The sequence below is a fragment of the Oryx dammah genome, unplaced genomic scaffold (assembly GCF_014754425.2).
Source record: "Oryx dammah isolate SB20612 unplaced genomic scaffold, SCBI_Odam_1.1 HiC_scaffold_2, whole genome shotgun sequence".
Lineage (NCBI taxonomy): Eukaryota > Metazoa > Chordata > Mammalia > Artiodactyla > Bovidae > Oryx > Oryx dammah.
This window is the reverse complement of record NW_024070186.1, coordinates 113550672-113622525: the sequence shown is the minus strand read 5'-3', so window position 1 is coordinate 113622525 and position 71854 is coordinate 113550672. Positions and strand designations below refer to the sequence as shown.

The window sequence follows — 71854 nt, the reverse complement described above, 5'->3', positions numbered from 1 at the left end:
AAAACTCCCGTATATCCTGGCTGCTCCCTCTCTGGAACCTTTTCTCAGAACTACCTGAGAGGTTGCCATCCTGGGCTATAGTGTTCAGTCAGGTCACCAAATAAAACATGACTCTCAGCTTTTAATTGTGTACTTTTTTCAGCTGACAGTATTATTTTAAACATTGAGAACATCTACCAAATTATTTTTCATAGTTAAACTACAACTTGAACTACAAGAAATGGATAAATTGGGTCGAAATTTTGCATATTACACTCATGGTTAGAAAGATGTCAAGCGGCAGGCATGGAGTATTCTAAAAGCCTCAGGCTGCCTCATCACATCAAAAAACAGAAGCACATTTTATCATACGTAAGCATAAGATAAGGGCTTCCCAGGGGGCGCTAGTGCTAAAGAACACACCTGCCAATTCAGGAGACAAAACAGACATGGGTTCAATCCGTGGGTTGGGAAAATCCCCTAGAGGAGGGGATGACAAACCACTCCAGTATTCCTGCCTGTGGACAGAGGAGCCTGGCAGACTACAGTCCATAAGGTCGAACAGAATCAGACACGACTGAAGTGACACACACACGTGCAAGCATAGATGAACAACTAGAAAGACTTTTACTTTAAAAATGCATTATTCACTTGCTGTTAAATAACAGACTTCAACTAGTACAACTTAATTGTGAACTTTAGTTTGGAACCTCCCTAACCATCTCATAAGAAAATACATTCATGACAGAGTCGACGCAGCAACTCTTAAATGACCACAAAGTCAACTTGCATTCCTAAGCGACTGAATTTGTGTCAACTGATTGAAACCATGGTGGATTAGAGTATGTCAAGCGTTACATTCAAACATGTTTTGAAATGTGAACAGGAATTAGTAAGTGAAGGATACTTTAAAATACTAATGAGTTTAACTTCTAGAATCAAAACAAGTGCACTGATTGGAAGATGGGAACAGTTTAATCACCTTGCTCTGCCAGTGGATGCTGGGGTGTGTGTAGAGTAAAACCACCTACAGAAACAGGTCTGAGAGGTTTACATTGTGCGACCCATGCCAGTTTCAGGTCATAACACAAAGATAATCAGTCAAGCCATATTGTAAATGTCTAAGCTTCACTAACTTGAATATGCTAATTTATTATGAGAGTAGAATTTATATGTTTCTTTGGAAAGAAGCAACTTTCTATAAATGTGGGATTTCGAAAACATAGTTAATATTTGACAGGAACAATACAAACACCCTGAAAACAATTTCTAAATGGGTTCTTAAAAGATGTATACTGGGAAGTTCTGTCTTCACAGACCAGGAACGAGACAGTTATAAAGAAAGCCATACATGAAGCTAGATACTGAGAGAGTCAATTTCTAGGTAGGTTAAGAAGTCCAGGTCTCAAGGAGGAGAGAGGAGTCTGAGGCTCTCAAGGAGAAAACGACATTTTTTTCCTCCATTGCTTTGTCTTAGTTAATATAACAATGTATCTTGCTCAAGGATGTTTCCCCATAACAAGAACCTTCTGACTAATCTTGTTCTTAAAACTTGTATACTGTGGGAGCTGGCCTGGTGAGACCTTTCTGTTGTTAGCTCTAAGCTTGTTAATCTAAGATGTATGTTGTAGGAGTGGGTCTGATAAAAGTATATAAGGCCTTGCTAAGACTAGAGTGGGACATTCTCTGTTCCCCTTCTGATGTCTATGTCAGAAGCTCTCTCTGTCCTTCTTTACACTTTAATAAAATTGCTACACAAAAGCTTTTGAGTGATCAAGCCTGGTCCCTGGTCCCAACGCTAAAACTTCTTCAGAGATCATGAATCCGACCTCATTCACCGCAAGCTATCAATGCCACAGTATAATGGAAAACAATGCTGAAAGGAAAAGGTTAACACGTCATTCCAAAGGTAGATGTTATAAAATGAGGACGCTCTGCTGTGTGACCCCATAGAAGACTCATCTTAAATATTTTGAAATTAGTGTATACTCAGTGACTATATGAATACACAGTGTGATGAGTAAACTGTGCTGAAGGAGACAGACTCCAAGCAGAGATAACAGCAGCCTGAGCACAGGTCGGATGGTAGAAACTTACGAAATGCTCAGAAAAACAAGGGGTGGTGACCTGAGTCTGAGAATGCCACACAAGGGAGAGTGGAAACAGAAGTTAAGGCTGAGAGATCTGCGGAAAGATGCTGGATGGCTTTCAGTATCAGACTGAGCTTAGAAACTTCTCTGTAGAAGGGAGGCTGCTCAGTATATTTAAGGGCATAATTATGGGGTTCAGTGAAGTATTATAGGGAGAGGATGGAGGTCAGAGTGACCAAGGGCAGGTGGTGGATTGCAAACATTCAGGTGAGAGGGAACGTGGGACCAAAGCAGTGATAGCAGTGGACAGAGATGGGGAAAAGAAACATTTCAAAGATTTGACTAGGGCAATGAGGGAGGGGTGCCAAATCTATTCTACGGTTTTGAAAGGCTCTGTGGCAGTCTCGAAGATGATCACAGATCCGTGGCACGCCTCCCACTGACAGCTGGGGTACAATTCCTGCCCCTGTGGCTCAGGAGCTGTTCTTAGTGACTCACTTGTAACTAAAAGGTGAAGAAGCAACACTGCACAGCCTCTGGGGCGAGATCAGAAGGCACTGCCTCTGCCTTGCTGGGCGCAATGTGTGCTCTGAGCCACCTGCAGACACCAGATTCACCACTGGGGCTGAGCCTGACCTCTGAGTCAGCCTAACCAGGCACAGGTGTGAGTAAAACAAACCGGAACACGATTCCAGCCTTGATGAATTGTAACAGCAAATGACTCGTGGAAGGATAAAACATAAAAAAAAAAAAAAAAGATTATTTGGTCTTCTAATCTGATACTCGTTAGCATCAGAAGTTTTTATCTCATTAATTACTCAGTTGAACAGGTGGATAAGCAGAACAGTCATAAAGTAGAGGTTAGAAATTTGCTCCAAAGCATTTATATCCCTCCCCCAAATTTGCACCCTTTATCACCATCAATATCATGTGTAAGACAGCAGCAGTTAGGTGTCCAAGGCATTTAGAGGTGTACCCTGGGCCTCTAGCAGGCTCTATCAATACATATTTGAAACAAAAATTCACTTTGAATAACAGCAGAATGATTTTCCAATAGTTATGCAATTCTGCTATTTTTTCCCCTATAGTCTCATCTGTAAGAAAAAGACAAGAGTACTGAAGAGTATAAAAAAACTGACATGTACCGAAAATTTATGAAATTTATCTTAGTCCAATGCCCAGACCCCAATAACCCCAAACACAAGGTTGGCAGATCTATATGATAGGGAATTTTTATTGTAAAAGGCAAACTGAAGTATACTGAACATTTTGCTCCTATATGCCTAATAATATTTTTTTGTGTCTTTGTTGAATTATAAGTCATAAGCAAAATAAAATTCCATGATTTTAAGTGTCCAGCTCAATGAGCTCTGATCAATGTATAGTCTGGTGGCAGTACCCCAGTCAATACCCCAATATACAGAGTATCCGCATCAGTTCAAAACATTCTTTTGCTCCCTTTCAGAGTGAATTCCCCTACCCAGCCCCTGGCAATCACTGACATGCTTCCCCTCGGTAAGAGTTTTGACTTTTCTAGGTTTCCATATCATGCGGTCATACAGTGAGTGTGTTCTTTTGTGTCTGGTTCCTTTTACTTAGCATAACCATTTTCTGGTATTCACCCACGTTGCTGCATTTATCAGTAGACGTTTCCTGTCATTGTTGAGTAGTATTTTAACATAAGGATATCTTATCCATTTACCTGCTGGGCATTTGTGTTATTTCCAAATGGCTACTGAGAATAAACCTGCCATGAAAACTCAAGTACAAAACCTACATTTTTCTTGGCTAAAATACTCAGGAATGAGGAATTATGGTTTTAGTACTAAGAAATATTCATCTTTCCTAAATCAACTATCAAAAATGAAAAATACAAACCTTCCTTAGTCATACTTCATAACAAAACTTATCAGCATAGTTGCGGGAAGAGAACTGAAGAAGTCAACATCTTCAAGCTCTAAGAGTCACACACAACCATACATTCAACATATTCCAAAATAATGCTTAATAACGTGTAGGAAGATGCCATTCCTTATAAACTACAATATATTATGAATAAAATACATTCATTTTATTTTTTGAACAAAGAAGTCTCAGAAACTCTGCTGTGATTTTCTCTTAGGAGCAAAGGTAAGACTTGCAGAATCTCTAATTTTGAAAGAGGGTCATTTCAATTAGTCCATCTTCTAAGAAATATGTTTATAAAATGCCTACATGCTTCTTACATTAGTTAAGTCTGCTCTAATCATAGAAGGAAAATGTTTCTCACTTCCTAAATGAGAAACATTCCCTAAATTCGCAACATCCCCCGATCGTTCTTAGTCTAAACCTCTGTATAGAAGTGTCTGGAATAGAAGCGTGCAAATATCAGAATTCAAGGATATAAGTTTTCACGCTGAAAAGTGCGTAGACTTTCAACATCGACAAAAATCAAAACTGCCACTTAGATATTTCTTGTTTAAATAACAGTGATGTCACTTTACAGTTAACTGTAGGTAATCACTGAATTGTAACACATGCAGAGATTAAGAAAATTTCCAGTGTTTCTAAACATCTATCATTATAAAAATGAGTATTTTACCAAATTATGGTCTCTAAAGGTATAAAGATTATGATCTAAGAAACTTCAGCAATGACAAAGTAAAAATTTTTACCTTCATTTCCAGCAGCTTTCTAAACAGCACTCTAAATCTTATTGAATTAATGAAAATAAAATTTACCCCAAAACAGATTTTTGTGGCAGAAACTAAATCTTAATACATGAAGTAAAAGTAACATGAGAAGTTTCCTGAAACAAATTATAATAGATCCTCTTAACCAATTCTTGGAAATACAATGTCGTTGTTTGTAAACTTGTCATATAAAATGATTTTAAAGTACAAATGAGTTTTTACATCAACCAGTTGACAAGCTGCCACCTCACCACCCATCACCAACACCATTTGGTGGAAGCTTCCGGTGCTTAAAACACATTTCACCACCTGTCAAGGAGGCAGACTCCAGGGTAGAGAAAGAAGACTGGAGCTCTAAGACACAGGTAACTAAGTGCCACACCACGGGGGTGGTGTCGGCCAGTGGATCAGGAGGTGCACTGATGTCCCCCGGGCCCCGGGAAGGCTGCTCTGTCTGCATCAAGGCACCCAGTCCCTCGGGTGGCGCAAAACTTCCAGAATTTCAGCTTCTTTGGAGTTCTCTGAGGGTGAATGCATGTACTCCCATCTGTGGAGGTTCAAAACAGAAGCAAAAACATGTAATAACAATAAAAAATAAATAAACAACATACACACCTCTTTATCTAAACTAAATAAAATTCTAAGGGTAATAAAAAGTCCTATAACTGTTTGTCTCCACTAAGCTTTCAAAAAATATTTGCTGCTAAAGAAATAAAGTTTCTTAATATAATTCCTGGAGCGAAGTCTAGCTAATATTAATGTTCCAGAGCCAAAACACACTTTTACTACAATCTAGGGTTTTGTAAAGTATAGAACCTCAGATGATCCATGGGCAAACTTTTTTTTTAGCTTAGTACTTTTTCTTTTATTTTAATGTGTTCATTTCTATTTATGACAAAAATGTTGGTTTGTCTTTAATTTTCTCTCTGAAAATATGAGTATAAAATTTAAGTAAATAATATGTCAGATTATATACAAATATATAAACAATGGTGAAAAAGGCTAAACTGTAGTATGAACTCTGGTAAATGGAGAAGGCAATGGCACCCTACTCCGGTGTTCTTGCCTGGAGAATCCCGGGGGCGGGGGAGCCTGGTGGGCTGCCGTCTATGGGGTCACACAGAGTCGGACATGACTGAAGTGACTTAGCAGCAGCAGCAAACACTGGTTTAGACAGGGGGCTGGCAAACTTTGGGCTTCACTGATGGCAGGAGACACAGGTTCAATCCCTGGATCGGGAAGATCCCCTGAAGAAGGGAATGGCAACCTACTCCAGTATTCATGCCTGGGAAATCCCATGGATAGAGGAGCCTGGCAGGCTAGTCTATGGGGTCGCAAAGAGTCGGACATGACTTAGCAACTAAAACTACTAGCAAACTTTCCCTGTAAAGGTTGAATAATAAATATCTTGGGCACTTGGGGTCACATACATATTGCAGGCTGTTGCCTATTCCTTTTTTGCCTGTGATTTTCTTATAAAGACAGGAAAGTCAAAACCAATGAAGTCTTTAGGAAAAAAATTTGTAGTTATCAATGTTCATGCTATGTAGGGGTCAGAGGACTGGGGGGCGGTGAGGAATAACTATCTTTCTCATGAGTTATTCTTACCGGGCAGTGAGAGGTAAAGACATCAAGATGCTTTCGATCCTGGATCCCGGAGTGAAGAGGCCAAACTTTGTACCCCGATCGTACAGCAGGTTAAATTCTACATACCTGAGATGAAGACATCAAATACGATTAAGAGCTGGTGAGTATAGTCTTATAATTAGTCCATAATAAATACTTCATGGGGGGAGATGGGTTGGGGGTGTGTGTGGGGGTTGGTGGGCATCTTCCCACCACCCCCACCCCATCAGCTGTAACTGGCACAGGAAACACCAGTCTCATCAGCTGACTTTTCTCCATCCAGACAGGCATAAAGAAAAGGGTATTCTATCCAGCAAACAAGAGGATATAGATTCAGCCCCAGCACAGAGCAGTTACAAAACAATAAGGTTATGTTTTCCAATAAATAAACAGGATGAACACAAAGCTTAGAATCTGAAGCCACAAAAACAATTAAGAAAAGCAAATGGCACCCTTTATCAGGATAGAGCAGCTCTCTCTGGGGCTCCCATTGAGTCTGAGATGTTTGAGTCAAAGACTTCATTCCACTGCTAATAACTCACATGAACTAAGACAGTGTAAAGTTCTTGTAACTGAAAAGCCAAGAACAGTTAACAGAACTCTATCTATAGTTACTAACATATCCCAGATATTTCCTTTCCTTAAAGTAGTTAAGCAGTCATACAATTCTGTCTTGCTGCAGATTGATGACAAAAGTCATAATGAAAAGTAGTAGTGATTTGAGTTGCAGTGCTTAGCTTTTTTTTCTTAGAAAAATATCCTTAACATCAACTAAAACCTGGTTCAGGATATAAGTCTGCCATTAACAGACACAGAGTCATATCTAAACTCCGCCTAGCTTAAAAATCTGTGATTTCCTTTAACATCAAAAGATTCTTTACAAAAGGGTCTTTTCTCTCCAACTTCTTGGAGATACTTCAAAAAGATCATTTCTACTAGCCAAAAAATGACTCATAAAGCTGAAAATTTCAATAAACAGTTCTCCCTTCAAATCATTTCTCAACTCCTTCAAAAACTACTCTCTTGGTCCAAACTTCCCTCAGATATTATTATCATTAATGCACTGATTACTATAATTTAATCACAACTAAAAAAAAAAAAACAAAAACATATTCTCTAGATTCCAACAGTGCTTCAATTTTTAGAAAGCACGCTTCACTGTGGAAACTTGCCAATGGCTCTGAGAAAATTTAAATAAGTTACATTCATGGACCCCTTTCTACTTCTCATCATTTATCACCGATTAAGTTTTGTGCACTAATAACTAATACCTCCTTTAGTCTGTTTCAAAAGATAACTGAAGTCAATCTTCTTAACTTCTTCCTAAGACCACAGGAAAAAAACATCAGTCTCTCAACTTCCTTTCACACCCCTGATGTTATCTTTCTGAAATGTGATATTTAAGGCATGGCTGTGATTCTCTATTTGTACTGACGTCTTGTTCAGAGACCCCTGTAAAGAGCTCCCAAATGAGCCTCTTGTGCTCATGAGCGAATCCTTGTGCTGCTTAAGTGAACAATGTTCCTTCTTGTGTAGCCTGACTTTCACCAGGTTTTGCTTAGATCTGATCTTTCTGATCCTTTCCACACATTTATCCTCTCCGAGATATCTGTAAACTATGAACCTCAGCCATTCCCTTTAATATAACTGATATCTACCTTGATATCTATCCTGTTTCCCTGTCCCAAAATACAACAAAATAAGTTACAGATGTTTAGTTTCTCTGAAAAAGAAACTAGAAAAGCACCTCCCAAGACTAGAGGTTCAAGGTCTGGGGAGAGAACAGAAGTGAGGGTAGGCATGTGTGTTCAATCGTGTCTGACTCTTTGAGACCCTGTGGACTGTAGCCTGCCAGACTTCTCTGTCCATGGGATTTCCCAGACAAGAATAATGGAGTGGGTTTCCATTTCCTCCTCCAGGGGATCTTCCCGACCTAGGGATCCAACCCGAGTCTCCTGCATTGGCAGGCAGGTTCATTACCAGAGTACCACCACAAGACTAAATGAGATTGCCAAAAGAGAGGCTGTCAAGTCAAAAGATAAGCAGCCTGACCACCACAGGGGAAACTTGTATTTGGGGCAACAGAAAGTGGGGAAAAGTAATACAGATAATGGGTTATGAACGCCATGTAAGAAAGTGACGTCAGGGCTCATAACCACAAAGAGCTGGGGTTATCTTAAGTCCCAGAGTTGACTGCCATTTTAAGGCCCAGAGATAAGGACAGAAGAAGGGGCCTCTCTGAAAGTACTGTCACCTACCACACCACAGAAAATTAAACTAACACCCCACACTTCCGCCAAGTTCAAAAAACACGACATGCAATGATATACACAAATGGAACTCTCAAAATATGCTGTCAATTAGTAACAAGAATAAAACAAACAGAATAAGACATTATTCCTATGTCCAAAAAGTTTTAAAGGCTTCACCTTCTGAGTAGTCACAAACCCTGCTGGCTTTGCATAAGAAATTTCACGTAAAATGAGAACACTGCACTTTCCACAGAGTTTGGTTTATTTGTGTATTAATTGTTTCTCTTTTTTTTGTTCTTTTGTTTTACTTTTGTTTTAATTTTTTCCAGAGTTTTAATTTACCCTCTTAGGATGGTCTTCCCCACTACTGTGAACATCTCTGCCCAGCATGGGCCCGGGGCATAGGATAAATGTCAAGAGAAAGGGAAGGAGGAGTAAGGGTGTATTTGGGAAATGATAGGACCAAAAAACACACCTGTCCTTAAAAAAAAATGTCCCTGTTTAATAAATGTCTGACAAGAACACAATCAATTCTCATTTTCCCAAGTTTTATACACAGGGAGTAGGCAGGCACAGGCAGTTCTAAGAAAGTGTAAACAAAAAACATTTATCTTTAGACTTGGAACAGTATCTAAGCGAACGTTTTCAGGGCAGTAGCCTTATCTCCTTAAGTTTCCAAAGCTTCATATGCCCAAGACAGAATTAATATAAATGAGAAAATCCATTTTTGTAGGCAGGGACCAGTAGAACACACGCGATTTCAGACGGTAATGAGAAACCACTGTGAGCTGGAAGAGGGGCTCATCCGCAGCAGATTCACAGTCACACCCCAGCTGAAGATGCCCCCATGCGGGTCATCCAACTAGCTCACCAACTCAGTGCACAAAGCAGGGCAGCCAAAGTGAGTGTCATGGCTGGCGACACTACCTGCTTAACCAGCCACATGGAAGAAGGTTTGCAAGTTTTGAAGGCACAATGACCTGGTTCCACATCTGGGATCTCTGATTTACCAGCTGTGTAAACTTGGGCAAGGGACTTACTTCGCTGAGACTAAGTTTTATCATCTGTAAAATGATGATAGTTATGCCAATTCCACAGGTTTGTGATGAAAAATTAGAGGCAAACTGCCTAACGTACTGGCCAGCACATATGAACAGTTCCATAACAAACAAGTATCATTACAGTTCCCTAACTAACAATTTCTGAAACAATCATTTTCGTTATAATGACTTCCATGAAAACCTGAAGTTAAAGAAAAAAAGGTATGATTCAGAATTTACAAAGCAGCGAAAACATTAAATGATTCTCCTACCTTGGCAGAAGGTTGGAAGGTATTGCTCAAAGAAAAACTAAAAGAAATCAGCTGAATTAAATTCAACAAGTACTTACTATAAGCCTAATATGAGTCTCTAATGTACAGACAGATTAAACAAACTTTGCTCTTTTTATACTATTTCACAGTGTTTTTTAAATTCACTTTGTTATTTATCTAGTTATGAAAAGAAATCAGGGTGAGTATTAACACAGCTCTGACAAAGTACTGGCCAAGATGACCATCACCCACTGTTATTACTGTTGCTCCACTCCACCCTCCCATTCCCACCTCTTATGACATGAGATGGTTCATGCTCCTGTGGCTCACTCACCGTCCTCTTCGGAGCTGCTGCCACAGCTTCTCCTGGGGAGTGAAGGAGTCATTACAGTGCTTCTTCACAAGCGGGACGTAAGAAGGGATGATCGCCTGGGTACAGCTCTGCACAAAGCGAAACACCTCCTCCTTGGACGGAGAGTCGAGGTCATCAAAAAAGATACCCCCGATACCCCTCCGCTCCCCACGATGGGCTATAAAAAAGTAATCGTCACACCTGGAAAACACAGCAGGACCACAGAAGGAAAAAGAGACATACGTGAAATCAGTGTGAGCATTTCAGCTTACAGCACCATCCCTGACTAATGCCAGCACAGTGCCCTTTCTTTTTGTGCACATCGAAAATGAAACTAGAGTTTTAGACAGATTTCCTGCAGTTATTGCCAATGTAGAAAATGCTTACACTTTTACCTACAAATCAAGTCGGCAAGTGAATACATGTCTATCTAACGTGGCGTTGTAAGACCTTTACTAAAAAGAAAAACAAAGAGTCCACTCTTAATAGTAGTATTTCTTAAAATAAATGATGCTGCTGCTCTCGGAAGCATTGCTGCTTTTGCAGGAGGCAGGAACCCTCCACCAACAATGACACCAACCAAGTCCATGACCAGGGGCTAACTCCTAAGCTCTCTGAATCAGTTCTTATTCACCAAAGGAAGGTACAGTAAATTACCTCTAAGGTCTCTCTCAGCAATAAAACGTGATGACTCTACAGTATGCATGACTCAGGGGAGGGTTGCTGGAAGGAAACGTTCAGAGAGCAAAAGTCCTCAGAATGTTAAAGGCTGCACTTGTGAGCCAGCGCACGAGACTATCAATTTGTTCTACAGTCTTCCCCATCTGGGCCCGCTAGAGCAGATTTCCTAAGTCACTTCCTAACTGCTAAATCTGTGGTACAGCTGACTTCGTGGAAATAGTTGACTTCTTTCCATTATCTCGATACAATAAGGGTTTGTAAACAGGAAAAATTGTACAAACAAAAACTGAAAACTACTGAAAAGGTGATCGTGAAAATAGCCTTAATAGTTTAAAATTTTAAAAAAGGTAGGGGGGCAGGGGCAGAAGATACAAATCCCTAGAACTGATGCAATGGTATAATTCATCTTGACTGCAACTTCTTGACTTTTTTTTCACACATACATTTTATTAACAGAGTTAAAGAACAGCCGGAGCAAGGCTGTAAAGCCAGCTTTAATGAAATCATATTAATTTCACATCTCTCTTCATGGGATTATGAAATTAAGAGATTTAACTAAATACACTAAAAACTTTTTAACTAGCCTGTATCTGAGATATTTTCTTAATACGACTCAGATAAAGTTCTTCAGTAACAGGGATAAAAGGAAACCAAAAAAAAAAAAAAAAAGAGAGAGAGAATATCCCATCCTCCTGCTGGAAGGAAGCTAATATGTAACAAAAAAACAATTCTTACACCTCTGTGTCCACAGCTGTGCAGTGTTCAGTGGTAATGTCAAATCAAAAAGAGGTTATGTAAATGTCTTATCTTTTCTGAGGATTTTAAAACTGAACTCCATATTCTTACATAAATAACAGCAAGATTCTACAAATGTTAGCACTAAACACAAAGCAAAAACAGCCCACCCAAAGCCCTTTCTGTTCCTTCTCTTTCTAGAATGGCATTTAGCTCCAAGCAGTGATGAGTACTTTATTCTTATTCCAGATAACTTATGCAGAGATTCCATTTCAGGTCTATCAAACACCCTGGGTAACTCTTTTCTTTACCATTAGAGTTTCTGTCAGAGTTTCCAACCCCAATGTTCTCCTTGTCCCAAATCTCCAGTACATTTGCACCTCTCCTAATAGTTCTCCAACTCTTCCTATGCTGTAACACATTTCTATGGCAACAACGAGATGATAATCCTCATGTGGGGTGAGAATTTAATACAGTAAGTCCCTTACATATGAACCTTCAAGTTGCAAACTTTCAAACATTCTACAGTTGTGCATGCCCAATCTTCTAAGTTAGTTCCCATGTCTGGTGTACATGCATGCATCCTCTGCAAGTACATGTGCTTCTGTGCACTTTACAGTCCAGCACTACAGTATCCTTATTTCAAGCCCAGGATGCTCAGAAGCAAGCACCATGCTGTACTTTTCAAGTTACTGTACTGTAAGATTAAAAATGTTTTCTTTATTTCCTGTCTGTGTTTGTCTATTTATGTATTATTTGTGTGAAAAACATTATAAATCTATTCCAGTACAATACTATATGACCGATTGTATTACCTGGGTACCTAGGCTAACTTTGTTGGACTTATGAACAAATCGGATTTATGAACGCACTCTTGGAATGGAACTTGTTTATTCGTAGGGGACTTACTGCATCCCAACTTAGGATTAAAAAGTCTCTGATTCTCAGGCATAGATCACCTTTCAAGTTTATATACTAATCATCTGGTTTAACATTAAAACCATGTAAAACCGGTATCTCACTTCTGCTGGGCAAAGAAAACAGTTCAACCTTCATAAGCTGCAAAAGGTATGTAGTGACACAGTAGTGCCTTCAGGAGCTATAGAAGGAATGGTAAACATGCAGGGATCATGAGAAGTTCAATAACTTTACCTACCACTTTTTAAATCTGGGATAGAGATCTGGACCGTGCTGGTCACATGCCTCCTTGAGAGTCCTGTGAAAATGGACCGCATCCTCTTGGTTCAAGTATGTTGGGGTAAGGTCACATCCACCACCAAACCACCACAGGGTGTTACCTACCAAATCAAGACACATGATTCAAGTCGATGCTGCTCTAAAGGAAAGTTAGGCACGCTGCTTTAAATGCCATCACCTGCAGAGGCAGGCACAGCAGCGGCACGCACTGCTCAGGAGCCTGGGCAGGGGAATAGCCCAACTAACGGCACACACAGGCTGGAACTATATTTACATCATGAGGCATGATCAGCTGTACCCCATCTTAAAGCCACTGATGCACTGGGGACTGGCAAAGCTACATATGTGGAAAATAATTCCCAAAAGCAAGTTCTCAATGGCAACTTAACATTGCACGTGAGGTTTCCCTTTGTTTGTAATAAATTAGTATTTGCAAAGAACCCTATGTGCACTTTTAGTTCAGGTGCATTACACCATTCTTTGCGTTGGAGGAAATACGGGGACATCAGAGTCCAGCCAACACCGCTTTCACTTTTCATGTCTAGTGTATATAATCCACTGCACTTGCCAAGGAGTAAGCCTTCACGTGCCTCCTGAAACAATTAAGACTGTACTTAATTTTTCTTGACTTTAGGTGTTATGCCTAATAACCTGTTTTAAAATACTCATTTTGCACAATAATACTTTTCACAGCTTGAGACTCTTACCGTCAGCTTCTTCCACCTCAAAGTATCTGTAGTTGAAATGGATAGTAGGAGCATGAGGATTCTTGGGGTGAATGACAGAGCTCACGCCCATGGCAGAAAATGGCAATTTACCTGGAAAGGAATACAGAGAACTGCACTTGAACACCTGGCTTGATACAAATTAACTCCAACATGGTTTCTGAATCAATTTTCAAAGGTTGCTTTTCAATTTATCTCTTAAAACATAATTTAAAAAAAAAAAATTGTGAGGAATCCCCAGGTGGTACAGAGCTTAGGACTTCTCGCTCTGACTGCCAAAAGCCTGCAGTTCAATCCCTGGTCAGGGAACTAAGATCCCACATACCTCAAGGTCAAAAAACGAACAGACAGACAACTGTTAACACTTTAGCACATGTGCCTATGTGCAAATGTGTGTGTGTATACACCTACATATGTTTGTGTGTATGCTTAGTTGCTCAGTCATGTGCGACTCTTTGCGACCCCATGGACTGTTGCCTGCAAGGTTCCTCTGTCAATGGAATTCCTCAAGCAAGAATACTGGAGTGAGTTGTCATTAAAAAAAACTGTAAACAGGCTCATCTGGTATATGCAACTGAATGGAATTTTACAGAATCAATGTTACTTTTACAAATAAAACTTATGGAGAGAAAAGGTTTGCAGAAACTATTAAAGGCTGCCGAGATTATCTGCATATTAAAAAGCAGAGACATTACTTTGTCAACAAAGGCTTGTCTCATCAAGGCTATAGTTTTTCCAGTAGTCATATATGAATGTGAGAGTTGGACTATAAAGAAAGCTGAGCACCAAAGAATTGATGCTTTTGAACTGTGGTGTTGGAGAAGACTCTTAAGAGTCCCTTGGACTGCAAGGAGATCCAACCAGTCCATCATAAAGGAGACCAGTCCTGAGTGTTCACTGGAAGGACTGATGTTGAAGATGAAACTCCAGTACTTTGACAACCTAATGCAAAGAGCTGACTTATTTGCAAAGACCCTGATACTAGGAAAGATTGAAGGCAGGAGGAGAAGGGGACGACAGAGGATGAGATGGTTAGATGGCATCACCGACTCAATGGAGATGAGTTTCAGTAGACTCTGGGAGTTGGTGATGGACAGGGAGGCCTGGTGTGCTGTGGTCTACAGGGTCGTGAAGAGCGGGACACGACTCAGCAACTGAATTGAACTGAGATTGTCTGATTTACCATCTTTTGTCTTCAGTAGTTTTCCTCTGCTTCTCATTTGTTTTGCTGCTTCCTCAGAAAGATTTCCATGAACAACAGAAATGCTAACCCCAGCCTTTTCAAAAACATGCCCGTCTTGAAGTACACAGCTGATGCCACCACCTCCTGTGAACAGAAATGTAAAATGAGGAGAGAATGTAAGGGTATGTACAAAGCTGAAAACTACTGCTGCAAGAAGATGGTGGGATTGGAGTTATTTTCCTTCTCTACTTTCCAAATCTTCCATAATATCAGTATATTTATAACTGTTAAGTACAATGAAATTAGATAACCAGCTTAGCATTACAATATTTTCTATTGACTATAAGCAAATATTTTAACTCTTCACATCACCATTTCTTCTATGTCATTGTTTGTTGTTGTTTAGTTGCTAAGTCCTGTCTGACTCTTTGCAACCCCATGGACTGTAGCCCGCCAGGCTTCTCTGTTCATGGGATTTTCCAGGCAAGAATACTGGAGTGGGTTGCCATTTCCTTTTCTAGGGGATTTTCCCAGCCCAGGCTTGGAACCCATATCTCCTGCATTAGCAGGTAGATTCTTTACCATTGAGCCACCTAGGAAGCCTCTACATCCTTACATCATCCTCTAAAATAAATTACTGAAATAGTTTCCCTTCAAATAAGACCATTCAGAACGGCATCTATTTGTTACGATATGTGAGAAAACTAAGATTAAAAACTGGAATGAATATATTTGAACTTGGCTCAGACAGTAAAAGCGTCTGCCTACAATGCAGGAGACCTGGGTTCAAGCCCTGGATCAGGAAGATCCCCTGGAGAAGGAAATGGCAACCCATTCCAGTACTCTTGCCTGGAAAATTCCATGGACTGAGGAGCCTGGTAGGCTACAGTCCATGGGGTCACAAAGAGTCGGACACAAATGAGCGATTTCAGTCTCACTTTCAAGAGTTCCATATTGTTTCAATTGGTTTTCTCTCAGTGTGCTGTTTGCCTTTTAATTTTGTTTACAGGTAATTAAAAAACAGTAGATATTTGAATGCTTAAGGGATTCGGAGGCTTAAACTGAGTGAGATACACATTAACATTTAGGTATATGACCTTTAAGGCTTCTCAGGTAGTGCTAGTGGTAAAGAATCCGCTTGCCAATGCAGCAAACGTAAGAGAAGCGGGTTCGATCCCTTTGTGGGGAAGATCTCCTGGAGAAGGAAATGGCAATCCATTCCAATATTCTTGCCGGGAGAATTCCTTGGACAGAGGAGTCTGGAGGGCTACAGTCCCTAGGGTTGCAAAGAGTCAATATGAGCTTTACTCCCAGTAGCTGGTATGTTTGTTTTTTTAGGACACTAGAATTAATTGTTTTCTGAAGCTTCATGTTTGGCTTATTTCTAAGAATTTTTAGAGCTGGATGGGATCCAGTACAACCCTTATGTATTTCAAACGGGAAAAATTAGGCCCGGAAAGCAAAACACTGACTCCAGAAACACACAACTAGCAAATGGCCCAAACAATTTGTCTCAGTGCCTTCTAAGCATCAAACAGTATCTGCAGCAGTTCATATATATTCATGTTGTGGTGTTGGAGAAGACTCTTGAGAGTCCCTTGGACTGCAAGGAGATCCAACCAGTCCATTCTGAAGGGGATCAGCCCTGGGATTTCTTTGGAAGGAATGATGCAAAGGCTGATACTCCAGTACTTTGGCCACCCCATGTGAAGAGTTGACTCCCTGGAAAAGACTCTGATGCTGGGAGGGACTGGGGGCAGGAGGAGAAGGGGACGCCAGAGGATGAGATGGCTGGATGGCATCACTGACTCGATGGACGTGAGTCTGAGTGAACTCCAGGAGTTGGTGATGGACAGGGAGGCCTGGAGTGCTGCAATTCACAGGGTCGTAAAAAGTCGGACACAACTGAGCGACTGAACTGAACTGAACCCTCATATAAAATTTCATTTCATAGATGAGGAAACAGAGGCACAAAAAGTAACTTTGGAAGGTCACACAGCCAGTCCAGGTTGTCTCCTGAATCAACAGTCTTCACTTAAAAACATTACAAGATAGAGAATTCCCTGGCAGTCCAGTGGTTAGGACTCTGAACCGTCGTAACTGCTGAAGGCCAAGGTTCAGTCCCTGGTCAGGGAACTAAGGTCCCACAAGCCAGGAGGCAAGGCCAGGAAAAAAAAAAAAGAAGGCTTTTTAAAAAAAGCTACAAGATGGAAAACATTAAGAAAACCAGACTTAGTTTCATTTAAAACAAATGTGTCAATATCACAATCCAGAACCAGCTGATAAGAAGTTGCTGTAGTATTTCCAGGTAAGAAGGATCAAAAATCCTTTAAGTTTATGACCAAGATATAAGGTTTCACCGTATAGGTAATAACATGAATATATGAGTCTATAAGAGCTGGGTCTTAATACTTAAGTATTTTGCCAACTGAGGTAAACACTCTTCCAGCAGGAAATATGATGGGTGCACTTGGCTGAACTGCTAGCCATTTCTTGCGAAACCTGGGCAAAAGACACAGTGACACAACACCCTCAGCAGGAGTCGTCTAGCTGACAGTAAGGAAGAGACTTTCTCTTTCCATCTCCAGAGAAGGAGAATGGGTAAACGGAAATGGAGAGACAAATCTATGCTCAATTACAGCCTTGCGCATCCTTGCCTGTGGGTTAAAACTGACCTTAAGACTTCTTTGAAAAGTGCCATATAAAATTGCAAAGATTTTTGAAATGTCCACTACTAGAGTGACAGCAGGTTTGGAAGCCGAGGGCTGATGACCCTGTCAGTGTCAACCGTTTTAAAGGTGAACCTTTTAACCTGGCAGCCGCTGTGTAGGTACCACTTCTCTACTCCCGTTCCTTATTCTGAGTCATTTTCTCCCCGCAAACTAAAACCCGACCTCTCTTCCCCATCTCCACCTCCCGCTAGGGGCCGACCTCCTCACCTTCCTTCCTCTCCCACCGGTCCACAGAGAAGCGGGCGCCCCCGTCCACCTGTGCCAGCGCCTGGCACACCTGGGCCTGGGTCTCCAGTATCAGCAGCTCCATCTTGGTCTTCATGTCGTCCGGCCTCCTCCGCAGCTCGCGCAGGTCGGTCACCGGCGGGGCCATGAAGCAGCGGCAGCGGCGGGCCAGCTCATCGTCCTCCTCCTCGGGCCTGCCGGGCGATGCGCTCTGCGCCCCGGAGCTCTTGCGCACCATCTCCGCCCGCTCCACGTGCCCGAAGGCGGCGGCGGCCAGTCCCACCAGCCCCGCCAGCCCCGCGGCTAGCCGAGTCCTCCGCCGGGAGCCGCCTCCCACCGGGGGGCCGTACCCCAGCCCGCGGCTTTGCTCGCGGCAAACGGTACCAGGACGGCGGCACAGGCGTCCGGCTGCGCAGCGCGGGGCCCAAGCGCGCAGCTCCCCGTAGGCGCGCAGCTCCCCGCACGCGCCCCGCACCGCGCGCCAGCAGGGACCCGCGCTCAGCCAGCGCAGATGCACGGCCATGCTCTCGCGCTGTCTCCCCGAGCAGTGCCCGCCTCCCGCAGGCCGGCCCCTGAGTCCCCCGAAATCCCCGGGGCCAAGTGGCGCCGGTACTGGGAACCTTTCCTGGAAAGGAGATACTACCAGGTCGATGCCCGGCGGCGGCGGCGGAGGCGGTGGCGGGCGGGGAGTGGGGGTTGCCGGGATCTGTAGTCCTGGCTCCTACCGCCGCCTGCAGGGGCGCGCCGGGGAGATAAAAGAATCCAGCGTCCCCAGAAGGGCGGATCCCATGGGAGGAGAACTGGGGTGCTGGGTAGGAGAGGGCAGGGAAAGCGAAAGCGAAGATAAAAAAGGCCTTTTTGTCACGTACAACCTCTGTCGGTTCAACCAATCACAAGGAGAAGGCAAAATAGGGCTGGCCGCGCCGAGGGCTAAACAGAGCAGAAATACGGCCAGAGACCCCTGCCCCGACTTTTATTTTTAAACCGAGTTGCAAATCCTGACTCTTGTGTTTCCCTTTGTCCCCAATTCTAGTCCTCTAAGGCTTCTAGAGCTTGGACGATTGTGGGGGTAGCCTGGGAAACTCCCTTACAGATGAAATAGTTTTTAAAGGGAGTAAAAAAAGCTATAATCGGGCCCATAGGAAAATTCTGGGAAAAGAATTTCTGGGATCAACTACATAGCACAGCCTAGCATTAAAATCTTCCCAGGTCTTGCCTATACAGTGCCCACTCAATTATTTTAGAAATAAGAAAAGCAAAGTATTGTACTTTGGGGGGAGTTTGTAATTTCCTCCGGTTCTGTCTCCTCACAACAAAAATTTGAAGCAGCAGATAGACCAGCTTTACAGCCCTTGGACAGATCCGTGTAACAGCCCTGGGTTGGACTAGTGTAACAGCTCTGTGCTGCAGCTCAGTTTTATTTAGAAAGTGAAGGGAAATACATCCTCAAGCCGAGAGGGCATGACGACTCAGAAGACCTGAAGAGAAGAGAGGCCCCCAGCCCAATTTTGGCTCCTCTTTTTGTTGTTTCTCCTCCCCCTGGGCCTGCCCTGTGTAAATTAGGCTAGCCAGGAGTGCTGTTTGTTTTACCTGAGGTCCTCACTCTGGTCCTCTGACCTTCCTTTGTTTTATTTTCGTGGGTTTTTCCCTTTCTTGTTTTTTAGCCACCACCATTCTGGACTCCTTTTTCCTTTTCTAACTACCTAATAGAACTCACTGGAAAAGACTCATGCTGGGACGGACTGGGGGCAGGAGGAGAAGGGGATGACAGAGGATGAGATAGCTGGATGGCATCACTGACTTGATGGACTTGAGTCTGAGTGAACTCCGGGAGTTGGTGATGGACAGGGAGGCCTGGCGTGCTGCGATTCATGGGGTCGCAAAGAGTCGGACATGACTGAGCGACTGAACTGAACTGAACTAAGGCAGCATAAAACTCATGACCTGCTGTGTTTGAGTGATCAAGGCATAGAGGTATAAAAATACTTATCCTACAGCTGTAGGATGCTGCCGAATAACTCCTGTTAACTAGGCAGGACATTCACCTACCCCCTCAACACACACACACACACACACACACACACACACACAAGAGAAATAAGGAAAGAAGCTAACAGAGAGTTGATAGATTTTTTGTTTCTGTATCCATGCCACAGTTCCATTATGTCTGGAGTGTAAGCATCAGGAGGGACTTCCCTGGAAGTCCAGTGGTTAGAGACCACTCTTGTGGGCCCCAGTTGGATCTCTGGGGGGAAACTAAGGTCCTGCAGACAGGCCATGAAGCCAAAATAAAAATAAAACTGTAAGAAAGACTGTTATGAGCTAATTTGTCCCTTAAATCTCCAATTTTAATTTCTAATAGTAGATAATTAAACCATTGGGAGTGGTTTCTACGTTTTTTCTTTGTGGCTGCTGCTGCTGCTGCTGCTGCTGCTGCTGCTAAGTCACTTCAGTCGTGTCCAACTGTGCAACCCCATAGACAGCAGCCCACCAGGCTCCCCCGTCCCTGGGATTCTCCAGGCAAGATCACTGGAGTGGGTTGCCATTTTCTTCTCCAATGCATAAAAGTGAAAGTGAACTCACTCAGCAATGGAACTTCCATGGCTACAGGTCAAACCAGTTGTTCAAGGCAGATATTTTATCATCCACAGATAACTATATCCAGTGGCTCTCACACAAAGAACATTCTTGGCTGGATGGGTGTGCTTGACTTCCTAGCAGATTCAATGAGTGTTAAATGCCTGGATTAAGAAGTGAATAAACTACATTAGAGAAAGTTTTAGCCATAGTATAACTTGCCGGGAGACTGAGTTGGCAAAGGAAAAGAAAGGTAACTATCGCTGTATAACGTGATCCACTGCAGGGAACATGGGGGCTGAGTGAGCACCAGGAGGGGACCAAGCCCAACCTGGAAGCCTGGTAGGTCTTTTGGCAGAAGAGACACCAGAGCTGAAGAACCTTAAGGTGGTTTGGCCCTCAGCAGAGACAGGGAGAGTCTGGGGGCCGTGGGTGAGGATAAAGAAACGTTGCCATACTCGACTTAGTTGCTTAGTGTCCAACTCTTTGTGACCCCATGAACTGTAGCCCACCAGGCTCCTCTGTCCATGGGGTTTTCCCAGCAAGAATACTGGAGTGGGGTGCAATTTTCTTCTCCAGGGGACCTTCCCAACTCAGGGATGGAACCTGTGTCTCCTGCATTGGCAGGCAGATTCTTTACCACTGAGCCACCAGGGAAGCCCAAAAGAAACGTTAGTTGGGTATTAACACTTCTTGCGGAGAAGGCAATGGCACCCCACTCCAGTACTCTTGCCTGGAAAATTCCATGGACGGAGGAGCCTGGTGAGCTGCAGTCCATGGGGTCGCTAAGAGTCGGACACCACTGAGCGACTTCACTTTCACTTTTCACTTTCATGCACTGGAGAAGGAAATAGCAACCCACTCCAGTGTTCTTGCCTGGAGAATCCCAGGGACGGGAGAGCCTGGTGGGCTGCCGTCTATGCGGTCGCACAGAGTCGGACACGACTGAAGCAACTTAGCAGCAGCAACCCTTCTTCAGTGGTCTAGACCATTGGAAAGAATACCTCAAGATGTAAGAGAGGAGGTGAAGGGCAGATGGTGTCTGTATTCCGAGAAGAAAGATCCACTGGGCAGTCTGGGACCTCAGCCCCATCAGGGATACTCTTGCTGCATCCTGGATTCCAGGCCAGTGCACCAGCCCACAGTCACTAATCACTGCTAATTTCATTCCTGCCCCTGCTCTCTTTACCTGACCAACTCCTGTGTGCCCTTCAGAACTGGCCTCTGGCCTCGCCTCCCGTGATGCCATCCCTGACACTCGCAGGTTGACTTGGATAGCATCTTCTCCCCTCGGACCCTGTGCTCACCTCTACCTAATACTTGTCCTACAGACAACAATGTCTGTTTACCCTACCAGACTGTGAGCTTCACTAGAGCAGGGTCTTTGTATCCCCAGCACCTACCACAGTGCCCAGAATTTAGTTGGCCCTGAATGTTTATAGAATGAATGAACTGAGGGCAGACTAGACAGGAGAAACAGCCAGGTGTTCCGAAGGAATCAAGAAGAGTGTTGTGAGACAGTGAAATGGGGCTAAGGGGGACAAAATGAATGAAGGGAGTTAAAAGATACAAACTTTCAGTTATAAAATAAGCCCTGGGGCTGTAAGCTACAAGCATGATGACTATAGTTAACAATACTATATTGTATATTTGAAAGTTGCTAAAGGAGTAGGTCTTAAAAGTTCTTATCACAAGAAAAAAATGTTAACTCTGTATGGTGATAGATGTTAACTAGCTTATTGCAACCATCATTCTGCAATAGATACATGCTTATAAAATCGTTATGTTGTACAACTAAAATCAATCTAGTATTATAGGTCAATTATACCTTAATTAAAAAAAAGAAAAAGAACTGTCACTCAAGAAAGGGTTTATTTGCCTTCTCCAGATGCCTGTGATGGAATTTGACTGAGCCTGGTTGTGATGAATGAAATTCATTAATAAAAAGGAAACTGGCCCATTAGTGCCTTAATTCTGGGAATACCCATAAAATTAGTAAAAGATAAGCAGGCACAGGCTATTTTGAACATTTGTTCAGGCAGATAGGCTGATCTTGAGCCCAACTGTCTGCTAGTTTCCAGATTTCCACCCCTCCCCATCCTTAGCCTTTCTATGCCCGGGGCCTCTCTTATTTCTTCTTCTGATTTCCAGTGCCTTCCCTACCGTCACCTTGTTATGCTATGCTTGAAAAAAGACCTTAACAGCCTGATCAGTGCTAATTTAAACCACAATTCTTAGGGATTCAAATTGTCTCCAAGGAAGACACTAGTATGTAAGTTTTATTTGTCAGTGTAGAGTAAAAGACAAGCCCTAATCAAGCAATTTCAAGCATCAGAAAGTTGACAGGGATAAAATCTTGCAAGTTTACAGTAAGTAGTAAGACTTAAGATGTAAGGTAGAGGTTCTCATCCTTTTCGAACCCAGTTGCCTGCACTGCTTTGCGTTCCATGTGACCCTACCAGCCAAAAGATTCTGACTAGCCTATTCCAGGTCACAAAGTATAGGTACATTATCAGTTTTCAAATCCACATACTTCCCAGAATCCTTATGGACTTCCCCTCCTCTATGTCCTAAAGTTGTCAACTAAAAAACATTTCACAACCTAAATGTTAACAGTTACATTTCATTTGATGGTAATTTTTAGGGGGCAGCATCTCAAGTAATCCTGAGAGAACTGTTTTGAGAAGGTGAGGTGTGGAGGTAGGGAGTCAGGATACACATAAAATTTGCAACAAAGAGCAGGTAATCTGAAGTCAAAGGTTATTAACAATAAAGAAAACCAGATAGATCAAGGTAAGGAATTTAGTGCTTTTTCTATGCATGAGAAGGTGGAAGAGCCTGGGCTCACTGAAATCATTCCTTTGATATGCACCTCACCTATCTGGGGCCAGTATCCTGTGTTTTCACCACCTGAGTTCCCTCAGGGCTCACTAGCTCACTGTCCTGTGGTGGCTGCAATCTCTGATGATTGTGATAGCCTTTGTTTACTGATACGGCAGGAAATATCCCATTTATCAAAGTTCTGTTGAACATAACTGACTTCAGGCCTGCCAATAATATGAGTCTCCCTTTTGTAGAGAGAATTAGAAAAGACCCTGACATCCCTCTGGTAACTTTCCTGCCTTCTAACAACACACACAGTGATAACTTCACTGCATTTACTAAACTGTACTATGTTCACCAATTTCCAAGTTTGGAGAGCCAAACTTAAGAAATGTATTATTCGAGTGACTCAGTTTAGTTACTTTCAGCTAGCTACAGAAAGTCAGGCTAGTTATTAGCAAAGTACTGTATTGCAAAACAGATATGTTTGCCTTGGCTTACTTAGGTCAATTTATCAGAAATTATAATGGGGGTGCTTATTGGTTTATGGGGCTTCTCAGATGTTGCTAGTGGTAAAGAACCCACCGGCCAGTGCAGGAGACAAAAGAGATTCGGGTTTTATCCCTGGGTCAGGAAGATCCCCTGGAAGAGGGCATGGCAACCCATTCAGGTATTCTTGTCTGGAGAATCCCATGGACAGAGGAGCCTGGCGGGCTACAATCCATGTGGTTGCACAGAATCAGACATGACTAAAGCAGGTTAGTACTCACAAACGTGGATTGATAGCAGTGAGATTATCAAAGAAGTGGAATATTTGAAATTTTTACTCTATTTTTGACTAATAATTTGCATTCTAAACTTTTAGGTCTTTAGAGGCAAATATTTACATGAATTATTAAAATGATTTTTAAAGCTAAATATCCAATTCAGTGTTGCTGACTTGCTCTTTTTCTTTACTGAAGTAATTTCAAAATTAGTTTTTCATAGAGGTATAGATACTACCAAGTATTCTAGAAAATTTTTATAAAATAAAGAAAACCATGGTGCCAGCCTCTTAAGTCTTTCATGTTCTGTCTTTAGCTCCTCGTTAATTCTTCCCTATAGTTATGTGTATGTGATATCTGGAGTTGCAGCAACTATTTTGTGACCAAGATTAAGAAAGTCCCATGAGAAATATATTTATTACTGCTCTGTAATATTGAAGGAGCCTGGCTCCTGATGACATGCTCGAGCAGATGCACCAGCCCTGGGCTGTCTACCTTTGTAGTTGTTGTTATACAGGAAAAAATAAAGAAGGTACTAGTTGTCAGATTTTGTTCTACTTGCAGCTTAAGTCTTTCTAATACTCTAATTATTCCCCCTTTGCTCAGATACCCATCCTGGAAGCAATCAACAATAGCTAAGGGTAGGAGATAGGATCATGTTAAGACACAGGGGGCCTCACTCTATAATTAGTGTTGGAGAGAATGGGTGGTGAGTGTGGGATGTTATTTCTAGAAAATGACAATTAAATAGAAAGGAAATATGAAAAGCAAATGATATTGTAAATGCCTACTTTAGAGAGAAGTTTTTGAAGATGATTCCAGCTATTGAGCCAGTGTGGATCTAAAATTAACAAAAATATGAAATTCGGAAAAGGAGGAGATAGGAGGTAGTAACTTTGATCCAGACAGTTACTGAAAGAGTTATTTCCTCCAGCTTAGCTGATGCTCTCCAGATGTTCATTTGTGTGAATGCAAGAGCTCCACTTCTTTCCACCTACCCCTTCACTATACTATGTTCTCAACATCCATTCTAGGAGGCTTAAAAATATCATGGGTCAACTGAAAAGAGGGGTGGGGAGTCATTTTGGAAAATGTTAGGGAAAAGGTGTGATATATGCAAGTGTCCTTTCTGTTAGGCAGTCAAGGAACAATGGGCATTAGATTGCTATTGAGTCATCTTAATGAGCAGACAGAAATAAAAATAACAATAACATTGTTCCTGGGTACCTGCCTCCATGACACTTGCAACTGGTGGTTTTTGCATAAGAGATGAAAGCTGCTCCTCCCATTCATGTCATGGAGAATTCATCGCAGGTGGTGGATGCACTAGAATATTGTCTTAGAAAAGGAGAGGGTAACAGGCAGGAAGGCTAGGGGCCCCAAACAGAGGAACTAGGCTGCAAGTGTCAGATGTTTTTTATCTCTCTCTTAAGTGTCAGAAGGAAAAAAGCTACTAGTGTCAGATTTTTTTCCCTTCTCTATACAAAATGAAAAGGAGCTTTCTTTTAGAATTCTGTGTTGCCATGACGATACCTGGTTTCTTCTGAACTTAACTTTTCTCAAACCTTGAGCTAACCAATGTGTTTTTCTTATGGAAATATTCTTCTTAAGCTATATTAATGAATTATGTATTTACCCTAGACTCTGTCTTGCTTCAAGTCAGTTCTGCCTAAGACTCAGAACCTATAATGGCTCAACAAACCAGTGTTTTACCCATGGAAATGTTCTCTTAAGCTATGTTAATGAGCCTGTGTATTTGCTTGGAAAACTGTCTTTCTTCAAGATTCATGTCAGTTGTTTTATGGCCCAGGATGACTCACCTTGTGCCAGTGTTATCTCAAAATGAATGTTGTGGGTGAGGGGCCTGGTGCCACTCTCTGAGTTCTGAGACATTTCCTTTCTCTAATTAGCAGCCTGCTGCTGCTGCTGCTGCTAAGTCACATTAGTCGTGTCCGACTCTGTGCAACCCCATAGACGTTGGCCCAACAGGCTTCTCCGTCCCTGGGATTCTCCAGGCAAGAACACTGGAGTGGGTTGCCATTTCCTTCTCCAATTAGCAGCCTGCTGATAGGTACATAACTTCTTGCTAAAAATTAGCAATGAGGCATTCTTTCTGCCCCTTCTGATGTCTGTGTCAGAAGCTTTCTCTCTTTTACACTTTAATAAAACTTTATGACACAAAAACTCTGAGTGATCAAGCCTGTCACTGGCCCTGGCCCTTGTCTTCTCCTCTGGAGGCCAAGAATCCAGGTGTCTTTCATGGCTCAGCAACAATCTTTCAGAAAAATATACATTTAAAGCCTTTTGATGTAAACCCATAAACTCAAACATTTTAGTAAGTTTAGGAGTCAAGAATCAGTTTCCTTTGTTCTCTGCATCTATCTAGAGTGAGCTTTTCTCCCCTATCTGTTAAGCTAAGACCAGGAGTTGCTTCTAGAAGTGATGGGGTTGAATGAATGTAAAGGGAGAGAGAAGGACATTTGAAACACTTCCCTCATTACAGACACATTGAACTTAAGATCCTGGTGGTCTGTGTAAACTGAAATGGGGGTCTAGAGAGGGATAAGGACTAAAAGGGTAGATTTATGAGATACTCATAGCTGAAATGATGAAAAGTTCACCGAATAACTTTGAAACAAAGGGATGAAGGGCTCAAAGTTAGAAGACAGGGCACCAGACACATTTAGGGACAAAAGAAACAAGAAGTCTTATGTCCCAGAAGCATGCGATGGGGAGCCAAGGAGGAAAGTGTGGCCAGTGGATAGAAAGCTGAACCTTCTGATTGGAGAGATTAGTGCTGAGTACTGGATACTAGAAATTATGAAATCACTGGATGCCTTTGTAACAAGAGCTTCAGAAAACCAGAGGAGAGGGCAGGTAATTTAAAAGAATGCGTAGAACAATAGTAGCTTGGGTAGGCACTTATAAGACTGATCTTTTGTTGGAGTTGGAAGACTTGAGCATGTTTTTGTTTTTTGCTGGAAGAGTGAGGCAGCGGAGAGAACTAAAAATGCAAGAATAAGCACCATTAGGAGACTCTGAGGCCAGACCCAAGGTCTAATTCCTTTGCTCCTTTTCCCAAATTGAACCATTCAACCTCCAGTAAGAGAGCACAAAGTTCAAGGGGAATAGGAATGAGGACTGAGGGAAAAGATTAAATACTTTTGGTCCTAATACATGTAGCTTCAAGGGATCAGGCTTTCTTGCTCCAAGCATTTGATGCCCCCCCCCACCTTCATTTCCTTAAATGGTCACCCACTCCAGTATTCTTGCCTGGAGAATCCCATGGACAAGGAGCTTGGTGGGCTACAGTCTATGGGTCGCAAAGAGTTGGACACAACTGAGCGACTTCACTTTCACCCTCATTCTAACTAGTTCTGAGGCAGCCTGTCCTAGTCTCCACTGTAATCAAGAGGTTATGAGAACTTTGTGGGATAACTATTCTCAGTGATACTGAGTCATTTATTTAGCACCTTTTATGTGCTACATTGAAAACAACCTCATAAAAGAAAGAACCACTGTTACTACCCTCACGTGATGGATCAAGAAACTGAAGCTTAGGTTTAGACATAGAGCAAGCATGGAGTTTGTTTCTAATGTTGTTTTAACATCACTTTACTGTCTGATTCAGAGCCATTCTACTAAAACAATAAGACCAATATTTTCTAAATCCCTACATCTTGCTAGAAACTTCAGAGTACACAAAGGAGCTAATACCCTCTCCCACTCTCCCAGAAAGAAATTCCATTTGAGCCACCAGACAATCTCCTTAAATGAAATATCACACAGTCAGTACCTATTTTTGCATGGTACTTTGGGATCATAAAAATGACTATGCGAACAGAAGCCAAACCAATCGATCTTAATAATCAATGTAAAAAAAGAAGTGACTGTTCTGTAATCTTTAAAATATTCTGTCAAAACATTAAATTTTGGTTACTGTAAGTTATAAATAAAAAAATCAAAACTAATAAAGTTAAGTCGCTCAGTCGTGTCCAACTCTTTGCGACCCTATGGACTGTAACCCACCAGGCTCCTCCGTCCATGGGATTCTCCAGGCAAGATACTGGAGTGGGTTGCCATTTCCTTCTCCAGGGAATCTTCTGGACCCAGGGATCAAACCCAGGTCTCCTATATTAGAGGCAGACGCTTTAACCTCTGAGCCACCAGGGAAGCCAATATTTACTTCAGTTCAGTTCAGTTCAGTTCAGGCACTCAGTTGTGTCCAACTCTTTGCCACCCCATGAATCACAGCACACCAGGCCTCCCTGTCCATCACCAACTCCCGGAGTTCACTCAGACTCACGTCCATCGAGTCAGTGATGCCATCCAGCCATCTCATCCTCTGTCGTCCCCTTCTCTTCCTGCCCCCAATCCCTCCCAGCATCAGTCTTTTCCAATGAGTTAACTCTTCACATGAGGTGGCCAAAGTACTGGAGTTTCAGCTTTAGCACCATTCCTTCCAAAGAAATCCCAGCGTGATCTCCTTCAGAATGGACTGGTTGGATCTCCTTGCAGTCCAAGGGACACACAAGAGTCTTCTCCAACACCACAGTTCAAAAGCATCAGTTCTTCAGCGCTCAGCCTTCTTCACAGTCCAACTGTCACATTCATACATGACCAGTGGAAAAACAATCGCCTTGACTAGACGGACCTTAGTCGGCAAAGTAATATCTCTGCTTTTGAATATGCTATCTAGGTTGGTCATAACTTTCCTTCCAAGGAGTAAGAGTCTTTTAATTTCATGGCTGCAGTCACCATCTGCAGTGATTTTGGAGCGCCAAAAAATAAAGTCTGACACTGTTTCCCCATCTATTTCCCATGAAGTGATGGGACCAGATGCCATGATCTCCATTTTCTGAATGTTGAGCTTTAAGCCAACTTTTTCACTCTCCTCTTTCACTTTCATCAAGAGGCTTTTTAGTTCCTCTTCACTTTCTGCCTTAAGGGTCGTGTCATCTGCATAACTGAGGTTAATGATATTTCTCCCGGCAATCTGGATTTCAGCTTGTGTTTCTTCCCTTCAATTGAAAACATTAGAAACATTCAGAAGTAAAGTGTTTTATTTCTTTGTACTTACCAAGAATAGTTTTGGGAATTGCCTGGCTATCCAGTGGTTAGGACTCTGTGCTTTCACTGCAAGCACACGGATTCAGTCCCTGGTTGGGAAACTAAGATATTGCAAGCAGTGAGGTGTGGCAAAAAACTGCCTTTTTTGTTGTATATCTTGCAATATGAAACAAGCATCTTTTCTATTCCTTGATGAACTGTCAGTCTTCTAAGTTTGTATTAGCTTCTAATATTTTATCCTTGCACTTCTGGTGTTGTCAAATATTCCAAGAGTTCTGTAATGTGAAGATTTCTGTTTGTTTCTTTGTTTACCACCAACACTTCCTCTGGGACATCTTTATCTGGCTTGTCATAACCACTTTTTTCATCTATGTCACTAAGTTAACCTTAACGAATTTCCCTTGATGCTTAATGTTGCTAAGTCACTTCAGTTGTGTCCGACTCTGTGTGACCCCATAGACAGCAGCCCACCAGGCTCCCCCATCCCTGGGATTCTCCAGGCAAAAACACTGGAGTGGGTTGCCATTTCCTTCTCCAGTGCAAGAAAGTGAAAAGTGAAAGTGAAGTCGCTTAGTCGTGTCCGACCCTCAGAGACCCCACGGACTGCAGCCCACCAGGCTCCTCCATCCATGGGATTTTCCAGGCAAGAGTACTGGAGTGGGGTGCCATTGCCTTCTCCGAATGACGCTTAATATTATGTGTCAACTTGGTTGGGCCATTGTGTCCAGATATTTAGTCACATCTTGAATTACACCATCAGCTTTTACCTAGGTCTCCAGTACACTGGTTTACTCTGCACATTTTCATTTGTGGGCCTCCATAGTCATGTGAGCCAACTCTTTAAAATATGTCTCTCACTCTGTGTGTGTGTGTGTGTGTGTATACAAGTCCTATTGACTCTGTTTCTCTGGAGAACACAGACTAACAGTTCCTCTGGCTAAGCATCTGTGTCTCAGACACCAGCAGTGATGACATTTCCTTGATCAGCTTTTTCTAATTCCATTTATATTCAATTAGAATTTCACTTTTTGTTTCTTTACTCCACTTTCGTCTCTACTGTCCAATTATCACTTTTGTAAAATGTCACATGGGTTTATCACTGGTAGACAAAGAAGCAACATAGCTACACACTCTGCTCTCTGTATGTAAACTGAGTAGCAGATGCGCAGTGGCCAATCACTGCAAACCTTTTTTTTTAAATTTTTATTTTATATTGGAGTACAGTTGACTGACAATGTTGTGTTAGTTTCAGGTGCACAGCAAAGTGATTCAGTTATACTGATATGTATACATCTATTACCCCATTCTTTTTCAAGTTCTCTTCCCATATAGGTTATTAAAGAATATTGAGTAGAATTCCCAGAGCTGCACATTAGGTCCTCATGATTACCTGTTTTTGAAAATCATCCATCTTATTTATTTTGGGTTGCACTGGATCTTCATTGCTGCAGGCAGGCTTTCTCTAGTTGCAGTGAGCAGGGGCTACTCTTCATTGCAATTCTTGGGCTTCTTATTGTGCTGGCTTCTCTTGTTGCGGAGCACAAGCTCTAGGCACACAGACTTCAGTAGCTGCAACACTTGGGCTCAGTAGTTGTGGTGCATGGGCTCAGCTGCTCCATGACACATGGGATCTTCCTGGACCAGGGATCAAACCTGTGTCTCCTGCACTGGCAGGCAGATCTCCATCCATTGTGCCACCAGGAAAGTCCCAATTATTTATTTTGTATATAGTAGTGTATATATGTTAATCCCAACCTCCTAATTTATCCCCCACCCCAGCCCCATTTCCTCCAAGTTTGTTTTTGAAATCTGTGCGTCTGTTTCTATTTTGAAAATAAGTTCATTTGTATCATTTTTTAAATTCCACATACAAGTGATATCATATGGCATTTGCCTTTGTCTGACATATTTCACTTAGGATGATAATCTCCAGGCCCACCCATGTCGCTGCAAATGGCATTATCTTATGGCTGAGTAATATTCCATCGTATATATGTACTACATCTTTTTTATCCATTCCTCTGTCAATGGACATTTAGGTTGCCACCACTAGACTTTCAAAAAAAGTAATGTGATTGGTCCATGAAGAGCATGTGCGTCTCTTATCTGTGTAGTGATCTGTGGACTGAAGAGCTAGCACCAAGTTTGTACTTTATATATCCATCTCTATCTCTGTCTACCACATATACTTGTGTGTGTATGTGTGTGGGGGGGTGGGTGGGTGTAGTAACTGAAATTTGAACTGTGTGGTTCGGCAACCAGTGATATTTAACTAACCCACAGTAACTAATTAAATGTATGCATATTGAAGCCATGCAATGCAAGGACTGTATCTATTTACTTTTGAACTAATTGTCTAGGTCCATAGATCTCTACTATGAAGGACAGTCCGTTGGACAGCAAAGAGATCAAACCAGTCAATCCTAAAGAAAATCAACCCTGAATATTCATTGGAAGGACTGATGCTGAAGCTGAAGCTCCAGTACTGTGGCCACCTGATTCAAAAAGTTGACCCATTGGAAAAGACCCTGATAAAGTTTGAGGGCAGGAGGAGAAGGGGGCAACAGAGGATTAGATGGTTGGATGGCATCACCAACTCAATGGACATGAGTTTGAGCAAACTCTAGGAGATAGTAAAGGACAGGGAAGCCTGGCATGCTGCAGTTCATGGGGTCTCAAAGAGTCATACACAACTTAGCAACAGAAGAACAACTCTGATGGATAACAAAACAGGTTCTCAACTGAATCAGTAGCACCTATGTAAAAGTTGTATCATTTCATTAACTGTTATTCTTGAAATACCTGATACTTGCTTTCTTGCTGATTTTCTGTGAATAGCTGGCTGCTTAGAAAATCACATAAAAATGTTCAAATATAGAAGGTGGTCTGTGGTACAGACAACTATTTGTCCACTGAAAATCCGTTCTCCAATTCTTCCTTGAATTGTGAAAGTCACAGTTTTAATTCTAACTAATGGATGGTTTTCTGTTTGGGAATATGCAATAGTGTAACATAGTAGTACAGGGGATTTACATATATTTATATCACACTAAAGAGTTAATTGATTCTCTTCCCTTCCAGCTCTAACTTAAAGAGGATAAGAAAAAACAAGGTTCTAAGTGTAATCCCCTTCTGAGAAAATAAATTGAGCAGAACCTGTTGAAGACCATTAATGATGTCATGAAGCCACCACAGATAGGATGAGTAAGATCTGCCACTCTGCAATGTGCATTTGATGTTTCACAGTTAGCAGTTACTGTGCACTAAGGCTATGAGCCTCTATTTTTAGTCACCAGGCTTGCTGGGATGAAGGCTTCCAATAATTAAATTTCCAAGAGCTGCTAAAATCTGATGAGAGACAGTTACTGGAATAATTACATAATTTTTGTGGCAAAATAAATTTAATATAGTGTTAATCAGTTAAGTCATTGACATGGAAATACTTTATCCTACACAGAGTCAGACACGACTGAAGTGACTTAGCAGCAGCAGCAGCAGTAGCAGCAGTAATGCAGTTCTTAAAATTTGTGCATCATGAAATAGGGCTTCTCAGTAAGCAACAGATTTAAAAGATCTAATTTAACATGAACAAATGCATAATACTTCTCTTGTGCCTCAGCTGGTAAAGAATCGGCCTGCAATGCGGGAGACCCGGGTTCGATTCCTGGGTTGCAAAGATCCCCTGGAGAAGGAAAAGGCTACCCTCTCCAGTATTCTGGCCTGGAGAGTTCCATGTTCTGTATTCATTAGTCCATGGAGTTGCAATTTCGTCAATTCAATGTGTAACACTTGTGTATATGCACTAGAGGGCACTCACCTACTGTTTTCTAGTTGAGCAAAATGGTTTCAAACAAGGCTATTGAAGAATTACCTTAGAATCTTGTTTAAAATGTAGACTCTTAGACTGTAACGGAGAAGGCAATGGCACCCCACTCTAGCACTCCTGCCTGGAAAATCCCATGGACTGAGGAGCTTGGTGGGCTGCAGTCCATGGGGTCGCTGAGGGTCGGACAGGACTGAGCGACTTCACTTTCACTTTTCACTTTCATGCATTGGAGAAGGAAATGGAAACCCACTCCAGTGTTCTTGCCTGGAGAATCCCAGGGACGGGGGAACCTGGTGGGCTGCCGTCCATGGGGTCACACTGAGTCGGACACGACTGAAGTGACTTAGCAGCAGCAGCAGACTGTAAAGGAACCCTGTGAATCTGCATTTTTAGTAAGAGATTATTATAAGGGAGCATGGTTAAGAGGATGACTTGTGAAGCTTGACTGCCAGGATTTGAAACCTGGCTTTGACACTTGTGAACTCGGATAATTATTTAATCTCTCTTTACCTAAGTTTCCTTATCTGCCAGATGGAGTCAGGAATAGCACTTATGTCTTAGGTTGTTGAAAAGATTAAGAGAGTTAACCTAGAACACAGAATATAATGCCTGGCAGTAAATATTCACTCTATTATTAAAAGTTTTTTGTTTGTTTGTTGTTTTGGTTTTTGGTTTACCCAAACAGTTTTATTTGGGCAGCCCTGGGGACTGGGAGGGACTTCACGTAAAATAAGGTGTTGGGCCTCTTGTTGGTGAATGTGGCTTGTGCTAGCAACGCAGGGCCTGACCAGGCAGTGTGAAGTCACACACTGACTTGATCTTGGAGCAGCGGAACTGCTTGACTCCTGGTCAGCGGCACTTATACTGACTGTGGTCTCCTCCACCTTCATGATCAGTATTCAATGTGCTCAGGCACCCACATCTCTGTCTGCAGGGATTGAGAGAGGGCACGGTACATGTGTACATTCCCCCATACCTCCCATCATGTATAGGGGAAGAAGGCACTCGGGACCCAATGGCCACAGCATCCATCCCCAGCAGGCACTGGCAACCAGAGCTGTAGAACCTTCAAATTCACTTTGAGGGGCAAGGCCACAGCTCCCAAAGGCAATGAAATCCACTTGGTACTAGCATCTCTGTTTAAACTATAGCTATAAGGAACAGCAGGCTTCCTTGGTGGCTCAGTGATAAAGAATCTACCTGCCAATGCAGGAGACTCAAATCGGATTCCTGGGTCGGGAAGATCCCCTGCAGAAGGAAAAGGCAACCCGCTCTAGTATCCTTGCCTGGGAAATCCCATGGACAGAGGAGTCTGGTGGGCTACAGTCCCTGAGATTGCGAAAGAGTCAGACACAACTTAGTGACTAAACAAGAAACAGCAGTTTTCAGGTTTAGGTGCTTAGAAATATTTTTTTAATAAAGATGCACATTGATATTGTTGCAAGAAGACTTGATAACTACTCTTGAGCAACACAAGACTATTTTTAAAAGAAAAAAGAAGATATTCTCAACATTCTACCCAGCTGGGCTAAAACTTCAGGTTCTGACCCCCAGCTAGAGTGACCACCGAATGGGAAGAACCAAAGGTACAGGGTAAAGCTGGTGTTTGTATGTTCTGCCAAACAGTTTTTCCTTTATTCAGAAGTCAATGGAAAGTCATCTCAGGCATTGAGGCAGAAGAGGGCACGATCAGGTCTATATTTGAGATGGATTACTCTGAAAGCAGAGTGAGGGTTGGAATGTGATGGGTTACACTGGAGGCAAATGGGTGAGGGAGCTCGGGTAGATACAACGCTTCTCCTTTTCCAGCCCAGAGAATGGTCTCCAGAAAGCATTGCAATTATCCACATCAGTGATTCTAGTATTAACAATTCGAACCTTATAAATCTTTTCTTCTTAGGTAAAAATAGAGTTTGTTATGAAGCACTCTGTGCCAACTCTACCTGATGTTTTATACACAGTATAGAGCACACAGTACCTGGCAGGCATCCTCCCTAAGTTTTGAGGCAGCCAGTCCGGCAATGAAAGCTCATTAGCTATGCAGTCATCAAGGAAAAACTGGACTGCTTTCCACCATACCAGAGGCTATGAAAGGACCACATTCTGTGCATCAACTGGTGAGCCTGTCAAGGTTGGGGTAGATTTCCAGGAACTGTGGCAGCTTTGAAGTGTCTGACCTAAGAGAGATTAAAATAAACTTCAGTTCTGCTCTATCACACCCCAGCCAAAATGGGAGGAGCCGCCAGTAGGGCAGGAGAAAGTGGTGGAGGAGGAGGGGAGTATTGAAGTCACAGTCTCCTCATTGGCTTTGCCTTGAATTCACCAACACTGCTCTGCTGTCATTAAATTAGCGGAGGCAACAGTGCTTGGGGAAATAGCTACAATACGTGAGTCTTTTCTCTAGTTGCTGAGGAGGGGCTATGAATGATTTTATGAGAAAAGAATCCATCCCTGGGGCCCTGTCTAACAGGTTCAGTTCCTACTTGCTCCCTCAGCCAAGTCTCATGTATTGCCCGTCTACCTAGTCACTTAGTTCCTTAGAAATATATCTGTTTCTGAGTCTCTGAAAACCCACAAAATATAAAATGATAAAACAACTCTTCCCTCTGTTAAGACTGCAGAATCAATCTTAGACTGCGTAGAGCTAGAAAGAATCTAATCCAATGGTTTTCAAGTTCGTTTTAGTATCTGATCCCTTCAGAGGAAATCCAGTGAAGAAGTTCAAATAATATGTGAACAGAAAGCAGAGCTGCTTTTTTGAAAGGGATTTCTGGCTGGGCAAATGCCTCTATCTCCGACACCCTATTTTGTGAATTAATTCTTTGAACACCCAGGACTTAAAGGAGCAAAGTCTGAAAGCCATGATTAAACAAGTTCTTCCATTTTACAGAGGACAAAAATGAGTCCCAGAGAGTTCAGAGTTATTTGGTTTTATGAGGGCTCCCCAAAGTAGTCATTTGCTAAGAAACACTTGTAAAAAAAATAATGTTTTCTTGATGGATGATGATGTAGGTACACAGATATATTAAATGCAACTATTTATCAGTGGATATTTATCAGTGGATATTATTTTTTATTCAGCCCCTTAATTTTCACATCATATTTTAAAAGGTAAAGGAAGTGAATTTGCCATTAAACATATGAAATTTTTTTTTGGAACAAACTGATTCTCCCTAAGGCTTACTAAGAGAAAAATTTAACCCTAAAGTTATAACCAAACATTTGAGACTATGAGAAAATCAGAATACTCAAAAATTAATCCAGGAAATGAGTGTATCCCATGCATGCATGCATGCATGCGTGCGTGGTCAGTCATGTCTGGCTCTTTGAGACCTCATAGACTGTAGCCCACCAGGCTCCTCTGTCCGTGGGATTTCCCAGGCAAGAATACTGGAGTGGGTTGCCATTTTCTTCTCTAGAAGATCTTCCTGACCCAGGGACTAAACCCACATCTCTTGCATTGACAGGTGGATTGTTTACCGCTGAGCCACTGGGAAAGCCCATGACACACTTTATAACTTGTATTTTTTATATATACATATAGTAGCTTTATTGAGCTATGATTCACATATTATGCAATTCACCATTTAAAATATACAGTTAGGGGGCTGAGATTGTGGAGTAGGAAGAGCCTAAGCTCACCTTCCACAGGCGTATCAAAATTACAACTATTTACAGAGCAACTATTAATGAGAAGGACGTGAAGACTAGCTGAGAAGATCTCTACAGCTGAAGATATGAAGAAGAACACTACAATAAAGATGACTAAGCGGGGCAGAGATGTGAGATACATGAGACCCACATTCCCAGGTAGATGAATCACAAACAAAAAGATAATTACAGACATTCTTCCCAAGGAGCTAGGAGTCTGAGCCCAATACAGAGCTCTAGGCCTAAAGAATCCTACACTGGGAGGATAAGCCACCAAAACAGATGGCTTGGAAGGCCAGTGGGGGTTTTATATAGATATATGTGGTATGTTAGACCACAAAACCCATCTCAGTGAATTTAAGAAGACTGAAACTATATCAAGTATCTTTTCCAACAACAATATAGGACTAGAAATCAACTACAAGGGAAAAAAATGTGTGGAAAACCACAAACACACAGAGGCCAAATAATATGCTACTAAACAACCACTGGGGCTTCCCATATGATGTAGAGGTAAAGAATCTGCCTGCCAGTGCAGGAGACTCAGGAGACATGGGCTCAATCCCTGGATCAGAAAGACCCCCTGGAGAAGGAAATGGCAAGCTGCTCCAGTATTTTTGCCTGGAAAATTCCATGGACAGAGAAAACTGGTGGGCATGAAAACTGATCCATAGGGTCACAGAGTCAGATGCTACTGAACGACTGAGAACACACAAACAACCAATGGATCAATGCAGAAATCAAAGAGGAAATTAAAAAAAAAAAAAAAACACCTGGAGACAAATGAAAATGAAAACAAATGATCCAAAAATCTGTGGGATGCAGCAAAAGCAGTGCCAGGAGGGAAGTTGATAGCAATACAACCCTTCCCTAAGGAAATAAGAAAAATCTCAAACAATCGAAACATACATCTGAAGGGACTAGAAAAAGGAGGACAGACAAAACTCAGCTGAGAATGTTTCCTTTAAATCAAAGATTAACCAATGTAGTTCACCACTATAACAGAATAAAGAGGAAAAAAAACAAAAACATAAGAACTAAACAGGCGATGATAAAGGTATTTGATAAACTTCAACATTTATTCTTGCCTGGAGAATCCCAGGGACAAGGGAGCCTTCTGGGCTGCCATCTATGGCGTCGCACAGAGTCGGACACGACTGAAGCAACTCAGCAGCAGCAGCAACATTTATTCATGGTTTAAAAACCTCTGTGGTATAGCCACACTGGGAAATAGTTTAGGACTTCTTTATAAAACTAAACATGAAACCACCATATGACACAGCAGTTTGTACTCATGGACATTTATCCCAGAGAAGTGAAAACTTACATTCACACAAAAATCTATACATAAATTTGCAGAGCAGCTTTGTTTGTTTAGCCTCAAACTGAAACAACCCAGATGTCTTTCAATGGGTGAATGTTTGCACAAAGTGTGATATATCCATACTAAGGAAAGCAGTAAAAAAAGAATGAATTCTTTATCTGTGAAACAACTTGGACGAATCTCCACGGAATTATATTGAGTGAAAAAAAAGTTTCTGAAGATTGCATAACTACATGATTTATTTGATTTGTATAAAATTTTTTAAGATGAAATTTTAGAAATTAAGAACAGATTAGTGATTCATAGGAGTTAGGGAAAGAGATGTGCGTACAAAAGGGCCACATGAGCAATCTTTGTGGTGATGAAAATGTTCTGTTTTGACTATGGTCAATTCACATGTGATGAAATCACAAAGAACTAAATACACATGAGTATAAGTAAAATGGAGAAGGAAATGGCAACCCACTCCAGTACTCTTGCCTGGAGAATCCCATGGACTAGAGGAGCCTGGTGGGCTACAGTCCACAGGGTCGCAAAGAGTCGGACACGACTGAGAGACTTCACTTTCACTTTCACTATAAGTAAAATGGGAGAAGTCTGAATAAGATTGTGGGATTGTAATGTCAAGGTCCTGATTGTAACATTACACTATAGCTCGGCAAGATGGTACCATGGGAAGAAACTGAGTAGATGGTACAGACTTTCTCAGTATTATTTCTCACAACTGTGTGTAAATCTACAAATTACCTCAAAAGAAAAATTAAATTGAAAAAACTTCTCCTAAAAACCTAGTAATAGGTGAGAAGTTCCAAATCTGATCAACAGTAGTTCTAAAAAGCATATAACAAACATACTTTTGGGGAAAATATTGAAAGCTTTTCTTGAATATTAAGAACAAGATAAATGCCTGCTTTCCCCCATTTCTAATTGGCACTGAATTAAAGGTTCCAGCTACAGAATAATGCAAAAAAAATAAATCTAAGTTATAAGGGCAGGAAAAGAACTAAAATTACTATTAGTCACAGGTCATATAGTTGCATATGTAAAATTCCAAAAGGAAGTACAGTTAAATTTCAGAATCAATAAGTGTATTAGCAAAGCTAGAGGAAAAGTCAATGTACAAGACTGTGTTATAGTATTCAAAAATCAATTGTAACGTTAGCCAAAAGAACCCCCAAATATTTACAATATGACATTTAAAATAAAATTAAACACATGAATAAATCTACCAAAAGATATGCAAGGCCTCTACACAGAAAACTATTAGGATTATTAGGAAAAATCATTGTTCAGTTGTTCAGTCATGTCCAGCTCTTTGTGATCCCATGGACTGAAGCATGCCAGGCTTCCCTATCCTTCACCATCTACAGGAGTTTACTCAAACTCGAGTTTGTGTATGCCATCCATCGAGTCAGTGATGCCATCCATCGAGTCAGTGATGCCATACAACCATCTCATCCTCTGTCGTATACCACAGATGTTTTAAATGCACGTATTATGAAGTGGTCAAGTTCCTGAGTTAATCTATGGAGCAGGTGCAATACTGATCAAAATCCCAATGAATTTTTGTTATTGCCTTTTCTGAAATTGACAAGTGGTTTTGCAATTTATATTGAAATGTAGAGAGGTAAGGAAAGACAAACTGCTGTTAAAGAACATCAAGGGAAGGACTTCCCTGGTCATCCAGAGACTAAGGCGTCACACTTTCAAAGCAGGTGGCCCAAGTTTAATCCTTTGTCCCAAACTAGATGCCACATCTGCAACTAAGTTCACATGTTGCAACTGAAAAAAAGAACCTGCCACAAAGAAGATCTCATGTGCCACAACTGAGACCCAGTGCAGCCAAATAAATTAATTTTTTAAAAATCATGGGAAATTTTGCTCTGAGAATTAGTTCACAGAACTACTTAAAACATTAAAATCTTATAGAAGTTAAAGAAGTAAAATTTGTTGTTGTTCAGTTGCTAAGCCATATCTGACTCTTAGTTGCAACCCCATGGACTACAGCATGCTAGGCTCCCTTGTCCTTCACTGTCTCCTGGAGTTTGCTCAAACTCACGCCCATCGAGTCGGCTATGCTATTCAACCGTCTTGTCCTCTGTTTCTCACTTCCCTTGCTACCCTCAATCTTTCCTAGCATCAGGGTCTGTCCCAATGAATACAAAGGTGTACAATACTGGCACAAAAAATGGGCCAAAAGACCACTAAAACAGAAAGAGCATGTAGAAACAGGCAGTGAATAGATGGATACACAATTATGAGAAAAGTGGAGGTACAGAGAAGTGGGTAAAAGACAGCCTTTTCAATAAATAGTGCTGGATAGATGTGTAAATTTTCTGTAGCTGCCATAACAAATAACCACAAACTTAGTGGCTTAAAACAACACATTTATTATCTTACCATTATTTAAGTCAGCAGCCCAACACAAACCTCACTAAGATAAAATAAGCAATTGGCAGAAATGTTCTTTTCTGGAGGCTCTAGGAGGGAATTAATTTCCTTGCCATTTCCAGATTTCTAAAACCACTGGAGAATCCCATGGACAGAGGAGCCTGGTAGGCTGCAGTCCATGGGGTTGTTAAGTCGGACACGACTGAGTAAATTCACTTTCACTTTTCACCTTCATGCATTGGAGAAAGAAATGGCAACCCACTCCAGTGTTCTTGCCCGCAGAATCCCAGGGACGGGGGAGCCTGGTGGGCTGCCATCTATGGGGTCGCTCAGAGTCGGACACGACTGAAGTGACTTAGCAGCAGCAGCAGCAAAACCACTCACATTCCCTATTCTACATTGGCTTGTGGCCCCTTTCCTCAGTCTTCAAGAACAACAGTGTTGCATCTCTCTAGCTTATTCTTCCCTAATTAAATTTCCCTTTGACTGCAGCCTGGAAAGATTCTATTTTAGAGCTCTAGTTGGTTAAGCTGGGCTCAGTCAGATAATACAGGATAAACTGGTCATCCCAGAGTCACATCTGCAAGATCCTCTTTGCAGCAGAAGGTAACATATGAGGCTCCAGGGATCAGGACCAGGACATCTTTGTGGGGTCCTCATTCTGCCTACCATAGTCAACTAGATACTCTTTGTAAAAAATAAGAAAACTTCCTTCACCACTCATCAAATACAAAATCAATTCCAGATGGGCCATAACTCTACATGTGAGAGTTTGAAAAATTAAACTTTTGGAAGAAAATACAGAAAAACGTTTTCATGATATTGGGGTAGTGAAGGATTTCATGACCAGAACAACAACAACAAAACACCTAAGATTGAGAAATTGATCTAGATTAAAGTTAAGAATTTTTCATCAAAATCTCCTATAAATAATGAAAATGCAAGTCACAGAGTGGGAGAAGGTATGGGCAACACACATCATCAATGAAGGGCTGTGTCAAAGTTTGGGTTCCCCTGAAATCAGAACCAGAGAAAAAGGCTTGGTACAGGAGCTTCCAGGGATCCATCGTGCGTGTTAGGCTTCACAATAAAACAAGTTAACACCAATAAAAACAAAAGTCTTAAATGTAATAGCTAACATTTATTCAATGCTTTCTATGTGCTAAACTCTGTTCTAAGCATTTTATGCAAATCAACTCAGTTAATGCCTCAGACATGCCCAGAAGTAGATGCCTTTATGGGCTTCCTTGGTGGCTTAGACAATAAAGAAGCTGCCTCCAATGCAGGAGACCCAAGTTCAATCCCTGGGTTGGGAAGATCCTCTGGAGAAGGGCATGGCAACCCACTCCAGTATTCTTGCCTGGAAAATCCCACAGAGAGAGGAGCCTGGCAGGCTACAGTCCATGGGGTTGCAAAAGAGTCAGATGTGACTGAAGCGATTTAGCAAGCAAGCAAGATGCCTTTGTAATCCCTGGGGAAGGAAACTGAATCACAGTGTAGTTAATGTCCTAAAGCTACTAGGCAAGGTTGTGAGGGCAGGGATTGTTGTCTGTTTTGTTGACTGCTACATTCCCACTGCCTGGAAAAGTGCCTCTTTATTGAATAAAGTTGCCAAATAAGATTCACACCCATGCTGCCTTTGGCAAATCTTGCATTCTTAACCATAACACGGAACAGCTTATAATGTTATTCACTTAAAATCTCCTATTCAGATCCAGGCTGTAAGAATGAAGATAATAAAAGCAGAGAAAAATTAAAATTATTTCTTAATTTAAAAATTAAGTTTTTATTAAAAAAAATAAAGATACATTTAAAAATGTTATCCATTCATCTAGATTTCTTAGAAGAAAGGGGGATGGGAGAAACCAAAGGCCAGAAGAATGTTTTCAAATACTTTTCTTCCCCACAGGTTTGTTTAAGATCATATTCCCGTCTTTGCCAGCCAGCACTTTAGCCCTTGCCAATGAACTTCCCAGATCACGGAAAGCCACCTCATAACCCTTTTCCCAAGAACTGAGCCTAATCCCAACCCTCTCTCAACTGAAAGACATGTTCGTGTTGACTGTTGGTTCAGCAGTTGTGTTTCTAACCACTGAATCAAATTAAACTGAAATCAAAACCAAACACATGTTCCTCTAAGAAACAGCCAAGACTTTCACGCTAAATACCAAACATTCTCCCTCCAGCAGTTCAGGAGTTCTAGCACACAACTTTAAGATGTTAACTAAGAATTGTCCAGACGATAGATCATTGCTCTGAAAATTTCCGTTGCTGCTGGTAGTGATGATGTGTGTGGGTGTTTAAAACCAGTGTAGAAAAGTTCATGCAACAATATGCTCCCATTTTAAGAAAAAATGATTACAGTATAATTTTGTACAATAAAGTCTCTTTTGAGCGATCACAGTTTTCTTCTGTTGGATGATGTTTTTGGTGGTCAAGGGAAATATTGAAAAGTAGTATTCTTTTTTTTTTAATGAAATAGGTGTTTAAATGAACCATAAATCAACACTGGTCAATTGAAGCTATGGAAGTGACTGTTACAATGACTTTATTATTTTTTTTTATATTGGTGTAAATCAACAATGTCGTGTTAGTTTCAAGTATATAGTAAAGTGATTAACTTATACATATATATGTATATATTCTTTTTCAAATTCTTTTCCCATTCAGGTTGTTACAAAATATTGAGTAGAGTTCCCTGTGCTATACAGTAGGTCCTTGTTGGTTATCCATTTTAAATATAGCATTGTGTACATGTCCATCCCAAACTCCCAAGGTTTTGGTGCTTATGATAATGTCTCCAAAGAAACTACGCAGCCTAAAATAATAATATATTACTACTCTTTGTGCATTTTACTTTCTATGAACTATATTTATGTGCATACCCATTTTCATATCAAATCATAATGCCTGCTTATTATTATTTCCTTGAGCCTATTAAAATACATGATTTCTATTTTCCCTAGAAGTTCATATACAGTGTTTTATTCAGTCATAAAAAACATTTTTAAAAACTAAGATCATGGCATCCAGTCCTATCACTTCACGGCAAATAAAAAGGGGAAAACTAGAAGCAGTGACAGATTTTACTTTCTTGAACTCAAAATTCACTGCAGACAGTGACTGCAGCCATGTAATTAAAAGACACTTGTTCCTTGGAAGGAAAGCTAGGACAAACCTAGGCAACATATTAAAAAGCAGAGACATCACTTTGCTAACAAAGGTCTATCTAGTCAAAGCGATGGTTTTTCCACTGTCATGTACAGATGTGAGAGCTGGATCATAAGGGTGAGCACCAAAGAACTGATGTTTTGGAATTGCGGTGCTGGAGAAGACTCTTGAGAGTCCCTTGGATTGAAAGGAGATCAAACCAATGAATCCTAAAGAAAATCAACCCTGAACATTCATTGAAAGGACTGATGCTGAAGCTGAAGCTCCAATACTTTGGCCACCTGATGGGAAGAGCCAACTCACTGGAAAAGACCCTGATGCTGGAAAAGATCAAAGGCAACAGGAGAAAGATGTGGCAGAAGACGAAATGGCTAGATAGTGTAACTGACTCAATGGACGGGAATTTGAGCAAACTCTGGAAGACAGCAAAGGACAGGGAAACCTGGCGTGCTACAGTCCATGGGGTTGCAGAGTCAGACAAGACTGAGCGACTGAACAGCAACAATGAACAATAAAACTCTATTCATTCAAATTATTGACTTAAGAAATATAAATAAAAAAGAAGATAAAGTAGACCGTAATGCCTTGTAACATGTCACTGGAGCCTTGCGCTAAGGTGTCCCCAATCCAATAAATGGCTACCTTTGATTTTCAGATGCCTGCTAGTATAACTACATGTATTATCATCTGGTACATATTTCTACATCTTTTCCACCAAGATATAGAGTCTTTAGTTGTATTCTGGCATTTCTCTCCAATATTCTTTAAACATTACCAAAGTACTTCCTATAGTCACTTACAGAAGTCATTATTCCAATCAAAGAATAAAGTTCATCTAGACCTGGACGTGTTCTACCTAGATTTAAATTATCTAGGTATCCTTATTCCCTACTACTCTATCTGGACTTCCTTCAGGCTTCTTGGGTGGCTCAGACAGTAAGTAAAATCTGCCTGCAATGCAGGAGACTTGGGTTTGATCCCTGGGTCGGGAAGACCCCCCAAAGAAAGGAATGGCAATTGACTTCAGTATTCTTGCCTGGAGAATCCCATGGACAGAGGAGTCTGGTGGGCTATAGTCTATGGGGTCACAAAGAGTCGGACACAACTGAGTGACTCACACACACACACACACACACACACACACACACACACTACTTCCCACTTCCCTACTACTCATATTTCTCTATTAATATTTGAGATTTGGTTTATCTACATGTTTCTCTTTTATACACCACTTCAGTTATTCTGCTTTCTCTCTGTCTTTGTCTAACTTCAATTTTTGTCCCATTAGTGTGTCTCTTTCTCTCTACTTTGCTCTCTTTTTTTTCATCTAATTGTATTTATTCTTGGCTGTTCTGGGTCCTCATTATTGTGTGCAGACCTTCTCTAGTTTCAGCAGTTGGGGGCTACTCTCTAGTTGCGGAGCTTGGACTTCTCACCGCGGCGGCTTCTCTCATTTCAGAGCATGGGCTCCAGGTGCACAGGCCTCAGTGGTGGCGGTGCCCCGGCTTCATTGTCCTGAGGCATGTGGAATCTTCTTGCACCAGGCACCAAAGCCATGTCCCCGGAAGTGGCGGGCAGATTTTTAACCACTGGACCACCATGGAATTTCTCTACTTTGTTCTTTTTGGCCCAAAACATCTCCATCTCCTAACCCTGCCATGTACTTCTTGCCTCAGATCTTTGTTGCTGTTAGCTTGAAACATATGAATACATACGAAAGTTTATATTGCCTGATATTTCTTTTACATTCCATTCCCCCATTTATTTGTCTTCCATGTTTCTGTGTTTGCCCTCCCAGTGTTTGACCATTTACTTATTCACTCTTAGTGGATGAATATCTATTGACGACCTGCAACGTCCAGGTCTATGCTAGATGATGGTAATACCAAGTCATGATGCAGCAAGCACCTTCAAAGATCTCATGAACTAGTAGAGAATTCGTACAGATAAGCAAGAAGTCACAAAGATGTGGAAAGAATGACTATAACCAAGGAGCACAAAGGTGGGGACACCAAACCCAGACTGTGAAAGTCAGAAAACATGTTCTGGAAGATAAGATAGCCATTCTAAGGCCAGAAGTAGAGGCTACAGGACATATGTGCAGGCACACAGATTTCTGGAGACATCATCTTTTTTCATCAGAATCACTTGTGACATCTTAAAGTTTACTAGTGAGCTATCTTGATAAATTACTTCTCACTATTTCATTAATAAAAATGTTTAAGGACCCACTCAGTACCAGGACCACAATAAGTGTGGTCTTTTCTTTTTAAGGCTCATTCTTTAATATTTATTTTATTTATCTCGTCTTAGCTGCAGCACATGGGTTCTTCGATCTTCATTGAGTCACACAGAATCTTTTTTAGTTGTGACTTGTGGGATCTATTTCCCTGACCAGGGATCGAACTTTCATGGGAAGCATGAAGTCTTAGCTACTAGACCACCAGGCAAGTCCCTAAGACTCATTTTAAAGACTCAAGGAATTCCCTGCTTTCACCCTCCCCCATAATTTGGGGGAACTTTTAACCTGCTTTTCCAAAATGCAAAGTACTCATTTGGCTCTTGCTACTGTTTCTTCCTCGACAACAAATGACTTTAAATTTCTAGTTTCCTTTTTACTTTGAAATTGCTCAGTGTAATTTATCGAGTGCTTTCTATGGACAAGGCACCATACTATGAGCTCTGGGAGATACACAAAGATGACTAAGCTTCCTCATGAAGCTTATAAACTAATAAAGGAAACGTGCACAAAGAACTGGATATAGAGAATAATAGATGCTGTACTAAAGATATTTTATGTTTAAAGATAAGAATTTATCTTCAGAAGAGCATTGCTTGTTTTTTCTGAATCATTAGAGAGTTGATAAGATTAGGACAGAAAGTCTAGATTAGGTCAAAACATTTTTGAGAGGCATTGTGTAATTTTTTAAAAACTATTTTTGTTTTCAATACATCCTAAAGGAAAGGGTGCCTGTACCAGTCTGATTGTATGTCAGTTCATTAGATTAACAAAATTTAATAGTGGTATTATGGATCAAATTAGATTTTAAAATAGGTATTGGAATTTCAGTGTTACCCCTGGGCTTTCACATTCTACATTATGTATTTCTGTAATTTTGGAATACTTCTTAGTAATGATAATGCGTTACTTTTTTAATTAGAAAAAATATATTCATAAATACATATATGGAGCTTCAATTAGGAAAATGAATGTGTGAGCTAAGTCACTTCAGTCATGTCTGACTCTTTGCAACTCCTCTGTCCATGGAATTTTCCAGGCAAGAAATCCTGGAATGGGTTACCATTTCCTACTCCAGGGGATCTTCCTGACCCAGACTGAACATGCACCTCTTATGTCTCCTGCATTGGCAGGTGGGTTCTTCACCACTAGCGCCGCTGCTGCTGCTAAGTCGCTTCAGTCGTGTCCGACTCTGTGCGACCCCATAGACGGCAGCCCACCAGGCTCCCCTGTCCCTGGGATTTTCCAGGCAAGAGTACTGGAGTGGGGTGCCATTGCCTTCTCCAAGCGCCACCTAGGAAACCCAATTAGGAAAATACATTGTGCTAATTCTCCAGAAAGGTATCTGTTAGCTTCCTTTTTCAAAATGATATATATATATATAATTATAAAAGTTGAAAAAATATGGAAAAAAGAAAAAAGTTACTTATAAAGCCACTACACTAACTCAGTTGTTTTTTATGATGTGTTATTTTCCTCTTGTTTTTTTCTATACATTGATGAGGTTGTTTTTAAGTGATTAGATAGCAACAGTTCATTTTAAAATTTTAATTTGTCTTTTTGAAGTATGGCTGACTTACAGTGTTGTGTTAGTTTCTGATATAGAGCAAATAATTCAGTTATGCTGCTGCTGCTGCTAAGTCGCTTCAGTCGTGTCTGACTCTGTTCGACCCCATAGACAGCAGCCCACCAGGCTCCCCCGTCCCTGGGATTCTCCAGACAAGAACACTGGAGTGGGTTGCCATTTCCTTCTCCAATGCATTAAAGTGAAAAGTGAAAGTGAAGTCACTCAGTCGTGTCCGACTCCTAGCAACCCCATGGACTGCAGCCCGCCAGGATCCTCCATCCATGGAACTTTCCAGGCAAGAGTACTGGAGTGAGGTGCCATTGCCTTCTCCAATTCAGTTATACTTGTATATAATAGTTTGCATTTGTTTATCCCAAACTCCCAGTGCATTCCTCCCCAGCCCTCCTCCTTTTTGGCAATCACGAATCTGTTCTCTATGTCCTGTGAGTCTGCTTCTGTTTATAGATAAGTTTGTTTGTGTCATATTTTATTTATTTATTTTTATCTTATATTGGAGTATAGTTGATTAACAATGTTGTGTTAGTTTCAAGTGTACAGCAAAGTGATTCAGTTATATATACATATATGAAAGTGAAAATCACTCAGTCATACCTGACTCTTTGTGACACCATGGACTATACAGTCCATGGAATTCTCTAGGCCAGAATACTGGAAAGGGTAGCATTTCCCTTCTCCAGGGATCTTCCTAACCCAGGGATCGAACCTAGTCCTCCTGCACTATAGGCAGATTCTTTACCAGCTGAGGCACCAGGGAAGCCTAAGAATATTGGAGTGGGTAGCCTATCCCTTCTCTAGTGAATCTTCCTGATCCAGGAATTAAACCATGGTCTCCTGCATTGCAGGTGGATTCTTTACCAGCTACACATGTATTTATTCCTTTTTCGATTTCTTTTCCCATTTAGGTTATTACAGAATATTTAGTAGAGTTCCCTGTGCTATACAGTGGGTCCTTGTTGGTTGTCTATTTTAAATATAGTAGTGTGTCACACCAATGTTTGTTGCAGCGCTGTTTACAACAGCCAATGCATGTAAGCAACCTAAATGTTCATCAATAGAATAATGGATAAATAAGATGTGGTGGGTGTATATATATATATATGTATATATATATACACCACACACCACATTCTTTTTAATGGCTGAGTAATATTCCATATATATATAATGGAATATTACTCAGCTATTAAAAAGAATGAAATAATGCTGTTTGCAGCAACATGGTACTCTTGCCTGGAAAATCTCATGGACGGAGGAGCCTGGTAGGCTGTAGTCCATGGGGTCGCTAAGAGTCGGACACGACTGAGCGACTTCACTTTCACTTTTCACTTTCATGCATTGCAGAAGGAAATGGCAACCCACTCCAGTGTTCTTGCCTGGAGAATCCCAGGGATGGGGGAGCCTGGTGGGCTGCTGTCTCTGGGGTCACACAGAGTCGGACACAACTGAAGTGACTTAGCAGCAGCAGCAGAATAGACTTAGAGATTATCATACTAAATGAAGTAAGTCAGAGAAAGACAAATATCATATGATACCATTTTTATGCAGAATCTAAACAAAATAATACAAATGAACTTGTATTTACAAAACAGAAATAGGCTCACAGACTTAGAAAACAAACATATGGTTACCAGAGGGGAAATGAGGTGCAGTGAGGGATAAATTGGGAGTTTGGGATTGAGAGAGCAATATTTCTTAATAATATTTAATCCACAGGAATAGGAACATTTTCTTCACATGTACACAGTTATGTGTTTTGGGCCCAGATGGAAAGGTAGAATCATGGAATATTTACATAAAAATATCGTATAGATTATCCTGAAATATTCAAACTCTCATTATCATCTCCCACTAGGTAAAACCATTATCTTCCAGATTTACAACTTGTAGATGGAGTCATATTAAGAGTAATAATCCAGATTTTATTGACACTTGTCATGAACAGAGGTTCATGACATTGTACAGGAGGCAGGGATCAGGACCATCCCCAAGAAAAAGAAATGCAAAAAAGCAAAAGGGCTGTCCGAGGAGGCCTTACAAATAGCTGTGAAAAGAAGGGAAGTGAAAAGCAAAGGAGAAAAGGAAAGATATACCCATTTGAATGCAGAATTCCAAAGCATAGCAAGGAGAGATAAGAAAGACTTCCTCAGTGATCAGTGCAAAGAAATAGAGGAAAATGATAGAATGGGAAAGACAAGAGATCTCTTCAAGAAAATCAGAGATACCAAGGGAACATTTCATGCAAAGATGGGCTCAATAAAGGACAGAAATGGTATGGACCTAAGAGTAGCAGAAGATATCAAGAATAGGTGGCAAGAATACACAGAAGAACTATATCAAAAAGATCTTTATGACCCAGATAACCAGGATGGTGTGATCACTCACCTAGAGCCAGACATCCTGGAATGTGAAGTCAAGTGACTTAGGAAGTGAACAAAGCTAGTGGAGGTTATGAAGTTCCAGTTGAGCTATTTCAAATCCTAAAAGATGATGCTGTGAAAGTGCTGCACTCATTATGCCAGCAAATTTGGAAAACTCAGCAGTGGCCACAGGACTGGAAAAGGTCAGTTTTCATTCCAGTCTCAAAGAATGGCAATGTCAAAGAAAGCTTGAACTACCACACAATTGCACTCATCTCACATGCTAGCAAAGTAATGCTCAAAATTCTCCAAGCCAGGCTTCAACAGTACGTGAACTCTGAACTTCCAGATGTTCAAGCTGGATTTAGAAAAGGCAGAGGAATCAGAGGTCAAATTGCCAACATCCGTTGGATCATCGAAAAAGCAAGAGAGTTCCAAAAAAACATCTATTTCTGCTTTATTGACTATGCCAAATCCTTGACTGTGTGGATCACCACAAACTGTGGAAAATTCTGAAAGAGATGGGAATAGCAGACCACCTTACCTGCCTCCTGAGAAATTTGTATGCATATCAGGAAGCAACAGTTAGAACTGGACATGGAACAACAGACTGGTTCCAAATAGGAAAGGAGTATGTCAAGGCTGTATGTTGTCACCCTGCTTATTTAACTTCCATGCAGAGTACAGCATGAGAAATGCTAGGCTGGATGAAGCACAAGCTGGAATCAAGATTGTTGGGAGAAATATCAATAACCTCAGATATGCAGATGACACCACCCTTATGGCAGAAAGTGAAGAACTAAAGAGCCTCTTGATGAAAGTGAAAGAGGAGGGTGAAAAAGGTGGCTTAAAACTCAACATTCAGAAAACTAATATCATGGCATCTGGTCCCATCACTTCACGGCAAATAGATGGGGAAACAGTGGGAATAGTGAGAGACTTTATTTTGGGGGGCTCCCAAATCACTTGCAGATGGTGACTACAGCCATGAAATGAAAAAACACTTGCTCCTTGGAAGAAAAGCTATGACCAACCTAGATAGCATATTATAAAGCAGAGACATCACTTTGCCAAAAATGTTCTGTCTAGTCAAAGCTATGGTTATTCCAGTAGTCATGTATGGATGTGAGAGTTGGACTATAAAGAGAGCTGAGCACTGAAGAATTGATGCTTTTGACCTGTGGTGTTGGAGAAGACTTTTGAGAGTCCCTTGGACAGCAAGGAGATCCAACCAATCCATCCTAAAGGAAATCAGTCCTGAATATTCATTGGAAGAACTGATGCTGAAGCTTAAACTGCAATACTTGGCCACCTGATTTGAAGAACTGACTGTTTTGAAAAGACCCTGATGCTGGGAAAGATTGAAGGGAGGAGAAGGGGACAACAGAGGATGAGATGGTTGGATAGCATCACTGACTCAATGGATATGAGTTTGAGTAAGCTCCAGGAATTGGTGATGGACAGGGAGGCCTGGCGTGCTGCAGTCCATGAGGTCACAAAGAGTTGGACTGTGCAACTGAGCTGAACTGAACTGTCCTCACTTCTCACATAGGACCATAATGTCCCGAAAAGGTCCCCAAAATTTTTCTGGGACTTCAGATAATGTTTCACTTCTCCTATAAGTAAAACCAGTTACCTGTCTAGTCACCTCCTTTTTTCTTTCCTCTTCTCAGCTCTAACCATCATGGGCTAGATGTTGCTGAGTTTTCTAGTGACACTGCCTTCCCCAGGATGCTGTCACAGACATCCTGGAAATGCCAAAGCAGTGCTGTGGTGTGTGCAGAAGCATAGACTGCACTTCCCTGGTGGTTAATCATCTGCCTTCCAAAGCAGGGAACATGGGTTCAGTGCCAGGTCAGGGAACTCAGATCCCACATGCTGCAGGGTGACTAAGCCCTGAGCATCACAATGAAGATCCCCAGTGCCTCAACTCAGATGTATTTACGTTGATGTATGACAGAAACCAAACCAATTTTATAAAGCAATCATCAGTCAATTAAAAATAAATTTTTTAATTAAGATAAATAATTTTTTTTAAACAAAAGGAAGCACAGAATGTCCCCTTGGAGGTTCCCCAGCACACTATTTGTGTCCCATGTCTTGGGACACTTTCTACTCAAAATGTGGTCCATGCGCCAGCATCATTGGGCGGAATTGTTAGAAAAGCAGACTCTCAGGTCCTGTATATCAGAATCTGCTTTTTAGGAAGAGTCTCAGGTGACTCATATACAAGTGACGGTCTGAGGACCACCTATTCAAGACACACTCTGAGGCTACAATAAGAGTAGTGTTGGGTCAGAAAACAAAAGTAGCAAATACTAGGCCCTTTTATAATGATTTCTTCTCTTTGAAGACCTTGTCTTTATGACTGGGCCAAACGTAGGCTACGTGGCCCCTTCTCTTAGGATGCACTCTCCCTCAGGAGCCCCTCGATCCTCACTGCCTCACTGAGAGAGCCTTTTGACGACCTATCACTTCTGTTTCAGTGTAACCAGATGTGGCTTAGGCTCAAACTAAGAATCCACCACACTATGGGAGATCTGATACCACCACACGTGTAAAATAATTGTTTTGGTAACAAATATTGATTCAGCAGCTATCATTTCCTAATGGAGAAAGAACCAAAAGTTTCCCACATGGAAAAGTCTTACTGTAGCTTGGAGAAACCAGCCTTATATCTTGACCCTACAGCCTGTCTGTGCCCTTTCTCCAGGTGAAACACCCTCTTCCAGTTCTATTTCTCTACATTCTTACCCACACTCCAAGGCCAATTTCAAATGCCAGTTTATCAATGTAACCTGCTGTAATTCCCTCCTATAAATATACCTTTAAGAATTCAGAAGCTTGTGTGTGTTCAGTTGTGTCTGACTCTTTGCAACCCTGTGGGCTGTAGCTCACCAGGTTCTCTGTCCATGGAATTTTCCTGGCAAGAATGCTGGAATGGGTTGCCATTTCCTCCTCCAGGGGATCTTCCTGACCTAGGGATCGAACCCACATCTCTTGTGTCTCCTGAGTTGGCAAGCAGATTCTTTACCATTTGAACCACCTGGGGAGCTCAGACAAGTCAGAAGTCCCATCATATCCTGCTTTAAGATTGTGTATGTTGAGGCCTTGTGAGAAGGGAATATGTCCCTAATAGGCAAAAAGTGTATTTTAGTCAGTTTTCCTAGATTCTCCATAGGACCTAGCATGATATGCCATAAGCGCTTTTTGAAAAAAAGGAAACAATTAAAGGTAATGAGTCTATTCTGTTAATGCTTCCCCATTCAGGAAGTGTTTAAATCAGCCTTCTCAAATCATAGTCAGAGAACATGAGGGCAAATACAAAACACTGGCTGGGATAGTTAGGAGAATTCACTTTTTTCTCCACCTTTTTCTCTATCAGATTGGTTCTTTCATGCAAAACAACATCTGCATTGGTAGGTTAGTAGCTGTAATCTCAGCTGAATAGCATTTCATCTTGTTTTCAGCTGAATAGAAGTGGGCTGGCTATATATATATATATATTTAAGCCTGTTAGTATTGAAGAAGTCTCTTACTTTGGCGGGTAGCACTTTTTATGCCTGGTTTTTCCTAACATTGAGATGGCATCCCAGGCAAAAGGCCTTCTTTCTGAAGAATGTAGGGATGCTATTAATCAGGTAGCATCTTACGAGCTGCATGTCAGTGATGCTTATTTATCTATGGTTAGTATGTGTCCTGGAGTCACTGTCAGGGAGGTTTCAGATCTGGTCTGGGTAATATATCTCACAAAGCCTTACTCATTTTTGTTGCAGCCATGTTTGTTGTTTGATACTAGAGGGAACAACGATTTAGCAGCTGGGATTTTGCTGCTCTGAGGTCCAGTGATTTAGACCTGTGATTGCAAACTGTGGGTGAATAGTTGAGAGAATAATTCTTTTCCAGAGTAGTCCCCAAATTGGCGTGGGCATCAGACATGGTTATAAACAATTTTTTATCTATCTGCTAGTTTGAAGCTAGTGTTGATATGGTAGGGTTAATGAACTAGTTTGACTTTTGTAGCGTTCAATGGTTTTACACATTTTCTTAAGTTTATTTACTTATTGGCTCCATTGGGTCTTCATTGCTGTTGTGTGTGCTGTCTCTAGTTATGGTGAGTGGAAACTACTCTAGTTGCGGTGCATGGGCTTCTCATTACAGTGGCTTCTCTTATTGCAGAGTACAGGCTCCAGGGCACATGGGCTTAGTTGCCCTGCAGTATGTGGGATCTTCCTGGACTAGGGATCAAAGTAGTTTCCTTTGCATTGGTGGGTGGATTCTTAACCACTGGACCACCAGAGAAGTCTCAAGATTGACTCTTGAACGTCACTTACTTTATGCTGGACTTCTGCCAGTTGTCCACATAAATACTGGTTATAGTGCTAGCATATAGGGCTCACAAACCTGACCCTTAAAGAGGCCTCATGGCCAAATGCTAGGCACCAGTGTGTTAAAACCTGAGTCGCGTCTCTTTGAGGTAGCCTGGGTTTATGAAGGCAGTTGGGGCCTTCTGGAAGTCAAAGAGCAAACTGAGAACCCTGGACTGAACAAAGTAAGGCCTCTTTTGGACAGCCATAGAGATAACAAAGTGAGTTTGTGTGAGATTCCGGTCCTAAACATCGACTCCTCTCACCTGCAGTCTCTCCCCATTCTTATCCCTGCTCCAGGCCTGTTACTACATTGAAGATTCAGAAGCACCTACTTTTCATACATTCTTCCAAGACCAAGCTGATGTGAAGAGGGAGCATGCAAAGCAGTTCATAAAATATCTAAGAAAATATAAGTGTACAATCTGCCTTCCGGTGATTAAGGTGATGTAATTTGTTATGATGATCTCTATAGGGCCTTTGCTGGGTCTAGATAACAAAGTTATTAGTTGTTATCTGACTTGTTTCATTACTCATGTTCCTACATGGGATTATAGCAGCTGACTGAGGGTAAGCATGTATCTTGTTTGTAACCTCTTCATATCATTTCGAGTAAATTTCAGTCACTAAATCTTAGTTTTTCTTTTCTGAAAGAGCGATACAAAGTGTGACCTCTGGACCAGCAGCACCAGCATCACCTGGGACCTTATTAGAAACGTAAATTCATGGGCCCCACTCTAAGAAACTGAGTTACCCTCTCTCAGAGTGGGGCCCAAGGAGCTAAAGTGCTTAACAAGCACTCCAGATGATTCTAATCCTCTGTATAGTTTGAGAAGATCTACTGTTCTCTTCTAGAGTGGTTTGTATCTTATGTTAGCTCTTTAATTCAGATACATCCTCAGGTAGTTAATACAGCTGCCTCTGCAATGTATTTAATAAAACAAACTTTTTTTCCACTGGAACAGACTCTACATTTGTAGAGTTGTGCATTCTAATTGCTACATGCTGCCGCTGCCGCTTGCCTGCCTCAATTGTGTCTGTCGACTCTGTGCGACCCTATGGACTGAAGCCTGCCAGGCTCCTCCGTCCATGGGATTCTCTAGGCAAGAGTAAAAAAGTGATTGCCATGCTCTCCTCCAGGGGATCTTCCCAATCCAGGGATTGAACCTGGGTCTCCTGTATTACAGGCAGATTCTTTAACACTGAGCCCCCAGGGAAGCCCTGTTGCTACATACCTGTCTCTTATTTCCTCTTTCTTAGGAATAATTACGATTACCCACTTAAACATTGTGAATAGGGACACACCCAAATGATAGAGAATAGGCATTTACTTTCTAAAAGGGCTTCCCCATGGCTCAGATGGTAAAGAATCTGCCTGCAATGTAGGAGACCTGGGTCTGATCCCTGGGTCAGGAAGATCCTCTGGAAAAGGGACTAGCATCCCACTCCAGTATTCTTGCCTGGAGAATCCAATGGATACAGGAACTTGGTGGGCTACAGTCCAGGGGGTCTCAAAGAGTTGGACACACCTGAGCGACTAACACAAACATACATATTTATGTTCTAAAACCAGGAAAGAGAAAAAAGCGACAATCTAAAATTGGTTTACTCCTAATGGTTTTGATATACTCTAAAGAAACAATCTAAACCTTAGTTGAAGCTATTATATTTGGAAATATCCCTCCTTATCTGAAGGGTTCTTTTAACTCCAGGTCTCCAAAGACAACTAAATGTCTGGTGATAATTGAACTGAACTACTCTCCAAAGCTAAAGGAATTCAAAAGCTAATGGAAGAGCACACATAACTGTGCCTAGTGGTAGCCATGCTTTGCAGAACATTAAAGTCACCTGGAGAACTTTTAAAAGCCCTGCTCCTCAGTACCAATTAAGTCAGAATGTCTGCAGCTGAAAGCCAGACAGCAGTATTTAAGGGGCTCCACTGATTCCATCATGTCACAAACCATGGAAACTACTGGCCTCTGCAGGCCTATAAATCTACCCAGGAAGTAGGGTGTAACTAAGCTGTGCCTCAGCTAAGAGTAATTCCCTGTTTCTCTCCAACAGAGGCCTGATATAGATAACTGGGGAACTGGTAAACAAGCTCTACTGTCTGCTCTGCAGTTGGAGAATGAGTTAAACAAGCTCCTTCAAGACCTGAGGGCCTCAGCTTCTAGGAATAGAGAAACCAATGTAAGTAGTAAACAGATCATTTCACTTCTAGATGATGGCTTGCTTCTAGGAAATGAACCCAAGGCAACGGATCATCTAATATGTTTATTTCCTCTGAAGGAAGTATATGAACTTATTTCTTAGAGTAGTTGGGAGGTGGGAGGAGCAGAGGCCCTGGTAAGGAGGAATGCAACTCAATACAAGATGGAGAAGACTTTTCGGGGATAATCTGCACTCTGGATATTCAAATAAACCCATCTTGCGAATCACTATCCTAGACTACCCCCACAAAAGTGAATGTCAGTGGGGACCCATTCTATAGACTTCTCTGAAGTGTTCTTTGGTTAATGGTGAACACTCTATTTCAGCGATAACATTTCTCACCAAACTTCTTAGTTTCTCTGGAGGTTGAAGAAAATGATCTAGTAGAAGAGCTATCAACCTTGCTGCATATTGGACTCACTGTAGACCCCTGAAAACTATCAAATGCCTGAGCCTTACACCAGAACCCTAAAATTTCAGTGCTTGGGAATGAGGTCTGGGAGCCTACTTGACACTTACCTATGATTCAAATAGGGTGAAAAACCATTACAGTAGTAGCTTATTAAATTAATCTGTGCTTTTGATGAGATGCCTTAATGCTTATACTCATTGAAAGTGGATGTTTGGTGGGAGGGGGGGTTCAGGATGGCAGGGGGGAGACACACATATACCTGTGGCCAATTCGTGATGATGTATGGCAAAAATGATCACAATATTGCAAAGTAATTATCCTTCAATAAAAATAATTTTAAGAAAAAGTAACATTGTAAACCAACTATCCTGTAATAACTTTTTGTTAGAAGTGGATGCTTGTGTTCATCTGGAGGTCTTGAATGTCAGAGATCGACGCCTTTGAACTTCATTATGCATGTAAATCTTCTAGTCCCTTCTTAAAACATAGATTTTGATTTAGTAGGAGTGGGAGAGATTCGAGATTCTGCATTTCTGACAGGCTGCTAGAACTGCTGGTCCGTGAACTATAATTTGGGTAGCAGATTAGATTGCCTCCTGCTGCAGACAAGGTCCTTAATGAGTTTTCTCTTGTTTTTATTTCTGTAGCTCTTACGCTTCACAAAAAAGTTCCTGGATGAACAGACCAGGAACATAAGCTATCTGGAATACCAGCTTAATTATCACAAGGATTTGGAAATGTCAACCCAGAGTGAAGGACAGCCTGAAAATGCCCCCGGAACATCTGGAGCAGCAGGTCAAGAGACAGAATCTGCAGGCAACTCTCCAAGTCCTCCTGCCCAGAAGGTCCCAAAGTCAGCTCCTTAAGAATCCTGATCTCCATTTGACAGAAGTATGCTTCTCTTTTCATCTCGGATCCTAATCCTCCTTGTTGTACATGCAAATAAATGTGTTTTGCATTATGATTATGTGTAGAGAGATTGCTATTGGAGCACAAGAAAGGTTAGGTTCATACATGGGAGTTTGAAAGCTTCCTGAGGTACCGTGGATGCATTAGACTTAAAAAAAAAAAAAAAAGAAATTCCCTCAACACCCAGATGTAGAGTCAGGTTCTAGTAAATTCAGTTAGTCCAAGTGGACACAGATGAAATTAAGTAGCAAAACCTAATGTCTTGCTAATTCTCCTCCCCACAACTTAACATATTGCTGCTGCTAAGTCGCTTCATTCGTGTCTGACTCTGTGTGACCCTATGGATAGCAGCCCACCAGTCTCCTCTGTCCACAGGATTCTCTAGGCAAGAATACTGGAGTGGGTTGCCATTTATTTCTCCACTTAATATATTAAGTTTACAAAATAGTAGGGTTTTCTAATAAATGCAAAGCTAAACTTAAACAAGAGCTCTTGGTCTAGAAAAGATGACTTCACTTGAAAGATATACAGTGAATAGGTAGCTGCAACCCAGGTGCCCTTCCAGTGCTGGAGGCAAGCATAGAGAACGGGTACACAGGTAACTAAGACACGACAGACTAGTGTTAGGATGGCCCTACCCCCTCCGCTGTGGGCTAGCCAGCAGCTACTGGGGAATTGCTTTCAGGAGCAAAGAATGAGCATGCAATCGCGGATCATACCCAAGGGCCTCGGGGGGCTAGTAGCACCTAGGTAAAGGAGGGGTCGGTAACAGGTGCCTAAACTCTGGGATCTAATGTCTGATGATCTGAGGTGGAGTTGATGTAATAATAGAAATAAAGTGTGCAATAAATGTACTTGAGTCATCCTGAAACCATCCCCAACCCCTGGTCGGCAGAAATACCTTCCTTGAAACTGGTCATTGGTACCAGAAGATTGGAGACCACTGCTCTATAGGATTGTGTCCTGACTTGAAAACTAACTCAATGGCTTTGAATAAGTTTATTTGCCTTACTCATTGATGCAGTTTAATCATCTGTAAAGTGGGATTACTATTACTTAGTTCATAAAGTTAAAAGGATTGTGCTGTGTTGTGCTTAGTTGGTTAGTCATGTCCAAATAAAAGGATTAAGGATTATATAAAGTATCTAAAAACAGTGCCTGCTCAGATTATGTATTCTGTTATTTGTTCAATAAATAGTGCCACTGCTTAAACATGTAGAAAGCCCGTACATAACAGAAGCACTGACAGTAAGAAAACAAATCACTGAAATTAAGCCAGAATCTTAATACATTTAATCTTAGAATAATCTTGTTTGAAACAAGGATAAGTGATCATGAGAAAGAACCAACTATATATCTTGGAAAAACTGAAGTTAACAAATGGGCTGAATATTCAAATAAACACAGCTAATCAAACAAGTGATTTGGAAGTAAGCTAAGAAGTTCTCTGGCAAAAGAATAAAGAAATGGTCTTTAAAAGTTAAAACATGGAGTTGCAACAAAAGATCTAATTAGAGTTCCAAGAGGAAAGAAATCTATTATAGTGAAATTTTAAAGCATCAAGGATGAAAATGTTTGCCATTAAGTCAGTCATCATTTAAGGAAAACTGATGTATTAACTTTGGAGGGGCTCCAAAATCACTGCAGATGGTGATTGCAGCCATGAAATTAAAAGACGCTTACTCCTTGGAAGAAAAGTTATGACCAACCTAGACAGTATATTAAAAAGCAGAGATATTACTTTGCCAATAAAGGTCTGTCTAGTTAAGACTATGGTTTTTCCAGTGGTCATGTATGGATGTGAGAGTTGGATTGTGAAGAAAGCTGAGCACTGAAGAATTGATGCTTTTTAACTGTGGTGCTGGAGAAGACTCTTGCGAGTCCCTTAGACTGCAAAGAGATCCAACCAGTCCATCCTAAAGGAGATCAGTCCTGGGTGTTCATTGGAAGGACCGATGCTGAAGCTGAAACTCCAATACTTTGGCCACCTCATGCGAGGAGTTGACTCATTGGAAAAGACCCTGATGCTGGAAGGGACTGGGGGCAGGAGGAGAAGGGGACAACAGAGGATGAGATGGCCAGATGGCATCACTGACTCGATGGACATGAGTTTGAGTGAGCTCTGGGAGCTGGTGATGGACAGGGAGGCCTGGCATGCTGTGATTCATGGGGTCGCAAAGAGTCAGACACGACTGAGCAACTGAACTGATGTGTTAATAACAGCTTTTTCACCAATATTAGAAGCAGAAATAAGAAAAATCTTCCAAACACTGGAAGGGGAAATTAATAGACCTAGGATAGAATAGACCAATTCAGGTATACACTAAACTTATCAGAAGCTTTTAACCTGAAGACCTTTACTGTGAACAATATCACTGTTTCAATAGCAAAATGTAAAGGCAAGGGCTTCTACAGGCAGATTCAAAGTGACCTAGCTGATATTAATATAAGTGTGCTATGCTTGAGCAATTCTAATAGGAAAGGGTATGCCCCTAGGGAATAGTCAATCACATTGTGGATTTTTCCTACCCTTTCTACAAGTCACACATCTTGAAAATCATTGCCGTGGCAAGCTTGTCACCACTGGAGAAACACTAGTGTACAAAGCAGTCTTGAACAAAGTTCTCACTTTTACAATTACTAATTTATATTAATTTTATACTTATTAGTGAATGATAGAAATTCACATTAAATTGAGGATAAGACAAAACCACACTATCCTCAGCACTAATTATTTTGTTCTGAACGTCCTCAAACAGTATTTCTCAACCTCAGTACTATTTTTTTTTAATTGATGATATTCCCCATTCTATATATTACATCTCTGTGACTAATTTTTTTATAATTTTATTTATTTTTGGCTGTGCTGGGTCCTCACTGCTGAGCAGGCTTTTCTCTAGTTGTGGCGAGTGGGGGGCTACTCTCTGGTTGTGGTTCACAGGCTTCTCCCTGTGGTGCTTTCTCTTGTTGTGGAGCACAGGCTCTAAGGCACACGGCCGTCAGTAGTTGGACTGACGCATGGACTTAGTAGTTTCGAGTACCAGTCTCTAGAGCACGGGATCAATAGATGTGGTACAAGGGCTTAGTTGCTCCATGGCATGTGGGGTCCTCCTGGAAAAGGGATTGAACCCATGTCTCCTGCATTGGCAGGCAGATTCTTTACCACTGAGCCACCAAAGAAGACCTCAGCCTCAGCACTATTAGTATTTTGAGGCTAATGACCCATTGTTATAGGGATTAATCCTTCCCATTGTAAGGTGTCTAGGAGCATCCCTGGCCTCTATTAGATAGAGCCTTCTCCCGTTGTAACAAAACTGTCATTCTCTTTTGTGGCTAAGCAATATTTTATTGTATATACATATTGCATCTTCTTTATCCATTCATCTGTTGATGGATTCATAGGTTGCTTCCGTACTTTGGCAATTATAACTAATGCTGCTATGAATGTTGGGGTACATGTATCTTTCTGAATTAGTGTTTTTGCTCCTTTCAAAATTTACCTAGGAATGAAATGGCTGGGCCTTGTGGTATTTCTATTTTTAGTTTTTTTGGAAGCCTCCATACTGCTTTTCACAGCGGCTGCAGCAATTTACATTCCCACCAGCACTTTAGGAGGGTTCCCTTTTCTCCACATCCTCACCAACATTTATTTCTGCTCTTTTTTTAAAATGTGACTTTGGATTGTTCTTTTTCTATTTATTTATGTTCCACTTCATGGCATGTAGGATCTTAGTTCCCCCACCAAAGATGGAACATGAGGCCCCTGAATTGGAAGTATGGAATCTTAACCAGCAGACTGCCAAGGAAGTCTCCTATTTGTGTTCTTGATAATAACCATTCTGACCACTATGAGGTGATAACACATGGTGGTTTTGATTTGCATTTCTTTGATTAGTAATGTTGAGCATCTTTTCATGTGCCTTTTGACCATCTGCATTTCCTCTTTGAAAAAAATGTATTCAGTTCTTCTGTCCATCTTTTAAATGGATTGTTTGTTTTTTTGATGTTGAGTTGTATGAGTTATTTATATATGTTGAATATTAACCCCTTATTAGTCATATCATTTGCAAATATTTTCCCCTACTCAGTAGACTCTCTTTTTGTTTTGTTGATGGTTCCCTTGGCTGTGCAAAAGCTTTTAAGTTTAATTACGTCCCACTTGTTTATTTGTTCTTTTTTTTCCTTTGCTTTGGGAGAGGGATCAAAAAAAAAAATATTGCTACAATTTCTGTCAAAGAGTGTTCTGCTTATGTATTCCTCAAGGAGTTTTATGGTATCTACTCTTACATTTAGGTCTTTAATCCATTTTGAGTTAATTTTTGCATATGGTGTTAGAGAATACTTTCGTTTCATTCTTTTATATGTGCCTGTCTAGTTTTCCCAGCACCACTTATTGAACAGACTATCTTTTCTCCATTTTATATTCTTGCCCCCTTTATCATAGATTAATTAACCATAAGTACATGGGTTTATTTCTTGGCTTTCTTTCCTGTTCCATTGATTTATGTATCTGTTTTTGTGCCAGTTCCACACTATTTTGATTACCGTAGCTTTGTGGTATAGTCTGAAGGCAGGGAGTATGATTCTTCCAGCTCTGTTCTTTCTCTAGATTGTTTTGAGTATTTGGGGTCTTTTATGTTTCCATACAAAATTTAAAGTTATTATAGTCTTATGAAAAATGCCATTAGTTCTATTTTCTTGAATCTGCTACCTCTGTGTGACTCCTCATCCAAACGTATTCTACTTCTAACTCCAACCCTTTTGTTGCACTAACCCTCTTTGATCACAGAAGTTCTCACTCACAATGGGACCTCATCCTTTTGGGAGTAAATATTTGTTATTGATTTCAGACACCTACCACTTTTGCAAATCCTATTCTCAGAAACACCTGCAGCACTGTTGTGGCTTTCTGAACTAAAGCCTATGACTTCAGATGCTCCAAACAGTTATCATCTAGGATACTTAAAGGAAGAGAATGAGGAGAAAAAAAAGCCAGTAATAATAAAGTGTGTGTCATAAAGCACATACACTAAAATGTTTACTTCCTAAAAGTGAGAAATACTTCTTGAGTGCAAAAATTATATCATCTATCTGCTAACGAGGTTTCAGTTCATTCCATGTTCAAGGTCAGGAGAGGCAGCAGTGAGGAGATACCCCTCATCCAAGGTAAGGAGCAGCAGCTGTGCTTTGCTGGAGCAGCCGTGAAGAGATACCCCATGCCCAAGGTAAGAGAAACCCAAGTAAGATGGTAGGTGTTGCAAGAGGGCTTCAGAGGGCAGACACACTGAAACCATACTCACAGAAAACTAGTCAATCTAATCACACAAAGACCACAGCCTTGTCTAAATCAATGAAACTAAGCCATGCCACCCAAGACGGGTGGGTTCATGGTGGAGAGGTCTGACAGAATGTGGTCCTCTAGAGAAGGGAATGGCAAACCACTTCAGTATTCCTGCCTTGAGAACCCCATGAACAGTATGAAAAGGCAAAATGATAGGATGCTGAAAGAGGAACTCCCCAGGTTGGTAGGTGCCCAATATCCTACTGGAGATCAGTGGAGAAATAACTCCAGAAAGAATGAAGGGATGGAGCCAAAGCAAAAACAATACCCAGTTGTGGATGTGACTGGTGATAGAAGCAAGTTCCGATGCTGTAAAGAGTAATATTGCATAGGAACCGGGAATGTCAGGTCCATGAATCTAGGCAAATTGGAAGTGGTCAAACAAGAGATGGCAAGAGTGAACGTTGACATTCTAGGAATCAGCGAACTAAAATGGACTGGAATGGGTGAATTTAACTCAGATGACCATTATATCTACTACTGAGGGCAGGAATTCCTTAGAAGAAATGGAGTAGCCATCATAGTCAACAAAAGAGTCCAAAATGCAGTACTTGGATGCAATCTCAAAAGCGACAGAATGATCTCTGTTCGTCTCCAAGGCAAACCATTCAATATCACAGTAATCCAAGTCTATGCCCCAACCAGTAACACTGAAGAAGCTGAAGTTGAACGGTTCTATGAAGACCTACAAGACCTTTTAGAACTAACACCCAAAAAGAATGTCTGTTTCATTATAGGGGACTAGAATGCAAAAGTAGGAAGTCAAGAAACACCTGGAGTAACAGGCAAATTTGGCCTTGGAATACAGAATGAAGCAGGACAAAGGCTAATAGAGTTTTCCCAAGAAAATGCACTGGTCATAACAAACACCCTCTTCCAACAACACAAGAGAAAACTCTACACATGGACAACACTGAAATCAGATTGATTATATTCTCTGCAGCAAAAGATGGAGAAGTTCTATACAGTCAACAAAAACAAGACCAGGAGCTGACTGTGGCTCAGATCATGAACTCCTTATTGCCAAATTCAGACTGAAATTGAAGAAAGTAGGGAAAACCACTAGACCATTCAAGTATGACCTAAATCAAATCCCTTATAAATATACAGTGGAAGTGAGAAATAGATTTAAGGGCCTAGATCTGATAGATAGAGTGCCTGATGAACTATGGATGGAGGTTCGTGACATTGAACAGGAGACAGGGAACAAGACCATCCCCATGGAAAAGAAATGCAAAAAAGCAAAATGGCTGTCTGAAGAGGACTTACAAATAGCTGTGAAAAGAAAAGTGAAAAGCAAAGGAGAAAAGGAAAGATATAAGCATCTGAATGCAGAGTTGCAAAGAATAGCAAGAAGAGATAAGAAAGGCTTCCTCAGCGATCAATGCAAAGAAATAGAGGAAAAGAACAGAATGGGAAAGACTAGAGATCTCTTCAAGAAAATTAGAGATACCAAGGGAACTTTTCACGCAATTATGGGCTCAATAAAGGACAGAAATGGTAATGACCTAACAGAAGCAGAAGATATTAAGAAAAGGTGGCAAGAATACACAGAAGAACTGCACAAAAAAGATCTTCATGATCTGGATAATCACAATGGTGTGATCACTCATCTAGAGCCAGACATCCTGGAATGTGAAGTCAAGTGGGCCTTAGAAAGCATCAGTACGAACAAAGCTAGTGGAGGTGATGGCATTCCAGTAGAGCTATTTCAAATCCTGAAAGATGATGCTGTGAAAGTGATGCACTCAATATGCCAGCAAATTTGGAAAACTCAGCAGTGGCCACAGGACTGGAACAGGGCAGTTTTCATTCCAATCCCAAAGAAAGGCAATGCCAAAGAATGCTCAAACTACTGCACAATTGCACTCATCTCACACACTAGGAAAGTAATGCTCAAAATTCTTCAAGCCAGCCTTCAGTAATATGTGAACCGTGAACTTCCAGATGTTCTATCTGGATTTAGAAAAGGCAGAGGAACCAGAGATCAAATTGCCAACATCCGCTGGATCATGGAAAAAGCAAGAGAGTTCCAGAAAAACATCTATTTCCACTTTATTGACTAGGCCAAAGCCTTTGTGTGGGTCACAATAAACTGTGGAAAATTCCAAAAGAGATGGGAATACCAGACCACCTGACCTGCCTCTTGAAAAACCTGTATGTAGGTCAGGAAGCAACAGTTAGAACTGGACATGGAACAACAGACTGGTTCCAAATAGGAAAAGGAGTATGTCAAGGCTGTATATTGTCACCCTGCTTATTTAACTTACATGCAGAGTACATCATGAGAAGCGCTGGGCTGGAAGAAGCACAAGCTGGAATCAAGATTGCTGCGAGAAATATAAATAACCTCAGATATTCAGGTAACACCACCCTTATGACAGAAAGTGAAGAGGAACTAAAAAGCCTCTTGATGAAAGTGAAAGAGGAGAGTGAAAAAGTTGGCTTAAAGCTCAACATTCAGAAAACGAAGATCATGGAATCTGGTCCCATCACTTCATGAGAAATAGATGGGGAAACAGTGGAAACAGTGTCAGACTTTATTTTGGGGGGCTCCAGAACCACTGCAGATGTTCACTGCAGCCATGAAATTAAAAGACGCTTACTCCTTGGAAAAAAAGTTATGACCAACCTAGATAGCATATTTAAAAGCAGAGACATTATTTTGCCAACAAAAGTCCGTCTAGTCAAGGCTATGGTTTTTCCAGTGGTCATGTATGGATGTGAGAGTTGGACTGTGAAGAAAGCTGAGTGCCAAAGAATTGATGCTTTTGAACTGTGGTGTTGGAGAAGACTCTTGAGAGTTCCTTGGACTGCAAGGCTATCCAACCAGTCCATTCTGAAGGAGATCAGCCCTGGGATTCTTTGGAAGGAATGATACTAAAGCTGAAACTCCAGTACTTTGGCCACCTCATGCGAAGAGTTGACTCATTGGAAAAGACTTTGATGATGGGAGGGATGGGGGGCAGGAGGAGTTGGGGATGACAGAGGATGAGATGGCTGGATGGCATCACTGACTCGATGGACTTGAGTAAGAGTGAACTCCAGGAGCTGGTGATGGACAGGGAGGCCTGACGTGCAGCGATTCGTGGGGTCATAAAGAGTCGGACATGACTGACCGACTGAACTGAACTGAACTGAACTGAGGTTTCAGTTATATGGCTATGCTAACAGAAGGTTCTTATGGAAACTTTAGGTACATAAGTGCAAAAATGCAAGTCCTCATAAAGTATCATGTAGGCAACCTAGATTGGAGGAAGCCAGTTAATTTTGTGACTGCAGAAAAGAGGTACTGCTTTAGCAAAAAAGTATCAAAATCACTTAGCCTAGATTTTCACCTACAGGAAATTCTTAAAAATGAATGATTTAGAAATCCCCATCTCAAATAACAATGATCAATACAAAAGAGGAAAGGGCTTGGTGGGGAACTGATATGTAGATGCTATCAGAGAAAAAGGAAGGGAAATAAACCATAGTTTATTAATATATGAGGACTACTTTGATATGGAATAGTTGCAAACTGTAAACAAACATTTATTTATTTACTTGGAGCTTGTTTGTTTATTCATCAGCCGCTCAGTATGTTTTGACTGGGAGTTTAACCCATTTACACGTAATTAAATTACATGTAAATTACTGATGGAGAAGGGCTTTCTATAGCCATTATACATTGTTTTCTGTATGTCTTTAGTGATTTTCCTCTCTTACTGCCTTTCATTGTGTTTTGTTTTTCTTTTTTTAATATAAATTTTATTTATTTTAATTGGAGGCTAATGACTTTACAATATTGTATGGGTTTTGCCATACATTGACATGAATCCACCCTGGGTGTACATGTGTTCCCCATCCTGAACCCACCTCCCACCTCCTTCCACATCTCATCCCTCTGGGGCATCCCAGTGCACCAGCCCCAAGCACCCTGTATCATGCATCGAACCTGGACTGGCAATTTGTTTCACATATGATAATATACATGTTTCAATGCCATTATCCCAAATCATCCCACCCTCACCTTCTCCCACAGAGTCCAAAAGACTGTTCTATACATCTGTGTCTCTTTTGCTGTCTCGTATACAGGGTTATCATTACCATCTTTCTAAATTCCATATATATGCATTAGTATACTGTATTGGTGTTTTTCTTTCTGGCTTACTTCACTCTGTATAATAGGCTCCCGTTTCATCCATCTCATTAGAACTGATTCAAATGTATTCTTTTTAATGGCTGAGTAATACTCCATTGCGTATATGTACCACTGCTTTCTTATCCATTCGTCTGCTGATGGACATCTAGGTTGCTATTATAAACAGTGCTGTGATGAACATTGGGGTACACGTGTCTCTTTCAATTCTGGTTTCCTCGGCGTGTATGCCCAGCAGTGGGATTGCTGGGTCATAAGGCAGTTCTATTTCCAGTTTTTTAAGGAATAGCCACACTGTTCTCCATAGTGGCTGTACTAGTTTGCGTTCCCACCAACAGTGTAAGAGGGTTCCCTTCTCTCCACACCCTCTCCAGCATTTATTGCTTGTAGACTTTTGGATTGCAGCCATTCTGACTGGCATGAAATGGTACCTCATTGTGGTTTTGATTTGCATTTCTCTGATAATGAGTGATGTTGATCATCTTTTCATGTGTTTGTTAGCCATCTGTATGTCTTCTTTGCAGAAATGTCTATTTAGTTCTGTGGCCCATTTTTTGATTGGGTTGTTTATGTTTCTGGAATTGAGCTGCAGGAGTTGCTTGTATATTTTTGAGATTAATTCTTTGTCAGTTGCTTCATTTGCTATTATTTTCTCCTATTCTGAAGGCTGTCTTTTCACCTTGTTTATAGTTTCCTTTGTTGTGCAGAAGCTTTTAATTTTAATTAGGTCCTATTTGTTTATTTTTGCTTTTATTTCCAATATTCTGGGAGGTGGTCATAGAGGATCCTGCTGTGATTTATGTCGGAGAGTGTTTTGCCTATGTTCTCCTCTAGGAGTTTTATAGTTTCTGGTCTTATGTAGATATATTCCCAAGTATTTTATTCTTTTCGTTGCAATGGTGGATGAAATTGTTTCCTTAATTTCTCTTTCTGTCTTCTCATTATTAGTGTATAGGAATACAAGGGATTTCTGTCTGTTGATTTTATATCCTGCAACTTTATTATATTCATTGATTAGCTCTAGTAATTTTCTGGTGGAGTCTTAAGAGTTTTCTATGTAGAGGATCATGTCATCTGCAAACAATGAGAGTTTTACTTCTTCTTTTCCAATTTGGATTCCTTTTATTTCTTTTTCTGCTCTGATTGCTGTGGCCAAAACTTCCAAAACTATGTTGAATAGTAGCGGTGAAAGTGGGCACCCTTGTGTTGTTCCTGACTTTAGGGGAAATGCTTTCAATTTTTCAGCATTGAGGATAATGTTTGCTGTGGGTTTGTCATATATAGCTTTTATTATGTTGAGGTATATGCCTTCTATTCCTGCTTTCTGGAGAGTTTTTATCATAAATGGATGTTGAATTTTGTCAAAGGCCTTCTCTGCATCTGTTGAGATAATCATATGGTTTTTATTTTTCAATTTGTTAATATGGTGAATTACATTGATTTGCGGATATTGAAGAATCTTTGCATCCCTGGGTTAAAGCCCACTTGGTCATGGTGTATGATCTTTTTAATACGTTGTTGGATTCTGATTGCTAGAATTTTGTTAAGGATTTTTGCATCTATGTTCATCAGTGATATTGGCCTGTAGTTTTCTTTTCTTGTGGCATCTTTGTCAGATTTTGGTATTAGGGTGATGGTGGCCTCATAGAATGAGTTTAGAAGTTTACCTTCCTCTGCAATTTTCTGGAAGAGTTTGAGTAGGATAGATGTTAGCTCTTCTCGAAATTTTTGGTAGAATTCAGCTGTGAAGCCATCTGGTCCTGAGCTTTTGTTTGCTGGAAGATTTCTGATTACAGTTTCAATTTCCGTGCTTGTGATGGGTCTGTTAAGATTTTCTATTTCTTCCTGGTTCAGTTTTGGAAAGTTGTACTGTTCTAAGAATTTGTCCATTTCTTCCAAGTTGTCCATTTTATTGGCATATAGTTGCTGATAGTAGTCTCATGATTCTTTGTATTTCTGCATTGTCTGTTGTGATCTCTCCATTTTCATTTCTAATTTTATTGATTTTATTTTTCTCCCTTTGTTTCTTGATGAGTCTGGCCAATGGTTTGTCAATTTTATTTATCCTTTCAAAGAACCAGCTTTTGGCTTTGTTGATTTTTGCTATGGTCTCTTTTGTTTCTTTTGCATTTATGTTTGCCCTAATTTTTAAGATTTCTTTCCTTCTACTACCCCTGGGGTTCATTTCTTCCTTTTCTAGTTGCTTTAGGTGTAGAGTTAGGGTATTTATTTGACTTTTTTCTTGTTTCTTGAGGTATGCCTGTATTGCTATGAACCTTCCCCTTTGAACTGCTTTTACAGTGTCCCACAGGGTATGGGTTGTTTTGTTTTCATTTTCATTCGTTTCTATGCATATTTTGATTTCTTTTTTTATTTATTCTGTGATTTTTTGGTTATTCAGCAGTGTGTTGTTCAGCCTCCATTTGTTGGAATTTTTAATAGTTTTTCTCCTGTAATTGAGATCTAATCTTACTGCACTGTGGTCAGAAAAGATGCTTGGAATGATTTCTCTCTCTCTTTTTTTTTTTAATTTACCAAGGCTAGATTTATGGCCCAGGATGTGATCTATCCTGGAGAAGGTTCCATGTGCGCTTGAGAAAAAGGTGAAATTCATTGTTTAGGGGTGAAATGTTCTACAGATATCAATTAGGTCTAACTGGTCTATTGTATCATTTAAAGTTTGTGTTTCCTTGTGAATTTTCTGTTTAGTTGATCTATCCATAGGTGTGAGTGGGGTAATAAATATTATTGTGTTATTGTTAATTTCCCGTTTCATACTTGTTAGCATTTGTCTTACATATTGCGGTGCTCCTGTGTTGGGTGCATATATATTTATAATGTTATATCCTCTTCTTGGATTGATCCTTTGATCATTATGTAGTGTCCTTCTTTGTCTCTTTTCACAGCCTTTGTTTTAAAGTCTATTTTATCTGATATGAGTATTGCTACTCCTGCTTTCTTTTGGTCTCTGTTTGCGTGGAATATCTTTTTCCAGCCCTTCACTTTCAGTCTGTATGTATTCCTTGTTTTGAGGTAGGTCCCTTGTAAATAACATATATAGGGGTCTTGTTTTTATATCCATTCAGCCAGGCTTTGTCTTTTGGTTGGGGCATTCAATCCATTTACATTTAAGGTAATTATTGATATGTATGATTCCATTGCCATTTACTTTATTGTTTTGGGTTTGAGTTTATACACCCTTTCTGTGTTTCCTGTCTAGAGAATTTCCTTTAGCATTTGTTGGAGAGCTGGTTTGATGGTACTGAATTCTCTCAGCTTTTGCTTATCTGTAAAGCTTTTGATTTCTCCTTCATATTTGAATGAGATTCTTGCTGGGTACAGTAATCTGCACTGTAGGTTTCTCTCTTTCATCACTTTAAGTATGTCCTGCCATTCCTTCCTGGCCTGAAGAGTTTCTATTGAAAGATCAGCTGTTATGCTATGGGAATCCCCTTGTGTGTTATTGGTTGTTTTTCCCTTGGTGCTTTTATTATTTGTTCTTTGTGTTTGATCTTTTTTATTTTGATTAATATATGTCTTGGGGTGTTTCACCTTAGGTTTATCCTATTTGGGACTCTCTGGTTTTCTTGGACTTGGGTGATTATTTCCTTCCCCATTTTAGGGAAGTTTTCAACTATTATCTCCTCAAGTATTTTCTTATAGTCTTTCTTTTTGTCTTCTTCTTATGGGACTCCTATGATTCGAATGTTGGGGCATTTAACATTGTCCCAGAGGTCTTGGAGATTGTCCTCATTTCTTTTAATTCGTTTTTCTTTTTTCCTCTATGTTTCATTTATTTCTACCATTCTGTCTGCTACCTCACTTACCCTATCTTCTGCCTCCGTTATTCTACTGTAGGTTCCCTCCAGAGTGTTTTTGAACTCATTTATTCCATAATTCATTACATATTGACTCTTTTTTATTTCTTCTAGGTCCTTGTTAAACCTTTCTTGCATCTTCTCAACCCTTGTCTCCAGGCTGTGATTCCATTTTGATTTCAAGATTTTGGATCATTTTCACTACCATTATGCAGAATTCTTTATCGGGTAGATTCCTTATCTCTTCCTCTTTTGTTTGTTTGGTGGGCATTTATCCTGTTCCTTTACCTGCTGGGTATTTCTCTGCCTTTTCAATTTGTTTGTATTGCTGTGTTTTGGGTGGCCTTTCCATATTCTGGCAGTTTGTGGAGTTCTCTTTATTGTGGAGCTTCCTCATTGTGGGTGGCATTGTACAGGTGGCTTGTCAAGGTTTCCTGGCTAGGGAAGCTTGTGTCGGTGTTCTGGTGGGTGTAACTGGATTTCTTCTCTCTGGAGTGCAATGAAGTGTCCAGTAATCAGTTGTGAGATGTCAATGGATTTGGTGTGACTTTGGGCAGCCTGTATATTGAAGCTTAGGGCTATGTTTCTGTGTTGCTGGAGAATTTTTGTGGTATGTCTTGCTCTGGAACTTGTTGGCCCTTGAATGGTGCTTGGTTTCAGTATACGTATGGAGGTGTTTGATGAGCTCCTATTGATTAATGTTCCCTGGAGTCAAGAGTTCTCAGGATTTGGACTTAAGCCTCCTACCTCTGGTTTTCAGTCTTATTCTTACAGTAGCCTCAAGACTTCTCCATCTATACAGCACCGATGATAAAACATCTAGGTTAAAAATGAAAAGTTTCTCCACAGTGAGGGACACCCAGAGAGTTTCACAGAGTCCCATGGAGAAGAGAAGAAGGAGGAGGGAGATAGAGGTGACCAGAGGAGAAGAGGGGGAATCAAAAGGGGCGAGAGCAAGCTAGCCAGTAATCACTTCCCTATGTGCTCTCCACAGTCTGGACTGCTCAGAGATGTTCACGGAGTTATACAGAGAAGAGAAGAGGGAGGAAGGAGACAGAAGTGTCTAGGAGGATAAAGGGGGGAATCAAAAGGAGAGAGACAGATCCAGCC

General features: G+C 41.0%; 2 protein-coding genes, 1 long non-coding RNA gene and 1 other non-coding gene across 4 annotated transcripts; 2 read left to right on the top strand and 2 right to left on the bottom strand.

Annotated features, from left to right (window-relative positions):
• Window positions 1–3285: 3285 nt before the first annotated feature.
• CPOX (coproporphyrinogen oxidase) lies at window positions 3286–18392 on the bottom strand. Its single transcript, XM_040226211.1, has 7 exons — window positions 17744–18392; window positions 14805–14948; window positions 13604–13714; window positions 12856–12997; window positions 10266–10484; window positions 6350–6454; window positions 3286–5288 (listed from the first exon to the last, which is right to left on the bottom strand). The coding sequence occupies exons 1-7, from the start codon at window positions 18282–18284 to the stop codon at window positions 5201–5203; spliced, it is 1350 nt and encodes a 449-aa protein (XP_040082145.1). The 5' UTR covers window positions 18285–18392; the 3' UTR covers window positions 3286–5200.
• Window positions 18393–33876: 15484 nt separating this feature from the next.
• Window positions 33877–34012, bottom strand: LOC120859845. The gene has a single exon (XR_005720170.1). It is a non-coding gene; the product is annotated as a small nucleolar RNA SNORA68 (small nucleolar RNA).
• An 843-nt stretch (window positions 34013–34855) lies between these two features.
• On the top strand, window positions 34856–42590 carry LOC120852769. The gene is made up of 2 exons (XR_005718643.1): window positions 34856–34938; window positions 42097–42590. It is a non-coding gene; the product is annotated as an uncharacterized LOC120852769 (long non-coding RNA).
• Window positions 42591–53068: 10478 nt separating this feature from the next.
• Window positions 53069–57499, top strand: LOC120852765 (soma ferritin-like). The gene is made up of 4 exons (XM_040226191.1): window positions 53069–53231; window positions 54213–54356; window positions 55977–56102; window positions 57183–57499. Exons 1-4 carry the CDS (start codon window positions 53130–53132, stop codon window positions 57399–57401), a joined length of 591 nt encoding a protein of 196 aa, XP_040082125.1. The 5' UTR covers window positions 53069–53129; the 3' UTR covers window positions 57402–57499.
• Window positions 57500–71854: the final 14355 nt, after the last annotated feature.

What these genes read in the sequence shown, in the direction of transcription:
- CPOX (XM_040226211.1), bottom strand. Translation starts at nt 18,284, where the DNA reads ATGGCCGTGCATCTGCGCTGGCTGAGCGCGGGTCCCTGCTGGCGCGCG. An exon ending in ACTACTGAAGACAAAAGATG is followed by an intron (nt 13,715 to 14,804) that starts GTAAATCAGACA and finishes ATTCCTTTCCAG; the next exon opens with GTAAATTGCCATTTTCTGCC. An exon ending in TCTTTACCTCTCACTGCCCG is followed by an intron (nt 5,289 to 6,349) that starts GTAAGAATAACT and finishes GAACCTCCACAG; the next exon opens with ATGGGAGTACATGCATTCAC.
- LOC120852765 (XM_040226191.1), top strand. Translation starts at nt 53,130, where the DNA reads ATGGCATCCCAGGCAAAAGGCCTTCTTTCTGAAGAATGTAGGGATGCT. An exon ending in GTGATGCTTATTTATCTATG is followed by an intron (nt 53,232 to 54,212) that starts GTTAGTATGTGT and finishes TCCCTGCTCCAG; the next exon opens with GCCTGTTACTACATTGAAGA. An exon ending in CTAGGAATAGAGAAACCAAT is followed by an intron (nt 56,103 to 57,182) that starts GTAAGTAGTAAA and finishes TTATTTCTGTAG; the next exon opens with CTCTTACGCTTCACAAAAAA.